The following is a 71,639-nucleotide window of genomic DNA, read 5'->3' on the forward strand; positions in this document are numbered from 1 at the left end:
ACCAAACGAGCACTAATAATGCAAAATTCGTAAACTATTTTATTATAACCACACAAACATTTGTTGTGGGCGTAAAAGCTCTGTAATTGAAATCTGCCAGCTAAAAATACTGTAGATTCAGCTTCGACAAATCTTAGGGAAGGCTGCCCATGATCCAGTTGTGGCTCAAATTCAAACACGTTTCTAAAATTTGAACGGTCTTGTTGGCACCAAACAAGATTGAGATGTCGCCTTCAAGTAGGTTTCTCGACAAGTATAGGACGGTGAGATGCCGGAACGGGGCCGCTAAACTGGTTGTCTGAGACCGTATGTTGGAAATATAATATCTTGCAGGAGTATTAAGGTGAAACCATAAATATAGGAGATTAAAATACAATAAAAATAAATTGAATTGAAAATTACAAGTAAAATAAATTCAAGATAGAATGCAGAATGTCGAGTCATGGAGTCCTCTATCAACAAGACAAAATACATTATGGTAGTGTTAACGACATGGCGTGTCGTCCCTAAAGATAAAACGATTTCGTCTCGTAGTTAGTGACACCACAGACAGATGAATTTCGAACGAAGTGGAATGAGGCGAGAATAAAGCCTCGGCTAGTGAATGTAATGGTATGTATGAAGAAAGATGATGCAGATTTTCGTGACGTTTCTAATGCATAAATGACTATCTTATATGTAGACATAGTCCACCATGAGGAGTGGTTGTAAAGTTAGAGCCCCATTAATGCAAGAGAGTTTGTCTGAGTTATAGTCGGACATAACCCATGGGACTCATTCCATTATAACAGGACGTTTCTAGTGGTTTGTGGGAGCCTCACCCGATGCAGTTACGAGAGATTAATGGGAGGATGAGATCTCACGTGCACAAACATGCCCAACAAATTAGACTCGAACTCGGTACCAAAACCAAGTACGAAGCACAAAGTCGGGGTCGTAGATTGCCATTGGACTCAAACTCGAGATTTTCTTTATCGGATATATTGGTGGATTGTAGAACTTGGTCCATTATTTTTTAGTGTATACCAAGACAACATTATTGACACAATAATATCTCAACCTCATTCCATTCTTCACATTTTTGTCATTTGCATGCCATGGACATTCTTTGGATTCTTAACACTAAGATATGCAGGAATGGAATAAGAATGGAATGGTGATTAGTGCGTTCATTCTCAATCCTATGGTTGGTACAATTTTTATAATGGGAATCGTCATTCCCGATGGAATCCATATTCCCATGTATATCGGATTAGCCATTCCTCCTTTCCCCCATGGTATTGTGTATTCCCACGGATATGAGATTACTCAAAAATAAATAATAATAATAAAAATAATAAAATATTTTAATAATAATATAATAATAATAATAGTAAAAATAATAAAATAATTTTAATAATAATAAATAAATAATGTTAATAGTAAATTAATGAATGATGATGATGCTGCTCTCTCCTCCTCTTTCTCCTCCTCCTCTCCTCTCTCTCTCCTCCTCCTCATACTCCTCCTCCTCCTCCTCCTCGTCCTCTTTCTCTCTCTCTCCCTCCTCCTCCTCCTCCTCCTCGTCCCCCTCCCCCTCCTTTCCTCCTCCTCCCCCCTTCCTGTTCCTCGTCCTTCCTCCCTGCTCCTCCTCGTGCCCCCTCCTCCTCTCCTCCTCCTCTTTTCTTCTTCTTCTGTTCGTTTTCTTTTCTTCCTCTCCCTCCTTCCTTGTCCCTCCCCCCCTCGGCCTCCTCTCTTTCCTTCCCTTCCCTTCCCTTGTCCTTCCCTTCCCCCTTCCTTTCCTTCTCTTCTCCTTCCCCTCCTGCATCCCCCCCTCCCCTCCGTGTTCCTTTGTGTCCTTCACATCTTAGTTTATAGATGATTCTTTTTCGAATATCCTGCTATACTCAATCTCATTGAGATATTTAGGAATCATTATAATTCAAATACATGTAGCAAGGTATTCCACGTGAGCAGGCTTCATTAACGGCTCTTCTAGGAAATGCATGTAGCAAGGTATTCCACGTGGACTTTCACAACTTATTTTTTTCGTTGAAACAAGTTCTTAAGATCTCAATGTTTTTTGTGGTGGTTAATGCAGACTAATAAGTTTTTGAGTTATTATTCAAAATTAAAATTAATTTAGCCAATAAAAAGAAACAAGCCACATAATTAGAGTGATGCTTTTGATCTTCAGAACAAGTTGTCACTTATCTTCAAACAGAACACACACACACACACTTGAGCATTGTTTATTGCAAGGAATTTCATATAACTAGAGAAGAAAAGACAAGATTATCAGATTGTAGAAATTCAGTTTGCAGGCAGGTGAAAATTCAGTTTGCACAAAAAGGCCAAAGAAAACTAGTTCATCGATCTCTTCAAAGACCGCCTTCATCTATGTGAGATTGATCTCGAAAAATACATCTTATAAGCTTTTAAAATATCTTATAAGCTCTTAAAATATCTTATAAGCTCTCTAAAATAAGTTTCGCCAAAATACCCTCTATATCTAACCCTTCAAAATTGTTTCTTGAAATATGCAGCTCAATGGAAAAGTCACTCAAGGATCTGGGATTTTCCTAGAGAAGTTCTTGTAGGAATGGGATGACCGCTGTCGGGTGCTTTATAGTCGAGAGAGTTAAGGGAACGGAAGACGGACTGATCACACGGGTCATGACCAATAACAGTAGACTATAAAACACCACTAAAATTACAAGTATATCTTTTGGATATATGCTTGAATCCAGATATTTAGCCCGTCTGAAGGTCTTACACAAGTGTATTTCATCTTCTATTCTAATCACATTAATGCACGTTAAAGGCAACGTCCCTAGATAACAAACCTCCTACCATCAAGATCCTCGACTCCCCGACACAAGACTATGTCTACAACAATCAATACTCCTGCAGTCTATCCTACGACTGAGAACCTAAACATGTCAAAGAAGACACCAAAGATACTATCAACAAAAATAGACGTCTTCTTGAAATATCCGAGGAATGAGTATATATACACTCTATACCAGAACTCATTCAAACACTAGCAACAAATGAAGGAGGTTTTCATATCAAAATGAACAAACTTATATGAACAATTTAACAATTTTATTGAGTTTTTGATATTTTCCTTTAACAAGACAAATCAGAAACTGAAAAGAAAAGGCAACCCTTCAGTTCAATTACTTTGTTGGGCTCCCAGCGTACAAATGTGAGTTAGAGGCAAAGAAGACTTATCATGGTATCATCTTCACGCGTAGCATGATATCATGAAGGTGATTCCTTCCACTGCAGTCTATTAAGTCCGTCCACAATGGCTCTACGGAACTCCCCGTTGTGTAGAATGAAAGATGAAACGTGGCCGCCCGAAACCCACCTTACTTCCGATCCCGGCCACGCCTTTTGAAGCTCCAATACAGAGTGTTTTGGGATATAGCCATCGTCCTGACAATAATAGGGCACAATTTAGCTCAACTATATATCAAGAAATTCAAAATTCATATATATGTTGCTTACAGTAGCAGCGACATATATAACAGCATTGGGGTTTTTGGGGATAGGGAACCGCGTGACATCAGTCAGAGACAGCACGTCCCGCATCCGTTCCCTCACTTCCTCGATCGTCAAGGCAATTTTCTGCATAGCAAGATCGTCTCTAAGAGCTTCCCAGGCAGTCGCATGCTTTAATACCCCTTCACAGAATGGCACAACAGCAGAATGTGGAGAAAGAAACGGGAGTGTGGCAATGGGCGTCGGATGCAAGGATCCAACCATAGCAGCATGTACTCCGCCTATGTTCATGCACAAACTATTCAAAGGCAAGAGAGAAAAACTGACAAAACAATCTTCTTTCAAGAGCTAAGCAAACAAGCTGTGTGTCTTACCCATGCTAAGTCCACAGACACCCATTTTCCCAAAACCAGCTTCATAGTCTAACCAATGCAGAAGGCTACGCGCCTCTTCGATGGTAGCTCTTCCTAATAGGAGCAAATCACTGACGCACAACAGTTTTGCACCGTGCTGCTGCAAAGGACGTCTTCTTCCATAGAAGGGGCTGCAAATTCATGGCTTCAGTACAACTCCTGATGAAAATCTGTGCATTGCAAGAGCTATTAGGTAAAAGACAGTTCCACTTCACCTCTCAAGCACCATAGTTGCTATGTTTTCCTTCAGCAGAGGCCCACCAAGACGTAACCTCCGCTCAAATGAATGGTCTCCTGTGCCTGAAACAAAGGACATATGCCACGCCATTATCGTCATTTCTCATGTCTATCTAATCCAAATAATCTTATTCTTTTATCACAATCACAAGAGAGCAATTGCATATGTCAAAATCTTACAAGTTTGTTTCACTGAACATAGATAGAAGAAAAAGAAGAACACTTTCTCTATAGTCATCTTTTGTGTTTCTATATTTCTGAGCATCTACATATGTGCCAATGTCTGCACAGCAACACATTCACTACCAATTCGAATCTACATCCAGGCAGTAGTAGAACACAGGCATCCCGTTATTAGTGATGAATGAAACAATATCACGAAAAACAAGGCTCGGAGCACCTAGGTAAGGTTTTAAATCTAATCAAAAACTTCATTGATACTACCATGAATCCTTCCCTAGCGCCATTCACTTAATCAACTACGACCTAATTCTAAATCCAACACCATCATTCAACTCATAGGTTTTTCACTAGTTTACTGGTAATGTCAATGCCACAGAGCAAAATCACAAAACAACAGTATGCAACTCCTCAACTCAATCACCAATACTCAAAACACACAGCAGGATTACCTAGAAAGTCATCAAAGAACACAACCAATTCCAAATCCAAGTCAAACAATTTCAAATCCCACAATTTTCCAACATCGAAGAAAACACAATAAACACCAGGCAAACAAATAGAATGAAATGAAATACCAGCCAGATGAACAACACATGCCATCTTCTGCGGCTGGCCGGATTTGGGAGAGAGAAAGGCCACTCTTGCAGTGTGGCTCTCAGGGGGCAATGCATTGAGAAGCACCTCATCACAAGGGGTCTTAAACACCCCTTCTCTCAGACAAGCAGTCTTGGATTCCCAAACAGTTTTCCAAACTGGCTGCACCAAAGCGGGAGGCCAATTCTGACCTATTTGGGGAAACAATTGATTTATCATCCTCTCCAAAAGCTCAAGCTGTGCCCCACCCCAACCCCTCGAGAAAAATGGAGGGCTAATCTTTGTTCTGTGCAGCAATGCACCATACACATGATCCAGCACATAGTAAAGGGTGCCCATATTTACAGCCACCATTTCTTTTTAGACGAATAATAGGGTACACCTCAAAATCAACAAAGACTATATTTTTCCATCAATTTTAGGCTTTGCGAGCTAATCCCACATCAAAATCGCAATTGATACACCAAAACCAGAGATGTCGAGGGCGGGAAAAGGTTCTTTACAGAGTAGAGTATATCAATAATTACAACAAAATGAAATTCAGATCTAGCTAGCTGAAATTTCCAATACAACAATGGCAATATTGCTGCAGTCTGCAACAAGATAGAGAGAGAGAGAGAGAGCCGAATCTGTAAAGGGCAAAAAGACTACGTTGGGATCGAAATAACAATAACTTATACTTTAAGACCGCCCGATTAGGCTTAGACCCATCCGGAGAAGGGGAAGATTGTGCGTGTGCGTGTGCGTGTGCGTGTGTGTGTGTGAGAGAGAGAGAGAGAGATGGAAACTGGAAACTAGGGGCGGAGAAGGTGGTGGTGTGACACCGCGGATTTAGATTAAGGGCCCGCCGCCACCTCACTATATCCATAAAATTTATCTGATTTTTGTCTATAATTTTGGCTCGATGATTGTGCATGATTGAAGGATTGAGATAAAGTTTGAGGTGTCAATTGCATACCTAATTCGACACAAATCATGGACTAATATTTAATTTTAGGTTTAAGTTGGCAAGATTATGGTTATCTTTCCATTTCTAAATGGAAATTGGCAAATTATCCCATGGGACGGTTGCATGCCATGCGACGGGTCGGATAGAAAACTATATAAACACTTGACAATTAAAAACAAATAGAAAGCTGTGTTGCAGCGGTCGCTCCTGTGCTCTAAAGCATTGTGTCCGTCCGAGGTCGCGGTTTCGAATCCTGTGTAGGGCCGATTTATGTAATTTTTTGTTCCTTTTTCTTGGCGTTTTTTGATGGTTTTTTTTTTCATTTTATTTTATTTCAGTTTTTTCTTTTCTTTTTCCTTTCTTTGCGTTTCTACTGTTTATTAAAAATTAAAAATTTGGATTTTTTTTATATTTGTTTTTCATTTTTTTGTTCTTTTTTCTTTGCATTTTTTGATGTATTTTTATTTTTATCTTACTTTGCGTTTTTACTATTTTTCTTAAAAAAAATTGGGTTTTTATGTTTGTTTTTCATTTTTTTTATTTCAGTTTTTTCTTTCTTTTCATTTTTTTACTGTTTCTTTTTACAATATTTTTTATTTTATTGATTATTGTTCGACTTATTTGATAAAGTAATCATTGATACGAACAAATTTAATATTTCTGAATTATTACATTTATTTAGTATAATGTTTATTTGTATTTATAAGAACATTTATTTTTAGTTATTTTCTCAAGTAATTATTTTTGTAAACAAAAGTAATTATTGATATGAAGAAAAGTAAATATTTTTGTTAACAAAAGTAATTATTATTACAATGGAATGTAATATTTCTAAATTATTACATTTGTTCACGATAATTTTTACTTTTATTTTTGAGAATTTATTCTTTTAGTTATTTAACCAAATAATAATTATTGTAATAAAAAGTAATTGTTGATAATGATATGTATAAAAGTAATGTTATTTTTACTCGTTAGTACTTGTAATTTTGTATATTTGGTCAAGTAATCATTGTCGTAATAAAAAGTAATTATTGATGTACGGGATGAAAAGTAAAGTTTTATAAACGTTAAATTTCTTCATGTCAATAATTAATTTTATTATAATAATAACTATTTTGAATAACCTAGAAATAAATACTAGAATAAAATTAAAAATAATCAAATAATTATTGAAGTAATCATTGTCGTAAGGAAAAGTAATTATTGATATGATGAAAAGTAATGTTTCTAAATCATTACATTTGTTCGCGATAATTGTTATTTTTATTCATAAAAGCAAATGCATATCTTATGTTTATTAAAAGTAAATACTCTAATAAGGATTCAAGATTTAGTGTTTAGGGTTTAGTTTTCAACGCTTAGGGTTTAGAAAAATATATAATACTTTGTATTGAATGAAGTTAAATATTTATATTACCATAAGTATACATTTTTTAGAACAAATGTATATCTTATGCTTATTAAAAGTAAATATTCCTACTAGAGTTCAGATTAAGTGTTTAGGGTTTATGGTTTAGTTTTCACGGTTTAGGGCTTAGAAAATATAATACTTTGTATTGACTGAAGGTAAATACTTATATTAACATAAGTATATATTTTTGTTAACAAATGAATATATTATACTTATTAAAAGTAAATATTCATACTAGGGTTAAGATTTAGTGTTCAGGATTTAATGTTTAATGTCAGGGTTTAAGAGTTAAAAAATTTACTACTTTATATCGAATGAATGTAAATACTTATATTAACATAAGTATACATTTGTGCTAACAAATGTATATTTTATACCTATTAAAAGTAACTATTATCTTAATAAAAAATAATTATACATATGAATAAATGTAACACTTTAAAATTATTACTTTTTTCACGAAAAATTATTATTTTTACTCACGAAAATCTATAATTTTAATTATTTTGTTAAGTCTTTATAGTCGTTAGAAAAAATAACCAAAAAAAACCTAAAATAAGAAACTGAAGAAAAAAAAAAAAACGAAACATGCAAACAGCTGAAAAAAAAAAGCAAAAGAACTAACAGACAAAAAACAAAAAAAAAAAACGAAAAAGGAATAAAAAAGAATCAAAAGAGAATAAACCACGAACATTGGGGCAAGGGGGATTTGAACACTTTAGGAGAAGAATGAGGCACAGCATTACCATTGCACCACAAGACATTTATGATTTTGTTCACTGAAAGTTTTTATATAAACGTTGATGTGGGTCAGGTTGGATAAAACCCGTCGCATCCCATGCGACTGCCGCACAGGAGACCAGCTGATTGAAATAATAGTTTTGGGTTCAAACTTCAAACGATAAATTATATAGTCTTTTTTTTAATAAATAAATTATATAGTCTTAAGAAGAAGGAAATTAAGTTCAAACTTAAGTGGGGTTTTTTTACTTTTTGGTTGCTATAGTTGTTATACAAAACAATAAATTTGGCATTTAAAAAATCACTAATTCTTTCCCTTGTTCAAGTCAAAAAAGAAAATCAAAAGAGAATCCCATTAAATGAATTTTATCACAAAAGTAAATTATCTCCAACTTTTAAATATAAAGAAAAGTTTCAACATTAATAATTGGTGTAAATTATTAAACATCTTTTTTTTTATAAATTAACAGTATTAAATAAAGAAATTTAAAGGTCGCACCACGAAAGATTGGAACCCAAGATCTTTGGCCTTAGTCATTAAGGCCTTACTTCTTGACCAACACACACAATTATTAAACATCTTAGAGCATCTCCAATGGGAGGTGCTTAAGTTGGTGCTATAAGAGCATCTCCAGTGCTCGGGTTGAAGAGGGGGATCGACACGGTTGGAGGCGAGACCCGCGCGGCGTCGAAGCGGGGTCGAGGCGGAGACCCGGTTCGAAGGCGAGGAAGGTGAGGCGCGTGTAATACACGCGCCGTATTAAAAAAAATCGTTTATTTTTAAAAAATTTGACCGTTTTCGGTCTTTTCTTTTTTTTTTTCCCCTTTGTTTACCGTTGCTGAACGGCTAGTTTGTAGGATTTTTATTTTTTATTTTTTTTATTTGCTTTTTTTCCTCTATAAATAATATGTATTTATCTCCCACAATTTTCATATTCTCACATCATTCTTCCATCTCTTCCCAAGTTTTATATTTTTCTTCAAATTTTGCTCAATGGATCGTGAATTTGACGATTATCTAGAGAAATGCGGCGGAAGCTCGGGTGTGCCTACTACTCAACCGATGATGGAGTTTGCTCCATTTTCTGAGGCTTCCAACGTCTTTGCTTCGGGTGTGGCTACTACTCAACCACGAGGATTGCCAACCGTTGAAGAAGAAGAGGCGGAGGCGAAGCCTAAGGTGATGCGCACCAACTACTTTGGCGACGAGACGGAGCTCATTTGCATCTTGTGGGCGGAGGCTACCCACAATCCAATTTTTGGGCTCAATTTTAAGGCAGATGTTATCAAATCCCACTTCAGTCGAGTCTCGAGGGAGACGCGGCTTTGGATGGACTACTACAAAACATGCCACGACAATTGGGGTAGCGGAATGAACGATAATCAAATCACCGAAGCCGCCCAAAAGATGTTCGAGGCTCACCACAAGAAGAGATTCGGCTATTTGAGCGCTTGGAAAGTCCTCCGTGAGTGTCAAAAGTTCATGACGGGAGCCACAGATGTCTACTCCACCAAGAAGTCGAAGGGATCCGACAGCGAAGGTAATAGTACTTCATCGGAGCCGAGCATCACCACGAGGCCCCAAGGGATGAAAGCGGCAAAGCGCGACAAAGGCAAGGGCAAGAAGGGAGAAGCATCTTCCACGACCACACAATCGTCTTACTTCGAGGCGCTTGAGAAAGTCGCCGTCGAAATAAAGGAACATTCGGCCAAAATCGGTGCATGGCATAGCCGAGGCCAAGAAGACACTCGCGGCGGTGAAAAGGGAAGAGCTCGATTTGAAGATCCTCAACATGGATACTTTGAATATGAACGAAGCTCAATTGACATGGCACAACCATTTGATTCAAGAGGTGCTCAAGCGTCGGGGAATTATGTAGTTTTTGTGGTGCATGGTGACTACACAAATCATCTGCATGAGGAACTGAGGGGCTTATGTGCAAATAGCTATACTTATAGTACTTACTTGTAATTTTTTGTAAGGTCTAATATTGAGTTAGTTGTGCACAGGATTAGCTGGGGGTTTTATTCATGAGATGAGAGAGAGAGTTCACGATTGTACAGAGAGAAAATTATCAGAGAGTGCGAGAGGGTGAATAGTTCAGCTCGATCATAGATCTTGATAGGCTGAGTTTACTCATTCTTGAGTCTGATTTGTTCTTCATTTTGAGAGATAATAAAAGTGATTCATTTTCTTGTCCGTGGACGTAGGATTGAAAAATCCGAACCACGTAAATCCTTTGGCTTTTGTTTCTCATTTTACTTTTGATTGAATTCTTGTTGCGATCTGGATTACAATCTTGGATTGATCGGCTGTGAATTTACATTTGGCGCCGTCTATGGGAAACGCAAGAAAGGGAATCGAATTCACGGCGATTTCAGATCGCGGCGGGTAGAAGATTATCAGAGTCTATCAGCTTCAATCTTGAAGAATGTCTACAACGAAGTTCGAGGCTGAGAAATTTAATGGCAAAAACGATTATACTCTTTGGAAGATTAAAATGCGTGCCATACTGATTCAGCAAGGGCTCGCGGGTGCCTTAAGGGATCCACCGGCAGCAGTCGATAAGGCGAAGGATGAAGAAGCATCCAAGATCAGCTGGAACGAAATTGACCAGAGAGCTCATAGCGCCATTATTCTGTGTTTGGGGGATAAAGTGCTTCGAGAAGTGGCAAAGGAAGCAACTGCTCTTGAGGTATGGAATAGACTCCATTCCTTGTACATGACAAAATCTGTTGCGAACAGATTGCACATGAAACAATTGCTTTATTCCTATAAATTCACTGAAGATAAGAGTCTTTCTGATCAATTGGATGAATTTAATAAATCACTGGATGATTTAGAAAGTATTGATGCTAAGTTGGCTGATGAGGATAAAGCAATATTATTGCTCAATGCATTGCCCAAAAGCTATGAGCATCTCAAAGATGCCATGCTATTTGGGAAGGAGAGCTCTATAACATTCAATGAGGTGATGAGTGTTTTGCGAGCTAAAGAACTGCATAAGGCAGTTGAAGGAAGGCAAGAAACACAACCAGAAAGCTTGAATGTTAGGAAAGGCAAGCCAGGAAAGTTTAAGAAGGGAGCAGGACAGTCCAAGAAAGCAAATCAGAAGAAATCAAAGGAAAATGAAGATGGTGATGAAAAGAAATGTTACCACTGCAAGAAGCCGGGCCATTTAAGAAAGGACTGCTATTCTTGGAAAAGAAAGCAGGCAAAGCAAGGGCAAAAGGAAGGAAATGACACTGCAGACCAAATCGAGGAGGCCGAAATGTTAAATGTTGCAACTCACAAGGTTGGAAATCAGTGGATCATGGACTCAGCTTGCTCCTTCCATATGTGTCCACATATGGAGTGGTTCAATGATTTACATCTCAAGGATGGGGGATCTGTCGTGTTGGGAAATGACCAAGTATGTCTTGTTAAGGGCATTGGATGCATTAAGCTGAGAATGCACGATGGAGTCGTAAGAATTTTACAGGATGTAAGATACATACCAGATTTAAGAAGAAATTTGGTCTCCCTTGGACAGTTGGAATCTAAGGGGTACTCATACTATTCTGACCAAGGATTACTTCAAGTTAAGAAAGATGATAAATGTGTCATGATGGGAAAAAGGCACAAGAGCCTTTACTATCTGGAAGCTGCTACTATCATTGGAGAGTTAGAAGCAAGTATAGAGGACAAATCACTACTCTGGCATGGCAGATTGGCTCACCTTGGAGAAAAAGGTCTCAATGAATTACTCAAGCAGGGGCTGTTACAACACCATCAGAAATTCACAGTAAAAGAATGTGATGAATGCATTCTTGGCAAAAGCAAGAAGCTACCATTTCTTAACAGCCAAATGACAGCAAATAAGCCATTGGAATATGTGCATTGTGACTTGTGGGGGCCTTCCAAAACTGAAACTATTGGAGGAGGAAAGTGGTATCTCTCCTTGATAGATCATTATTCCAGGAAGCTATGGTTGTACATACTAAAGGCAAAATCAGATACTTTTCAAAAGTTTAAAGACTGGTATAATGAAGTGCAGAATCAAACTGGTCTAAAGCTTAAATATCTGAGAACTGACAACGGGTTGGAGTTTCTATCTGAAGAATTTCAAAGATTCTGTGCAGATAAGGGTGTAAAAAGGCACAGAACGGTGCCTGCAAATCCACAACAAAACGGCATCATTGAAAGGATGAATAGAACTATCCTTGAGAGGATAAGATCTATGTTTGTTGCTAGTGGTGTTCCTAAGAAGTTTTGGGGTGATGCAGCTGTGACAGCATGTTACTTGATAAACAGAAGTCCTTCAGCTGCTATTGGTTTTAAAACTCCAGAAGAACTTTGGTCAGGAAGAGCACCTGAATACTCACACCTTAGGACTTTTGGATGCCTTGCATATGCACACACAAGACAGGACAAAGTTGGATCCTAGAGCCTTAAAATGTGTGTTCATTGGTTATCCAAAGGGTGTGAAAGGATATAAGCTTTGGTGTATAGAAGCTGGTAAACAAAAGGCTATTGTAAGCAGGGATGTAGTATTCAAAGAAGGAGTCATGCCGTTCCTACTTACTAATGAAACAAAGACTCCTGAAAAGGAGGATACTCAGGTGCAGGTGGAGCTGCAGGGAGGTTTTAAATCTCCAACTCCTGCTAATACACAAGATGAGCAGATGCCACAATCAGAATCTGAGGATGAGGAAGATGTCAGTGATCTCAATGATTATCTGCTGGCCAGAGACAGGCAGAGAAGAACCATCAGGCCACCTAGTAGATTTGGAGAAACCGACTTAGTATCATATGCACTCACAGTGGCAGAGGATATTGAATACAGTGAACCAAAGTCTTACAAGGAGGCAGTGAATGGAAGGGAAAAAGAGCACTAGATCAAAGCTATGCAAGAAGAGATAGACTCCCTACTGAAAAATGCAACATGGAAGCTTGTAGATAAGCCTGTCAAGCAGAAATGTATAGGTTGTAAATGGATATACAAGAAAAAGATTGAGGTAGATGGATCTATCAGGTTCAAGGCAAGGCTTGTGGCTAAGGGATTCACTCAAAAGGAGGGAATCGATTTTAATGAAGTGTTTTCACCTGTTGTTAAACACTCTTCCATAAGGATACTTTTAGCTATTGTAGTACAACAGAATCTGGAGCTTCAGCAACTTGATGTCAAAACAGCCTTTCTTCATGGTGATCTTGAAGAGAGAATATATATGGTGCAGCCACAGGGGTTCGTGCAACCTGGAAACAGCAACAAAGTATGCTTACTCAGAAAATCATTATATGGACTGAAGCAATCATCAAGACAATGGTATCTGAGATTTGACCATTACATGACTAAGATTGGTTTTCAGAGATCATTGTTTGACAGTTGCGTATACTTAAGAAAGAATGAGAAATCTGAGTTTACATATTTGTTATTATATGTTGATGATATGTTGGTTGCAAGCAAAAATTTGGATGAAATCAAGAAACTAAAGGCTGAGCTACAAGCTGAATTTGAGATGAAAGACCTCGGGGAAGCCAGAAGAATTCTGGGTATAGATCCGGTCAGAAACCGGGATGAAAATCAGCTATGGCTGATACAACAAGACTACATCACAAAGACACTCAAGAAATTCAGCATGACAGAAACTAAAGCAGTGAAGGTACCTCTTGCTCAACACTTTAAGCTTTCTATTTCTCAAAGACCAGCCAATTTTATGGCAAATATACCATATTCTAATATAGTAGGATCTGTTATGTATAATATGATTTGTACTAGGCCAGATTTGGCACATGCTATAAGTGTTGTGAGCAGGTTTATGGCTGATCCTGGTAAAGAGCACTGGGCTGGATTAAAGTGGATATTGAGATACTTAAAAGGAACAGCAGGTTGTGGGATTTTATTCCAGAAAGTTGAGGGAAAAATGCAGGAACCATTAATGGGGTATGTGGACTCTGACTATGCTGCGAATGTTGATTCAAGAAAGTCTCAGTCTGGATACATATTTACATTGTTTGGGACTGCAATTAGTTGGAAATCAATGCTACAATCTGTGGTAGCATTGTCCACAACAGAAGCTGAGTATTTGGCTATCACAGAGGCAGTTAAAGAAGCCATTTGGCTAAAGGGTATATTGGCTGAATTTGGTATTGAGCAAGAAACTGTGGAGGTGAAGTGTGATAACCAAAGCGCAATTCATTTGTCTAAGCATCAAGTATACCACGAAAGATCAAAGCACATTGATGTGCGACATCATTTTGTGAGGGATATAGTTAGCAAAGGTGTGATAAGAATAGCTAAAGTGTCAACGGAGGAGAATGCTGCAGACATGTTGACTAAAGCTTTACCAACTGCAAAATTCGAATATTGTTTGAAGCTTGTGAGGCTGCTGGAAAAGCAGTCTTATGGTGGAAACTAAAGTTCTGATTAAAGGTGACAGAAAGATGATGATTTGCTATGTCAAGGTGGAGATTTGTGGTGCATGGTGACTACACAAATCATCTGCATGAGGAACCGAGAGGCTTATGTGCAAATAGCTATACTTATAGTACTTACTTGTAATTTTTGTAAGGTCTAATATTGAGTTAGTTGTGCACAGGATTAGCTGGGGGTTTTATTCATGAGATGAGAGAGAGAGTTCACGATTGTACAGAGAGAAAATTATCAGAGAGTGCGAGAGGGTGAATAGTTCAGCTCGATCATAGATCTTGATAGGCTGAGTTTACTCATTCTTGAGTCTGATTTGTTCTTCATTTTGAGAGATAATAAAAGTGATTCATTTTCTTGTTCGTGGACGTAGGATTGAAAAATCCGAACCACGTAAATCCTTTGGCTTTTGTTTCTCATTTTACTTTTGATTGAATTCTTGTTGCGATCTGGATTACAATCTTGGATTGATCGGTTGTGAATTTACAGTTTTAAGATTTTAAAATTATATTTTTTTAAGTAATTTAAATTATGTAATTTTTATCTTTAATGTAATTTTTAATTTTATTTTCAATGAAAAATTAAACATTTTAGCAAAATTGTGTTGAAATTGGAATTTTGGTGGAAATGAGGATTTTAGACCCAAACTAAGACCTTTGCATTGGAGATTGGTGGGTCTTAGGTGGGGACCACCATCTAAGACCCAAACTACCCACCCATTGGAGATGCTCTAATGGTGGCCCCCACCTTAAGCACCCCCCCAATGCATAGTTCTTTCTTTGGTGCTAAAATCCTCATTTTCACCAAAATTTCAATTTCTACACTTTTATATTAAAATGTTTAATTTTCATTGAAATTAAAATTAAATATTACATTAAAAATAAAAATTATATAATTTAAATAACTGAAAAAATTACATAATTAAAATTAAAATTGCAATAAAAATTTAGAATTTTAAAACAAATCAAAAATTAAAATTAAAATAATATGTAAAAGGAATTATAAAAAATTAACACAATACCTTCCCACCTAGGGATGGCAGTGGATCCTGGACCCGGTCTAGATCTGTGGATCCAGATCCTATTTTACGGATCTGGATCTCAATTTTTTGGATCCGCGGATCTGGATCTTGACATTTGAGATCCGGATCCGGCCCGTGGATCCGATTTAATTTAAAATATATTATTTATTTTTTATATTTATTTTATTAATAGATATATTAAAAATTAAAAATAATAAAAAAATTAGAATAACTTTGTAAACCTAATTTCTAATTCATCTCTCTCTCCCCTCTCGGTTCTTCACTTCTTCTCACTCCCGTGCCGCCTGACCCTCTTCATCGCTCGACTCACTCCCATCTCCTTCTCGGCCTCAGTCACGCCGCCTCACCTCCATCGCCGGTCGCATTCTCCAATTCGCTCGCCCGCCCGCCGCCGGAGAAGTCGGGAATAGCAGCAGCACTGCAGCACACTCCAGTTCGTGCGACTCCAGCCGCTTCACTCCCAACGCCGATCTTCTTCTCCAATTCGTCCGTCCGCCGTCGGCGAAGGCGGGAACAACAACAGCACGCTCCGGTTCGTGTGACTCCAGTCCATTTTTTCTCTCGGTCACTCCAGTTCGACCGCCGCCTTTCTGTCACTCTATTTCGACTCGTCGCAGGACTCCACCTCCACCGTCGTTCAGCCATGAGCTTATCTACCACAGGATGCTTTGAATCAAAGGTTAGATTTTGATTTTGAGCATGTTTATGACTGAAATTTTGATTCTGATTTGAATTGATTTATATTCGAAATTTATGAATGTTTTGTCTTAGGTTATTAGGTTCTGATTTGGATTGTGAATTTCTGATTTTTCTTATTCGAATTTTTTTGCATAAGCTGCTGCCATGGTTGTTTTGGAGTTGAAGAGAATATGAGATGAGAATGAAAATGAGAGATTGTGATTAATTATGAATTCTCAAAGTGTGGCCACATGAGTATTAATTGTTTCCAATCATGGTATTTGAGGAATTAGGATACTTATGCATTACTACATGCAAGAGTCGCATTATTCTTATTTTTTTAGGATGTCGATGATGTTGAAAGTAGTTGTGCCATGGATGATGACTTTTATTCTTAGGAAATGTAATTTGGATTGGGGAAGACTTGTTCTCGTAGACTCATGCATTGAGATTTGTTTATTTTGATATTTTGATGACTTGATTTTCATGATGGATATTAAATGTTGTTGATTTTGTACAATATTTTTCATGATGGATATTAAATGTTGTTGATTTTGTGAATTTATTTTTGAATTTAATTTGAAAACAGTAAATTCATGGATCTGGACCCGCGGATCCGTGGATCTGACGGATCTGGATTTGGATCCAAAATTTTCAGATCCGCGGATCTGGATTTGGTGTCTGGATCTGGTATTGGCCAGACCCGGTCCAGATCCGGCCCGTTGCCATCCTTATCCCCACCCCCACCGCCCCAAACCAAAACCAAAAGAGAAACTTCTCCCAACCATTTTCGTCTTCTCCAAAAACATTTAAAATCTGAAATGTCATTAATTTTTTTTAATTATTCTGTGCGCGCGTCAAAAGCACGCATTTAACAAAATCAGCTCATCGACCCGAGGTGGACTATCAAACCGGGGTCGCACTGTTGCGGCTCTCTAGTGCGCCGTGTTTCCTGTGTCGATCCGAGGCTATCGACCCGACGTTGGATATGCTCTTAGTTACATCATTTTGTACAACTTAACAAGGTTGGTAATCAATTCAATATCAAACTTTTCAAAGACTATAAAAATGGTATAAAGTTTTAACCTTTTGTAATTCAAATCACTAAGGAGCCTATTAATGAACAAAAGGAATAAGATATGAACAAAATGAGTGAAAAGAATGAAAATGGAGTGACGTTTTTAATAATTGTGTGTCTGTGGAATGAATATGGGAATGAAAAATCATTAAGGAGGCTAACGGTATGAAAATAAATAAGATAGGAATGAAAGGATGGTGAGAATGAAATAATATTTTCAATGATCGGTGTGTTTATAAAATAAACATTGAAATGAATAAAGTGGTGATTATTGATGGAAAGTCGAAAGGCATACAAACAAATCATATGAATGGAATGAACATACAAATAGTCATTCCATTCCTATTCTATTACTCCCTTCGTCCCACGAATCTTAACACGTATTTATTTTTGGGTTGTCCCACAAATCTTGACACATTTTCAAATAAGGTAATACTCCCTCCGTCCCAATAATCTTGTCACACTTTTCTTTTTGTTTGTTCCAATAATCTTGTCCCATTTCCTTTTTAGGTAAATTTTATGGGCTAATTAACTTCTACTTAAACATGATTCTAATTAAACTCCCCCTCTAAATCACATCTACACATCTACGTCTCTCTCTCTCTACCACCTTCCCCCTTCTCCCTCTCTCCACCATTTCCCCTCTGTAAATCACCGGTGCAGCCGCTTCCTTCCCCTCTGCTCCGTCGGCGCCATCTTCCGCCTTTCCCATCTATAAATCCGCTGCCCTCTTCCCCCTCTGTAACTCAACAGCCACCGCCGTTCTCTTCCCCTCTGTTTCGCCGTCGCCGCATCCCTCTTCCCCCTCTATAAATTCGTTCCTCCTCTGTTCCGCCGCCGTTGCCGCCTCCCTCATTCCCCCTCTGTAAATCCGTCGAGCACAGATCTAAGCCCTAAACTCCCTCTTCTCTTGCCTCGCCATCAGCTTCCCTTCGGCGAAGCAACAGCGACGGGCTGCCGTCTCTACCTCTCTCTCCGCCTCCGAGCCTTAAATCCCCAAATCCAAACGCCACCCCTTCGATTCCGGCGACTGTACAGCCATAGGGTTAGCGAAGACGATGGAAAATTTGTTGAAGAAATTTGGCTTTTCTGTTCTTGGTTAATGAAGATGATGAAAAATTTGTTCTTGATTTTTCTGTTCTTGGTAAGCAAAAAATTGTTGAAGAAATTGTTCTTGGGTTAAAGATTTGATTTTTATTCTTGTTCTTTTGCTTGATTCTGTTCATTGTTCCGGATGGAGAGAGGCGGCGATGAGGCTGGTGGCTGTGCTGACGCCGGGGAAGGAGGTGGCGCAGGTGTGGCTCCGCCTACTGTTGCCGTCGGGGGGAGGTGAAGAAGAAACAAGATAATTTTAAGCCATACTTAATTTCTTCTTAAACATGTGGGACCTTCTAGTTTACAACACTAATATCACACTCCTTAATCTCCGTGCCCAAAAGAAATGGGACAACATTATTGGGACGGAGGGAGTAGTTATTACCTTCTCTCTCCTACTTTATCACTTTTATACTTTATTACCTACACACTTAAAACACTAAACACTAATCTACAACTCCTTAATTCCCGTATCGAACCCAAACGTGTCAAGAGTCGTGGGACGGGGGGAGTACATCATACTCCCTCCGTCCGCCAAAAGTATTCCACTTTGGCCGGGCACGGAGTTTAATAAAATGTGTGATGATGTTGATGTAGTGGAGAAAGGGTCCCACCACTTTATGAGATGTGTGGTTGAGATTGAATTTGGGGTGGGTTTTTTGTAAATAAAGAGTGTTTGTAAGGATAAAATATAAAGGTGGATGGTGGGACCATGGCTTAAAAAGGAAAGTGGAATACTTTTTGCGGACACCAAATATAGTAATTGTGGAATACTTTTGGCGGACAGAGGGAGTATCAATTAGTTGCATCTCTAATGATCAACATTATTATACAACAATTTTAAAATTAAAATAATCTAAGTCAAGTTCATCTCCAACAATTTGCTTAATAATAATAATAATACTTTCTCCATCCGACAATTTAGTATCCATATTTTCATTTTATAGTTTTGTCCCCCAATTTAATATATATTTTTATTTTAAGTAAAAAAAATTCACACAACCCTCTAATGTAGGTCTATCATTCAACTTTAATCACTTTAATACTCATATAAAGACGAGACACTTATTTCTCTCACAAGATACTCAATCATTTAACTAAAATTTGTGTTATTTTTAAATAAATGCTTAATTGTGAGACAGGGGAAGTAATAATAAAACAAATCCAAAAGTAAAGGATAATGAACAATGTCATTCTATTAATAGCACAACATTATTCATTGCACCAAAATGGCGTAAGATTGGAGCTTGTTTAAACTCTAAAATAGGTTTTGAAGCTAAAATAGAGTAAGGTTGGAGATGGTCTAAATTAAAAAAGAAATAACTAGACTAAAGTTGAAGATAACTCAAAATCCTAATTTGGATTTTGGGACGGATATACAGAATAAGCAAACATTTAACTAAAGTCAGAAAATTGATGTTTAAACATTCATGTTCTACGAAAAGTAGCTATGAAGCCTTTATTTACATCTTTATCGAGAATCAATTTCATATGCAATGAATATGAATCTGTTTCTGCCAAACTGACCCTAACGACACATTCAATAAATGAGTATGAAATGTGATTTGCAGCATGAGAAAAGCTACAAATATATCAACACAACTGGTATCTCGTCATCAAGAAATGACACCGACCCGAGTTGGATCATCATCAGTTGATGATCATCAGCCATGTCCCCCATATCAAAATCCTGCAATCTCAACCTTGGTTGAGTCCAAACGAGCTTGGTCGAGTCTAAACGAGCTTTCTCTCATCAGCGCATGGACATCAATGTGCGGACCCTTTTCTCCCTCTCAGCTTTCTTGGCAGAGGGAGTCCTCTTCATCTTCCGAAGCTCCTCCATCACCACCTTCTCGACTGCATCTATGCTGTTCAAGAGCGTCTTCTGTGGTGTCAAACAAGTTGCGCCTCCCTTGTGATGTGTGATATCGAGCAATATCTTTGGAACTTTGCCTATGCTTGGCGGGAAACACCTATTTGAAAACGCCAGTAGTGGCGAAATCATAGCTTTGTTGTGCTCAAGATGAGCTCTTGGTGTGCTTGCTTGATCATTAGATGTCCTATCTTGGATGGTTTGTAGGCCTTCACCATCTCCTCCTCGCTCTCTTCTTCTTTCAATTGCCTAGAGAGAGAGAGAGAGAGAGAGAGTTCAAATGCATAGCCAATTCTCTCACACTACAGACAAATGCAATCACATGTAATCTAGCATTTGAAACCACATTTACAAGATATAAAGCTCTCACCACAGTGATGAAATTGCAAAGTTAGAAGCAATTCAATTCAATCATCTTTAAAAAAGAGCACAAATGGAAATGGATTTTCCAAGAAAATTGAGCATTACCCTCACTACAGCAGTGATGTCATTGAGAGGCCTTCTGGGATACCAAGCAGGCAATGCACCTCCGCCTCCGCGGCCACTTCCCACCACCGGTGACAAGTTCTCCGATCCTGCCAGCCGCGCAATGCGCCTAATTCTCGGAGTCCCAAAGGCACCTCCACGGCTACGACCACTTCCCACCACCGGTGACAAGTTTCGAGGCCTAATTCTTGGGGTCCCAAAAGCACCTCCAGCAGCTACTCCAGCTGATCCGGGATTCCCGGCCATCGTGGTATCTCTCCACCGGAATGGTGTTCCTGCATTCTGCCCTTCTTCATTATCATCTTCAAGAACAAAAGCTATCGGATTTCCCCTTCCATTATTCCAATCACCAGCTCTTGAAACTCGCCTTCGGCTGTAAGATGCTATGATGCTGTCTTGCCTCGACAGCCGATCTCTCGATTCAGGCATTTTGTCGAATAACTTCAGAACCATGGTAATTAAGTGTGATCAGATGCAAGAATATCAAGATAGATTCACAACAATTTATGGGAAATTTCAGCCTTTTACTACAATTACTCCATCAACTTCCCAAATCTAACTATACCCACAGATTCAAATAAAAACCCGCATTAATCAAGGAAGATTAGAGCCAACTTCTTACGAAATATTAAAGCCTTTTCCAATTAGGGTTAAAAATTTATCACTACGAATCTAATCGTCTGTGCTACTAGATAGTACATAACAAAAAAAGGGTTAAAACCCACTGAACATAGAAAGATTTCATCAAATCTTGACCAATCTACACTGAGAAAAATGATTTCTTAGTGACCCGGTTCATTTCCCACGGAAAACCGTCACTTTCCCAGCATGGAACTGAACTCGGAAAACCCCAGAACAAAAAATAGCAAAAAATTTAGCACCTTAGTACCTTCGAAAACTCTCTGGGATCTATCCGATTACTTCGTTTGGTGAAAGCAAGGAAATTTCAGACGAGTAATAAGCAGAATCAACGGACAAGTTTTCCCCCCTTTTTAGTGTGAGTATTTGTGAATCTAGGGGTTCAGATGAAGAAGGAGTTGCCGAGAAGGAAGGTGAAATGGCGAGTTTCGGAAATGGAAGTGGGCGGCAATTTATACAATGAAATTGAGCAGAAATGGAACTGAAAAACTCTGGCGAAAATGAAGTGAAATTTGAAATTCAGCAAAAATGGAAAGCGGGATGATGGCGATATTTTTCCGTTGAAATTCAAATTTGTTTCAAAGCGGTAGGTCAAGTTTGATCTGTAATTACCATTTTGCCCATCCAGCTTACTTTTGAACTTCATGTAACTAGTAAACTCATGAATGCAGAAACAATTTAATTGAAAAATATTAAGATTTGTTACTACATTGATCTACACTAATTATGGTATGCGTGATACATTTATAATTCGTACTACTGATACTATAATTTAAGACCCCTCAAAAAAGATACTACTTCCTCCGTTCCACCAAGCTTGAGTCGTATTCATTTTCGGACTATCCCACCGAATTTAAGTCATTTCTTTTTTTTTTTGGCAAAAATTAGGCAATTTAGGGTGTCTTTGATATATAAATTGAGATAAAGGGTGATAAATAAAACTTAGACAAATAAAACTTAGATAAATAATACCAGGGGAATGAGATATTAAATTTCTCAGTGGAACAGTGATATAAGAGCGAGCCTTCTTGTTAATCAATATTGCTATCAAACGCTTAGATAAGATATGATTATTTATCTATATTGCTTTATCTAGGGCTATCAAACATGCCCAAAGCACTAATTTACAAAACTAATTGCACCCCTTATTACCTTCTATCTCTTACTTTATCACTTTTATACTACACATTTAAAACATTAATCTACAACTTCTTAATTTCCGTGCCCAAAAGAAACGCCTCAAGCTCGGCGGGAGGGAGGGAGTATAATTTAAGAGGTGCTTATGGGTACAATCGGGTGTATCGTACAATCGGATTGACCCGCATCCAAATTCTGACCCGCATCCTGATCTAAATCCACATCTTAACTCAAATCGTGTAAATGACATTATTATGTTATACAAATGACACTACTGATAAACATGCATTTTTACCTCTTGGTGTGTCATATTTGATGTTTAGTTATGAGGATTTTGTGTGTTTGATGATTTATTTGAGCTTATATTGTTTTATGGTCAAGAACTTGTTACTTGCTTGTGTTTGAACGAATTTTCAGAAATAATGAAGCAGAATTTGGAAGAATTGGCTGAAATACAAGTTGTAGTTCGTCTCTAGAGGAGTTCGTGATCATAAATCGGAGTTTGGACGAGAGAGAACGAGCCAAAACAAAATTACTGCGCAAAGCTGTCAGGAGTTCTGTTTCGTCACGCGGGCCAACCATGCGGCCGCGCGAGTCGCCGTATTTCCGTCCAAAATTCGTTTTTTTTAGAGATTTTGGGTATTTTTGAGAGCTACAAGACCTAGGGCATATAAATACTCCTCAATAACTTATTCTCTGCAGCTTTTTATCATCTTATATCATATTTTACTTTTCCTGAGAGCTGAGGGAGACGGAGAACGGAGCAGAGCAAGATTGAAGATTCTCAACTATACTACGGTTTTATTGTTGAATGATTATTTGTATTTTCGAGATTTTGATTTCTAGTCATATGTCTATGTGTGGCTAGAATCCTTTTTCCCAGGGTTTAGGGAGTAGACATGATTTGAATTTCTGACTGTTTGATTCGATTAATTGAGATTGTTATTCCTTTTTATGTTCTTGTTATAATTGTTTGCTTTATTGATTGGCCACCAATTTAGCATAATCATAGGTTTTAATTTGAGATCGGGAGATGATAATTATTACCTGAACTAAGAACATAGAACATATTTATTCTAATTCTAAAGGGAATTGATAACTGTGAGGGCGTTAATCCTAGGACTTTTAGGAGTTACATGTTAGAAGTGCGATCCGGGGACGGTAGCCTTGCATGTAATCAACGGTTTTTATGCCACGGGAGTGGGTATAGACTAGTTTTGAGATTGCCTTAGGAATCATCTGATTAATTGAATTGAACATGTTAGTTAGGAGAATCTGTTGAAACCTTTACCTTGGGAAATCTTCTCATATATGTTTCTCTGTTTCACAGCTTGATTTATTTTGTTTTCTGTTATTTATTTATTTATTTAGTTTTAAAAACAAAACTCCTAATTTCTTTTGTCCAGATAGAGTAAAATAATTTAGGATAGGAATTGGTTAATTTAGTCTCTGTGGAATACGACCTTGCTTGCTACTGTACACAATTGCACCCGTACACTTGTGGCGTGTCAAATAAAATAGCGAACAACTACGTATAAATTACACTATAACATTGTAAATAACACTATGTATAATTGACTTTATTCATAAATATAAATAACACTTCATGTAATTGACATTATAAAATTGTAAGTGACACTATAATATTTTAAATGACACCATAACATTTTAAAATATTACAATATCATTTATATAACCGAAGAGTGTCAATTATAAGCAGTGTCATTTGTATAACCGAATAGTGTCATTTACACTATTTGGGTCAGGATGCGGGTCAGGGTTTGGGTGCGGGACAACCCGATTATACGGTACACTCAGTTGTACCACGTTTTAGTGATAATTTAAGAAATGGTGAGAAATTATGTTAAATTTGGAGGTTATGATATAGTAACAAATTTGGAGTGGAAATTTAAAATGCTCCATCCCTTATGTTTTTTTTTTAAATGCCCTCTCTTATTATAAAAAGCAATCTATGCCCTAATTGTGTGAACCACCGAAAATGCCCTTTGAATGTGATGGTTGTGCATTGTTTTCCACAAAAGGTCTTACACATCTATGACAAAGTCTTACAAAAGTTGTTAAAGTGTAAGAAAAACATCAATGTCATCAATTTAAAGATTGAAATCGGTCAAATAAGTGTTGGAAAAAGTGAAAGACTCAAACAAAATATAATATTTATTTATTTTTGAATTAAAATCCAAGGTTTTAGAAGTAAATCGTAGGCTAATTAATCAATGGAAAATAAATACTAAAAATTAACACAATCGATATTGGCACTCAAAACACACAATGGAATAAAAAAATGTGTCCGACCAGAAAAAACCAGTGTCCAACCGGACACAAGGTTTCACCGGCCGGACACTTGTTTTTTCCGCCGGTCGGACACATTTTTTTTTAATCCATTGTGTGTTTTGAGTGCCAATATCGATTGTGTTAATTTTTAGTATTTATATTCCATTGATTAATTAGCCTACGATTTACTTCTAAAACCTTTAATTAATGGACATAATTTTTTAAAAAATTTTTTTGATGATAAACGACAAATATGATGTGAAATAGCCTTGTCAGTAAAGTATTCATGTCAAACACTCTAATTTCATTGAAATTCACGTGAAATGAAGAAATCTTTGTTTATATATGAGATCTAGACGGACACACTCCATTGCAAAGTGAAAAAACACTCAAACTCAATAGAAATTATAATATTTTCCAAGTGGTGAAGCTATTATTTGTGAATTCTCTCATCCGAACGTTTAAAGGTATGTCATTTTACGTTTGAAATGTAATTTAAGTTGGTTATTGTTTATTTTCAATGTTTTGTTTGATCCTATATGCTTATGTGAATTATTAGCATATTATAGCATACTTTATGATTTAAAGCTATGTTTGAAGGAAATATATGTGAATTAGAGCACATTCTATCATGTTTTAAAGTATTAATTAGTAATTATTACTTACATTTTAGTTATATACATATATATTGCTACATAACTCATGTTAATATGCTCGAAAATCATGTGTCCGCCCGGACAAGTGTCCTTGAAAATGTGTCCGGCCGTGTGTTATTACATATTATGTAATACACGACCGGACACTTTTCCTCGGAAACTTCCCCGGACGGACATATATTTTTCGAGTGTATTAACATGTTATATGTTGTATTTTTACATTTTATTCCCTTTACATCATATATTTATTTATTTATTATTTTTTCTATAGATGAATGAATATGGGAGATACTTTGTGGTTAATTATGGAAGTGTCTTCAATGGTTATGAGTACATCGGCGGCTCTTCTAAGAGTTTACATATTTTCGGAGACACCATGGCTACTACGTTGTACATGATAAATCACCTGATGTTGGATAATTCATTGAGCACTAATTACAGCTTGTATTATTTGACGAATAGATTAAATGGCAGGGTATACAGTAAAAATCTTCTTGCCGATGACAATGATTTGCTTCAGTTGTTGGTGTCCCAGCCACATTTTCCTGAGATTTATGTTGTCGAAGACGAATATAGTGGAGGAGTGTATGTTCCTTCGTTCGATCTCCCTCAATCTTCCGCATATTGAGGTGAATCTAGTGCAATATTCGAAAGTGGGGACGAATTGGAAGCAATCCAAAGATATGCTTATTTAGACCTATCAGCCGGAGATTCACCAGCGCAAGAAATTGTTGAACCGTCGGTCACTTGGGGTAATCATCAGTCAACGGGTTGGCCTTCATGGGATGAGCCAAATCCGAACGTTTACGATCACCAAACAACTGAGCATTATTGGGGTCCAGCTGATAATCAATATACAAACGAGCCTCAGTTTGTGGAGAATGCTGATAATGTAGATGAATAATATGTTCCATCGTCTGAAGCCGAGACTGATACAAGCGCCTCTGAAGACTTGTCGGAGCTAGAGAACTTGAGAAGGGCGGGGATTGAATATGCAGGTTGGCAGAATTTGCAGATCGATGCCGATGATGATGAACAGGTTCCTGGAGCAGATGAACTAACTAATTGGTTAGTTCCGATTATCCCGTTGGACGCTGTAGCGGCACTTGTGGATATTGAAGATTATCAGCTACTACCTCGGGAGTTGTCAAAGAACTCTTATTTTAATAGCAAATATGATCTGATCGTTGCAATCGGTCTGTGGAACATGAAGCAGGGCAAGGAATATTCTGTCACCAAATCAGACAGCAGACGAATTTACTTCAAATGCAAGCATTTAGATAAGTGCCCCTTCAAGCTCAGTGCATCGTCTCAAGATGGATCCATTTGGGGTGTGTATAAGTTTACCAATGAGCACTCATGCGACGGTGATCTAGGGCGCGTAAAGCGAATAAAGGCCCCCGCAAAAGTCGTTGCAACATATTTAGCACAGAAAATACATAACGATTGTGAGATCTTGAAGCCGAAGGCCATCCAGCTGGAGCTGCAACGTGAGTTTGGTGTACAGATCAAGTATGATGTTTCATTGCGAGCCCGTAATCGAGCGACTGAGATGGTTTATGGTCGACATGATCAATCCTTCGAGATGCTGCCTAAGTATTTATACAAGTTGAGACAATCCAATCCCGGTTCGTTGGTGGAGTGGGAAGTTGACCCTGATGGTCGATTCAAACACTTATTTGTTGCTCTTGCAGCTTTGGCTAGTTGTTTCATATTCAACTTACGGCTAGTGATTGTAGTTGACGGCACACACTTGAAGGGCAAGAATAGGGGTATTCTATTTGTTGCAGTGACCAAGGACGGCAATGAAAGTTTATTCCCACTCGCGTATGGTGATAAACACTCATTTTGCATGGTTTTTATGGTTTATATTATGTAGTTTAAGTCGATTTTACACCCGTTTCATTATCGTTTAGAGTTTATTGACTATTATTTCGTGATTTCACGTTTGGGTGTAGTTTTGACTGTTTGGATGCAGAATTGAATGATATTGGAGCATGGAGTGTAAGGAATATGTTAAAGAGAAGAGTTTTGAGAGAATCGAGCCCAAAAATTGAGAAAAGACGAAGATTCTGGAGTCGGGACGGAAAAGGAGCAGTTCGGCGGTCAAAGGGAGTTGACCGCCGAATTTTAGCGTTTTAAGGAGTGAAAACGGCGACCAGAACGGCGATCGCTTGCCAGGTCGCCGAAAATCCTGACTGAATTTTGGCCTGGAGCTGGAAAAACGGCGGTCGCCGTTTTCGTGTGTTAAATGGCCTGATTTCAGCGATCAGTTCGGTGACCGCCGAACGGGTCGCCGAATTGACCGCGTGTTTTATTTTCTTCCGCGTTTTTACGATTTTTCAAGTTATTTTCGGTTTAGAACTTGGTTTTTCACCCTAAGACTATAAATAGGTCCTCTTTTGACCTATCTAGGGTCCCCAGCTTTAGTTTTTCAGTTCCCAACATTCATATTTTCAGTTTTATAGCTTTAGAACTTTTTAGCTTTCCAGTTTTCAAGGCTTGGATCAAGATTGAAGATTCAAGCCGCTACAATCGTTTTAATTCGGTTTTTATACAATTTGTTTTTACAATTGCGTTCAATTTAATTATGTTTATGTTTGATTTTATTATGTCTGGCTAGTCTTTTAATCTGAACCTAGGGTTTGTACATAGCTGATTGATTGTGTGTTTTTGATTTATTGATTTCAATTTGCCTTCCAACTTGTGATTCATGATTCCTGGTGCCTGTTCTCTTGTGAATTATCTGATCAATGATTTACATGTCTAGCTGTTCAGTTTGAGTCTTGAATGCGATAATTGTTCAGCCGATTCAGGAATGCATGATATAGTGTTAGCCTTGAGTCTTGAATGCGATAGGTGAAGCTATAGGAAGCTATTCTTTATGTGCTATTTGGAGTTAATTTATTCTTTGGAGTCTTGAATGTGAAAAGGGATTAATTAATCTACGATCATAGGTGGTCGTTAGAGACGCTTGTGAATAATATAGTGATCTTTCATCAGGGTTGGATTAAAATTGGTAATTGAATCAATAGGTTAAATGCATGTAGTTGATTAGTGAAAGTACATCCCTAGGGTCAGAGTTTTCCATATATTTGAGTTAAGTAATCGTTATTTATATGCTCTTTAGTTTTAATTTAGTTAATCTTAGTTCATAATTCACCTTCATTATTGTTTTACTTGTCTACTGTTAGACTCTGTTTAGGAAATAGATAGTGCAATTTCGTTTTACAGTCTCTGTGGATACGATACTCTGCTTGCTGTTTTCGTACTACAATTACACTGTTTAGTTGCAGTTATTGTTGTTATAAAAATAGTGATCAACTTTTTGGCGCCGTTGCCGGGGACTGTTTAGATTTTGCTTTAATATTTCCAATAGGACTTTATAGTACTGCAAGTTTTTTTTGTTTTTATTTTTCTTTTCTAACTTTTATAAGTTGTGTTTCTGTAGGTTGCATATGAACACAAGATCTCACGGGAATCCTCTCTTTGAGTTTGACCCTGAAATCAACAAGACCTTGCGCAATCTAAAGAAGCAGAACGATCAAGTTGAGACAGAAACGATGGCTACTCCAGAGCAAATCCAAATTCGAGCTCTGCAAGAGCAGCTGAAGAAGCTGCTTGATGCACAGGAGACGAGAGAGGCTCAGAAACAACCAGCCATCAATGAAGCGTTCATACCACAGTATGTGTACCAGGAGCCCCCAAGAGTGAACGTTAACAACTTTGAGCTGAAAACGGGTTTGATCACGATGGTCCAATAGAGCCAATATGGTGGACAAGCGATTGAAGACCCTAATGCGCACCTGGCGCATTTCCTGGAGCTGTGTAGCACGGTGAAGATGAATGGTGTCCCTGATGACATTATCCGTCTTCGTCTTTTTCCCTTTTCACTGCGGGATAAGGCGAAGTCGTGGTATCATACGCTGCAGCTGGGAGATAATATCGTGTGGGAGGATTTGGCTCATGCATTCCTACGCAAGTTCCATCCACCTGGCCTTACATTGAAGTTGAAGATGGACATCGTGCAGTTTCAACAGTACGATGGAGAAAAGCTAGCGGAGACTTGGGAGCGGTATCAGGAGAAGCTCAGAAAGTGCCCAAGCCATGGATTTGATGAAGGCACGCTAGTGATAATGTTCTACAATGCCTGCGGGGAGCGTACAAGGATGCACATGGATACAGCTGCAGGTGGCTCTCTACTTCAGAAGAGCAGTTCTGATGCATGGAACATTATTGATAGTATGGCTTCTACAAGCTACCAATGGCCATCTGAGCGAATACAATTGAAGAAGGTTGCAGCTGCTTCCAGTTCTGATCCTATTGCAACAATGGTTACTCAACAAGCAGCGATGGCTACACAGCAGACAGCAATGGCTATACAGTTGGCAGAGTTGACTACAAAACTTGGTGAGTTGAATGTTGGACGTCCTGAGCAAGCTGTGATAGATCCGTCAGTCATGGAAGATGTCAATTATGTGAATGGCAGAAATTATGGGAATTTCCAGCGAGGACAGCCAGGAATGTATGGCAGAAATCAACAATTTCAGCAGGGTCAGCAGCAGTTTCAGCCAGGAGCGCGCCCGCATCCTAACCTTTCTTACGGCAATCCGAATAATGCTTTGCAACCTCCACCTGGATTTTCTGTGTCTAGCGGAGGAGTTATAAATGAGCCGAAGAAGGTATCATTGGAGGATATGATGCAGCAAGTTTTAACAGAGGTGTCTAGCATGAAGACAACTGTTAATTCAAGGATGACTAATTTGGAGTCTCAAGTGGGAAATATGGGGAATAATTTTTCATCACTGTCCAAGCAAGTGCAGATTTTGGAGACTCAAGTTGGTCAAATTGCCAACCAAGCAGCTGCGCAGCACACACCAGGAAAGTTTCCTAGCAACACTGAGATCAATCCTAAAAATCAGTGTAATGCGATTCATCTAAGGAGCGGGACTCAGTATCAGAATCATCCAGAGCTGCAGGATGGAAAGAAAAAAGGTGTAGAGATCATTGAGGAGGATGATTTGGAGACGATTGTTTGCGATTCGCCGCCTACTTCTAAGGCATCGAGTTCTGCTGCTGTGAAGGAGCCCAATCCTACTCCTACGTTTCCCAGGCCAGAGTACAAGCCTGTTGCGCCTTTCCCGCGTCGCCTGGGAAAGCCAAAGATGGATGAGAAGTTAGCCAAGTTTATGGAGGTATTTTAAAAGTTGCACATCAATATTCCTTTACTTGATGCTTTGAGAGATATGCCAGGCTATGCCAAGTTCCTCAAGGATGCAGTCTCCAACAAGAAGAAGTTGGGGAAATATGAGACGATTAATCTTTCCGAGGAATGCAGTGCTGTGCTACAAAGAAAGCTACCATTGAAGCAGAAGGATCCTGGCAGCTTTATTATAGCTTGTGTGATTGGAGGGCAGAATTTCTCACGTGTTCTGTGTGATTTAGGGACAAGCATCAATTTGATGCCTCTCTCTATTTTCAACCGGTTGGAGATTGGAGAAATCAAGCCTACATCTATTGCTTTGCAGATGGCAGATCGTTCCCTTACTTATCCCAAGGGAGTTGTGGAGGATGTTCTAGTGCAGGTGGAGCAGTTTATCTTTCCTGCAGATTTTGTAGTGTTGGACATGCCGGAGGACAAGAATACTCCATTGATCTTGGGGCGTCCGTTTCTAGCTACGGGCCGTGCGTTGATAGATGTGCAAGAGGGAGATCTGACCTTCCGTGTCAATGATGAGAAGATGACGTTGTCTATCTACGATGCGATGAAGAAGCCAGCTGAGCCACAAGTTGAGGATTGCAATTTAATTGATACTCTGGTGGACTTTCCTGCAGCTGTAGAGGATCCTTTGGATGAGTGCATCACACAGTCCTTATATCCTTATTCCGATCTTGATGAGGCGTGTGATGAGATTTTAGATTATATTGCAGAGCTGGAGGCCGTAGAGAGCCATCCCATCGATCTTGTGCCTTACATGGATATTCACAAACCTGTTGATGGGGGAAGCAAGTCCACGGAAAAGGGAGCTGATTTTCCTGCGCCAGCTGCAGCTGCAGCTGCACCCAAACTTGAGCTGAAGCCACTTCCTGAGCACTTGAGGTACCAATTTTTGGGTGAGAATGAAACGTTTCCTGTTATTGTGTCTGCTTATTTATCTCCGTTGGAGTTGGAGAAGTTGATGCGAGTTTTGAGGAAATACAAGTCTGCTATAGGATGGTCTATTTCTGACATCAAAGGAATTAGTCCTTCTATTTGCATGCATCGTATTTTATTGAAGCAGGAATACAAACCTAAGGTACAGCCGCAGCGTCGTTTGAATCCGGCGATGCAAGAAGTTGTGAGAAAGGAGGTGCTCAAGTGGTTGGATGTAGGAATCATATATGCCATCTCTGATAGTGAGTGGGTGAGCCCAACTCAAGTTGTCTCTAAGAATGGAGGCATGACTGTGGTCAAGGATGAGAGAGATGAGCTTATAGCTACGAGGCTGGTCACAGGATGGCGCGTGTGCATTGATTATCGAGCTTTGAATGCAGCCACACGTAAGGATCACTTTCCTTTGCCATTTATTGATCAGATGCTTGACCGTTTGGCAGGATATGAGTACTACTATTTCTTGGATGGGTACTCGGGCTACAATCAAATTATGATAGCCCCGGAGGATCAGCATAAGACCGCTTTTACTTGTCCCTATGGCATCTTTGCTTTTAGGAGGATATCTTTTGGTCTTTGCAATGCTCCTGCCACTTTTCAACGCTACATGATGGCGATTTTCCATGGGTTGATTGAGAACATTATGGAGGTATTCATGGATGACTTTTCTGTTTTTGGTTCCTCCTTTGATAATTGTTTGGACAATCTTGCTCAAGTGTTGCAGCGTTGTGAGGAAACGGCACTAGTGCTAAATTGGGAAAAATGCCACTTCATGGTTCGTGAAGGCATTGTTTTGGGGCATAAGGTTTCTGCCCAAGGTTTGGAGGTGGATCGTGCTAAGATCGTGGCTATAGAGAAGTTGTCGCCTCCTACTTCTGTGAAATCGGTGCGGAGCTTTCTTGGGCATGCAGGATTTTATAGGCGCTTCATCAAAGACTTTCCAAGCTGTCCAAGCCACTTTGTGCTTTGCTAGAGAAGGATGTGAAGTTTGTCTTCACCGATGAGTGCCTCGTCTCCTTTGAGAAGTTGAAAGCTGCACTGACCACTACACCAGTTTTGATCACGCCGGATTGGAGTGCTCCGTTTGAGTTGATGTGCGATGCTAGCGATTGGGCCGTGGGAGCTGTGTTGGGGCAAAAGAGAGATAAGTTATTCAAGGTAATTTACTACACTAGTAAAACCTTGGATTCTGCGCAAATGAACTACACTACCACGGAGAAGGAGCTGCTAGCTGTAGTGTATGCCTTTGATAAGTTCCATTCTTATTTGATTGGAACTCATTCAATTGTCTACACTGATCATGCCGCCATCCGCTACTTGTTCACAAAGAAGGACTCCAAGCCCCGCTTGATTCGTTGGATCTTATTACTGCAAGAGTTTGATATGGAGATCCGAGATCGCAAGGGATGTGAGGATGTGGTAGCTGACCACTTGTCTCGATTGGAGAATCCGATCGAGGGGGATGATCCGAAGATGGCCATCAATGAGTCTTTTCCCGATGAGCAGATTTGGGCGGTGCTATTTAAGGATCCTTGGTATGCCGATTATAGCAACTACTTGGTTATTGGAGCTCTTCCCGAGGGGTTATCGCACTATCAAAAGAAGAAGTTCCTCCATGATGTCAAGTTTTATTATTGGGAGGATCCTTACCTATACCGGAGGTGCGCCGATGGCTTTATTCGGCGATGTGTTAGGGAGCATGAATGGCCGAAGATCATTGAGGAGTGCCATAGCTCACCTAGTGGAGGTCACTTTGCTGCCAACCGCACTGCCATGAAGGTAAATCATAGTGGATTCTATTGGCCTTCAATTTTTGCAGATTGCCATGTTTTCGTGAAGTCTTGTGATCGATGCCAACGCATGGGCAACATTACCAAGCGGGATGAGATGCCACAGAACATCATTGTTGAGGTAGAGCTATTTGATGTTTGGGGAATTGACTTCATGGGTCCTTTCCCTCCTTCATGTGGTTTTTCCTATATATTGCTTGCGGTGGAATATGTGTCTAGATGGGTGGAGGCGATCCCGACTATCACCAATGATTCAAAGGTAGTCATTAAATTCTTGCAAAAGAATATTTTGACTCGATTCGGAGCACCGAGAGCGTTGCTTAGTGATGGGGGTTCGCACTTCAATAACAAGCTACTAGCAAGTGTGTTGGCAAAGTATGGAGTAAAGCACAAGGTGACGACTCCATATCATCCTCAAGCTAATGGGCAGGCAGAGTTGGCAAATCGAGAAATCAAGCAGATTTTAGAGAAGAGTGTCGCCAACAAGAAAGATTGGGCCAAGCACTTGGATGATGCTCTTTGGGCATATCGCACCGCCTACAAGACTCCAATTGGTATGTCTCCCTATCAACTTATTTTTGGCAAATCCTGTCATTTACCTGTTGAAATAGAGCACAAGGCATATTGGGCGACGAGGAGAATCAATTTGGAGTTCAAGGAGGCCGGTCATACAAGAAGAGATTTGTTGACAGAATTGGATGAGTGGAGGAATGAAGCATATGAGAGTTCCCGTATCTACAAGGAAAGGGCGAAGAAGTTCCATGATTTGAGCATTCGCACAAAGGAATTCAAGCCGGGACATGAGGTACTCTTGTATGATTATAAGCTTCGACTTTTTCCTGGCAAGCTGCAGTCTAGATGGAGAGGTCCATATGTGGTTCACAAGAGCAATTGGAATGGGACTTATGAGTTGCTTGCATCGAATGGGTCCACTTTCCCTGTTAATGGACATCGCCTCAAACCGTACTTCAAAGCTGAGATGGACCACGACGTGGAAGTGGTCAATTTCATTGACCCATGATTGGAGGTATCGTCAAGCTATAGACGTTAATTTTAGCACTTGTTGGGAGGTAACCCAATTTTACTTGCTTTGTTAGTTCTTGCTTGTTTTTAGTGCTTTTCTTTTGGCGTTGTTTTTCCTCTCGTTTTTGTTAGTTTCTATTTTATGAGTTTATCTTCGTTTTTATTGTTTTTCCTAGTGTGTTTCGTTTTTGCAGTTAAAAAAAAGGGCGAAAATCGAAAATCGGCGACCTAGCTCTGATTTCGGCGACCAAGACGGCGATCGCCGGCCAGGTCGCCGAAATCCCTGGATGGATTTTACACTCGATGCTGAAAAACGGCGGTCGCCGAACTCACGCCTTATTTTGCCGAAAAAATGCGACCAACTCGGCGATCGCCGAGTTGCCCAGGTTCTTTTAAGTTGCGTTTTTTTTCACCTTTCTTTCACTTTACACCTAAAACACACACTCAGCACACATAGTAGTATAATTTTCGAAAATTCTTCATCCAATTACTCCCAAACGACTTTGAATCTTCACAATTCCTTCCATACATTCACTACCCACATCATTAGCTTTCATTCCATCCGATTACTTCGGGTTTTCATCCACCACATCGGGAGATTCACGAATTTGGGATTTTTGCTCAAGAATACTAGAATTTTCGAAAAAACACTCCTAAATCTTCAAGGTATGTGCTTCTAACTCTTAATCTAGTGTTATTCCTATGCTACTACTACGATTCTTTGGTTTGATTGTGGAATTTGTGATGAGTTAGTAGAGCTAGGGTTTATGCTAAAAAATTTTGTGAACTTCATTGTTTAAGGAGTTTGAATCCTATGCTTTGTGTTGGTGTTTGAGCTTATTGATAGATACTTGTTGGTGTTGATGAAGTGGTTGAATTCACAATAGCATGCTAGTTCTAGAATTGTTAAGTCTCAAGGGGATATTGTCTTTGCTTTGCTTTTGTTTGGTCTTTATTTGATGATGATTTGTGATAATGATTGTGGCATTGATAAAATCCATGAGGCTTTGTATATTTGGGGAGATTAAGCATGTTATGGGGGATTATGATAGACAAAGAAGGTTGGATTTGTCAAGAGAGATGGAAAGGGGTGCTAGTTAGCTTGTTTTGAAATCTTGTGGATGATTACATGGTTTCTAACTAGCAATTAATCCAGGTACAATGGCTCCAAAGAAGCGTAGAACCGCCGGCGCCTCAAGCTCACGCCAACCGGGCGAATATACACGGGAGGACCCCGAGTTTCATGGGGTAGTCCTGATATCCGACGATGATAGGGTCCGGTTTAAGAAGCTTGCAAAGAAGGGGGTCGAAATCACACGATATGCCGATCACGACCTTCTTCGGGAGATGGGAATTTATGAAGACGTGAGAGACATGTTCTACCATGTGGGGTGGATCTACATCTTCAACGGTGGATGGCCCACCTATGAACGAGCAACGTTGGAGATTCTGAGCTCGTTGGATCAGTCGGTCTTCAAGGAAAACAAACCGAGAACCATCTCTTTCCAGCTCAACAATGTTTGGGAGGCAGATATCGCGGTGACCGAGATCACCACGGCACTCAACTGCAGAGTAGGGGGCTACACCGTGCACACAATTGGTACAGAGTTCAATGATGGAGCATTCTGGAGAGAAATAGCCCTACCGAGCGCTGGTTCATTTGTATCGGGGACGTCGAAGGCGGCGGACATCAGAAATCCTGTCCTCAGAATGGTACACCGCATCTTGGCTTATACGGTGCTTGCACGGAAGGACAACACTCATGTGACGAGGCAGGAGCTGTTCATCATGTGGGGGATGCTCACACGCACCCCAATGGATTTGACTTACATCCTCCTCAAGCAGTTGTTTAAGGCATCCAGCGCGACCAGAGGAGTGATTACAATTGGAGGGATGCTTACACCCCTTGCCCGACGTATTTGTCCCGCCGTTGCTCAATGGGATGCGTTGGCAGGTGATACGCTACTCAACGGTCGCCGAATGGTCCACATGCGATTCTTGACGAGCGCCCAACCCCCATTCAAGCGGTGCAAAGTGACGGAGACCACTTCCCCCTGCCGAACCCGCCTCTCACCCGAGTGGGCGGACGCTTTGAGACGCAAAATTGGCTAATGAACACTGACTCCCACTTGAGGGTTATTGCAGGGGAGCAAGTTGATGAGCAGAGCCCTCAGCAGGTGCATGAGGAGGAAGAACAAGAGGAGCCCGCAGCAGAAGCCGAAGGAGAACAATGGGGACCGGGAGCCCATTTTGATGTGACTGACCTCACCGACAGGATGCAGTGGTTGCAGGCCTTCGCCGAGCAACAGGAGGCGCAGCTCACGGTGATGCGCACTGACGTCACAGCGGTTCGCCTGCAGCAGCAAGCGATGGATGCATATCAGCGCGAGCAGTTTGCTCATTATGGCGCTTTTGAGACATACGCCCGGGAGGAGTTCAACCGGCAGGCGACCTTCGAGGCGTGGCAGCGGGCTCAGATAGAGAGGCAGCAACAGGAATACGCTAGGCAGATGGCAATGCAAGAGGAACTCCTACGACAATTTCAGGAGTTCCAGAGGAGACAGGGAGGACCGCCATCTTGAGTGATTTGTAAGTATGCTAACCATAACTTTTATCTATTTTTCCCTCCAAACTTATTTTCGAGCATTCGCTCCTTAATAAGTTTGGGGGAGGGGGATGGAGATTAGTTATGGTTTGCATTTTTAGCCTAGCATTTTTATTATGTTTTTGCTGCTTTTGAGGAGATTTTTCTTAGTCTTTTATTCGTGGGCCTGTAACTAAATTGATATATTCTCTCAGATACACTCCGTAGTTTCTTTGCTATTTGAATGTTTGTTGCTCCATTTAGTTGATTGGTAAGGTGCCTATGACGATTTCTACGAAAAAGAAGGTAATTCCCAATTTTTCTTGATATGGTGACATGATTTGAACTGATGTGTGTGATTGATGAGTTTATTTTGCCTTGACTTTTGACGTTGAACAAGCTAGTGAGGAATTGAGCCTTAACTGCCCATTTTTGCAGTTTGTTCTTTGTTTTTGAGTGTTGTCATGCATGTAGTGCGCTTCTAGAACTTGCCATGAGTCTTGGTCGAGGTTGCTTGTTGTGTTCGAGAGTTTGAGATGATCTTAGGCCATTTTTCGTAAGCCACGTTATATCCCAAACACTGTCCTGAAAATATTATTCCCTTGTTAGCCGTGTTTGAGCCTTTTTAAGCTTTGATTCATTAACCGAATGATAGGGGGTGATGGAGTATATGGGGATCGTCGTGTGATATTGACTGTGGGTTGATTGAAATAAGGGTGAAACATGATTCTAGTCATTCTTATAAGCTCTAGAAAAAGAAAAAGAAAAAAAAAATTGATGAAAGTTGATTGAGAAAGTCAAGTGATAATTGAAAAAATTCATGGATAGTCGAATTTGTTGTTATGAGAAAAATGAGAGCATAAAAGAATGTCTAGTTTGATTTATGATGATTATATCCCTTGGTTTGTAATGATTATGGAGAGGTTGTTAGGTGGAAGATGGAATTTATTCCATGCTTGAATGGTGAAGTCATAAGGTTGGTGAGAACAATTTAATTTGAGTCACTTAGCCAAATTTCCCTACCTAATCCAATGTCCCTACATTAGAACCCAAATTTAAGACCTATTTGATCTTACCCTTGGCACACTTTTAGCGATGGAGATTTTGAGACAATTGGCAAGCATATGGTAAGTAATCTGCATTTCATGAGTTTCGATGAGTGATACACGTCCTTTTTCCATCAATTGAGAGTTGAGCAAAATACTTTTATCTTGAGAGTCAATTGTTGGAATGTCGAGGTTGAATTTGCCATTGATTATGCTTGTTGGTGATTATTGTGTTCATGTGTTGAGAATTTGAGGGAATTCGAAAGGTTTTATTTTTCTGAGGCATCGATGATCCAATCATCTTACCCATTCGTGTTTATTGTTTTGTTCTTCTCGTTGTTCGAGGACGAGCAACATCTTAAGTTTGGGGGAGTTGATAAACACTCATTTTGCATGGTTTTTATGGTTTATATTCTGTAGTTTAAGTCGATTTTACACCCGTTTCATTATCATTTAGAGTTTATTGACTATTATTTCGTGATTTCACGTTTGGGTGTAGTTTTGACTGTTTGGATGCAGAATTGAATGATATTGGAGCATGGAGTGTAAGGAATATGTTAAAGAGAAGAGTTTTGAGAGAATCGAGCCCAAAAATCGAGAAAAGACGAAGATTCTGGAGTCAAGACGGAAAATGAGCAGTTCGGCGGTCAAAGGGAGTTGACCGCCGAATTTCAGCGTTTTAAGGAGTGAAAACGGCGACCAGAACGGCGGTCGCCGGCCAGGTCGCCGAAAATCCTGATTGAATTTTGGCCTGGAGCTGGAAAAACGGCGGTCGCCGTTTTCGTGTGTTAAATGGCCTGATTTCGGCGATCAGTTCGGCGACCGCCGAACGGGTCGCCGAATTGACCGCGTGTTTTATTTTCTTCCGCGTTTTTACGATTTTTCAAGTTATTTTCGGTTTAGAACTTGGTTTTTCACCCTAAGACTATAAATAGGTCCTCTTTTGACCTATCTAGGGTCCCCAGCTTTAGTTTTTCAGTTCCCAACATTCATATTTTCAGTTTTATAGCTTTAGAACTTTTTAGCTTTCCAGTTTTCAAGGCTTGGATCAAGATTGAAGATTCAAGCCGCTACAATCGTTTTAATTCGGTTTTTATACAATTTGTTTTTACAATTGCGTTCAATTTAATTATGTTTATGTTTGATTTTATTATGTCTGACTAGTCTTTTAATCTGAACCTAGGGTTTGTACATAGCTGATTGATTATGTGTTTTTGATTTATTGATTTCAATTTGCCTTCCAACTTGTGATTCATGATTCCTGGTGCCTGTTCTCTTGTGAATTATCTGATCAGTGATTTACATGTCTAGGTGTTCAGTTTGAGTCTTGAATGCGATAATTGTTCAGCCGATTCAGGAATGCATGATATAGTGTTAGCCTTGAGTCTTGAATGCGATAGGTGAAGCTATAGGAAGCTATTCTTTAGGTGCTATTTGGAGTTAATTTATTCCTTGGAGTCTTGAATGTGAAAAGGGATTAATTAATATACGTTCATAGGTGGTCGTTAGAGACGCTTGTGAATAATATAGTGATCTTTCATCAGGGTTGGATTAAAATTGGTAATTGAATCAATAGGTTAAATGCATGTAGTTGATTAGTGAAAGTACATCCCTAGGGTCAGAGTTTTCCATATATTTGAGTTAAGTAATCGTTATTTATATGCTCTTTAGTTTTAATTTAGTTAATCTTAGTTCATAATTCACCTTCATTATTGTTTTACTTGTCTACTGTTAGACTCTGTTTAGGAAATAGATAGTGCAATTTCGTTTTACAGTCTCTGTGGATACGATACTCTGCTTGTTGTTTTCGTACTACAATTACACTATTTAGTTGCAGTTATTGTTGTTATAAAAATAGTGATCAGTTGGCCCGAAAGAGAACGATGAATCGTGGATGTATTTCATGTCGCGCATTCGACGTGTTTATGGGCAAGCCAATCCACTTTTGATTGTCTCTGATCAATATATCTCTATTGGCAATGCTATCAGGAATGAGTTACCAAATGCAACCCACGGCCTATGCTACTACCATTTGCAAAATAACCTGAAGCATTACGGTAAGGCAGTGGTAGAGTTGTATCGACAAGCTGCATTTGCGTACGAGAAATCTAACTTCACTAGGGCTATGAACGCCCTAAAGGTTATGAAGAGAGCCGCGTACGATAAACTAATGGGGATTGGGCCGAAAAAGTGGGCTCGTTCGATGTGTCATATGCCTGTGCGACGGTATAGTTTTATGACATCAAATGCTGCTGAAGCTTTTAATGCCAGATTGTTGTGGGCAAGAAGACTTCCTATCTGCTCAATGTTAGAGGCAATCAGACTTGTTATTGAGAAATGGTTTAGCGAGCGACTAAGAGCTGCACAACAAAGCGAGGAACCCTTGTCTGCTGAGGCCGGTAAAATGGTAGCTATTGAAGTCCAAAAAAGTCATCAATACACTGCACAAAGGTTGAGTGGCCGGAAGTATAAGGTGCAAACTGGTGACAGAAGCTTTAAGGTGGATCTGGAGAAGAAAAAATGCGAATGTCGAGCATTTCAGCTAGACCAACTGCCATGTTCTCATTCAATCGCTGCAATAAGGTACGAGCATTATTTCTAAGGTGGGTTCATGTAAATGTAAATATGTTCTAATGTTCATTATATTGATTATTGTCGGAGGTTATTTTTATAGTGAGGCAGGTGATACGATCGCGGAGTATGTACACGCTTACTACACGAATGAATTTCTTATCGATAGTTACTCTGGCGAAGTTAATAATCTCCCGCCAAGACACCAGTGGTTGATTCCTGAATACCTCGCTGAGAGTGTTGTATTACCTCTGATTGTCACTGGACAATCGGGGCGACCAAAAGAAGGTAGACATCGAGGTGGTGGTGAAGGCAGCAACACACAAGCAGATGCGTCTTCTAGTATCAGGCGTCGTAAACCAAAGAAGTGCAGCATCTGCCATGAAGAAGGACACAGCAAGAGAACGTGCGCTGGCAGGGCGACTGAGCCCAGGGAGTAGTGGTTTGTATTTGTGTGTTGTAACAGTTAATGATATTGATTAAATTATCTTATTATTCGATAATATGAAATGATTAACTGGAAATAAAGTTCGTTGAATAACCAAAAAAACCACACATGAATATAACAATATACAACACTATCTAAAACTAAGTCTAGTGAATCTAGCCTTCGCAGTTTCACACAATCCAAATATAGCTCTAGCAATCTTGCTCCTATATGCCCTCACGTTTCTGTTACCCCACTCAATGGATGGAGAGCCAGATATCAGTCGTTCAGCATACATGCAGATAAAAGGCCCGTAGCTGACAGCGTCTTGCTGCTGAAACTGATCCTCTAGTGGAGCAAACACCGCCATCATAAGTGGCCACTTCTCTTTTGCCACTGTCGAATCAACGGATGTGTGGTCTAGCCACATCGACAACTGAAGGACACGCGGCAACAATCTTAGAATAGGTAGTAGTTGATCAACTCGAAAATGTTGCAACTTTACACTAAGACTGTGCGCTACTGGGTCATACACCTCGCAAACGGCTTCGCCCAACCGAATCTGACAGAGGATAAAATGGTTGTTAATTATGACTGGCATGAGAACCTATGACAAACCACAATGAATTGATTTGAAACAACGATAAATCACAAATAATTAATGACAAATAATTATTTAATATATCTTTAATCATTACCTGTGAGGCATTCATCCATCCAGTTTGAGCATGAGCAAGTTCATGGTTCGAAAGTGCTTTTCCACATACAGCGGAGATCCAGTCTATGTGAGGCTCCCAACCGTCAGCTATTTCGGTATGCGTCAATACATGCCACTCCCTGGGACTAAATTCACTTCCTTCATGCTTGGCCAATAAAACTTCTCACTCTTTCTTGAGGTATATCTACAACTCAAATAAGTAATTAATAATTTATATCCGCACCAATGAAAATATATACATAATGAAAGTTTACTTATAAACCAATCCGTGTCTACTATGACTGTGTTATTCATATTTACTTCATCAAGTAAATCCCCACAACTGGCAAGTCTATGTCTTAATGTCAAAAAATACAAGTCAATATCCTGCAACAAAGTTAAAATCAGTACGTTAGTAGAAAATAATTTAACAAAGTTAAAATCAATAGATTATTTACCCAAGTTGTGAATTGCTGACTGACATTCTCCACCCGCGCGAAGTTGTCGTACACCCGCAAACCACCACTGGCCCTGACATACACCTCACGACCCTTACCACCTCGACAATTAGCCACCCACTTCTCATAAGTGTCATTGCAGTGTTGTGACACTGGACGTGGCTCTGGGCTATTAACCCAAGGCGATCTCCGAAATGTAGACGGACGTCTCACCCTTCGCTGCGACGCGGTGGCTGCTCTGCCTGTGGCGCTTCTTGTGCCTCAGGCTCCTCCGTCTGAGTCGGCCCTAATGAACTAGATTGCCTCCACTCATATGGTGTAACAGCAGTGAGTGGCTCAGCAAAGTATATCGGCTGCTCTGTCCTATACTCCGGTCGCAAGAATGGGGAAGAAGCATGAGGGTAGACATAGGCCGACCAGTCAAAATTCTACATAGCCGGTGTGTAGTCGCTCTGACCCTTATAATGGCCTGCCACTGCTCGTTATAATCCCGGGTCTCTGCAGGGTGAGAATCATAATCTGAAGGGCATGGATCATAATGCTGGGTCTCTGGATGACGTGGTTCCTCATCGCGGGGATCGTCGTCGCAGGGACGTGAAGCGCTGGGCCCTGAAGCACTGGGATCGGCTCTGTTCTTTGGAGGAGACCGTCGCTGGTAATCATCAGGGGAGTCAGACCCTCGAAAATGTTTGCTCTTGCCCCTATCCTTTTTGCCCTTGCCCTTCAGTTTATCGTATAATTTGTCGAAGAACTTCTTCACCTCCTTACGGATCGTCTTCTTGACCCATTTACGGTCCACCTCACCCTCGCTGGGACTAGATACAGGCCGAGATCCACTCGACGATGAAAAAGTATGCGGCGCTGGCCGCTTTCCCGGATCAACTGAATGACGAGGCGGCTCGTGGGGTCGAGCATCCCTCACAGGGCCCCGAACACTCTGACTGCGAGTCATACGAGGTTGTCTAGCTACCTCCTCCTCGTCCCTGCGCTCCTCCACAACACGGGCTCTGGTGTGCTGTGGAAATTAGACACCCCGAGCTAATGGGTTCTCGGGGGATTTAAATCTCACCGAGAGTTGGCCCGGTGTCAGCGCTGATATGAAGTAGTTACTATCCATCTCGTGCTCGTCAGGGTTCAAATCCAAGACACCACCCTAGAAAGCAACATAGATAATATCTTAGAACATAAGTAAAACCAATAACGGTGAAACACTAAATCTGAAATAACCGATTACCTGTCCCTCAAATAGATCTCGCAAACCGTGAAGTCGGGGCTTACCCCTAAAAGTCCATCTCAAACATCTTGGGTGCGCTGTCGGATCACCACTAGATGCTACCACCATCTGTCCGAAGCCCAGGACGCGCTCTAATGCCCAAACAAATAAAGCCCACGAAGGACCGTAGAAGTGATACTTCTCGCCGGTTCCTATCTCTATCGTATAATGGCATAACATCTTATATGAATACGTGCCCCAGGGGAATCTATCAAATGCATCCAAATCATCCACCAACACCCAAAGCCACGGCTGTACACGCGTATCCAACCCAAGAACAATGGTGTGAGCCACACACACGAGGACAACACGAAGGTACAGGCTCCCATCCTCATCATCTACTCGACGATCCAAATTGCACACGCATTTAATGAGCGCGTGTACGGTCATAGTTCGCCCACCGCAAAATCGTCGGTATGCCTCCACGCGACTGCAGTCGTGCTGTAATGTCGCATCGAACATCGTTGGACCGAAATTGAGCCAGTCACTAATGCGTAGTTTGCGGGGGAAAATTTGACTCGTGCTCCGCACAGAAAGAAGCACATCTCATCGTCTTCTGACATAATCTGCCTCGATACAACCTGGTGCAATGCTCTATTGCTTTTCATGCCGGGTCTCCAATCAGTGAAATTAGGGCTGGTAAAACGGTTTCGGTTATCCGGTTATAACCGAAACCGAACTGAAAAACCGGTTAATCGGTTAACCGATAACCGGATTTTACCGGTTCGATTCGGTTATCGGTTATTTGATTTTTTGTAAACCGGTTAATCGGTTTAACCGGTCGGTTATCGGTTAAACCGAATTAACCGGTTCAATAATTAAATAGTATATATTTTATTAAGTTGTATTTTTTAATTAAATTAGGGCTCCCAGCCTCCCAGCAATTTCCCCCAGTTTCAGTCTTTCGGAAACCAGAAACGAGAATCAGTTTCCCCTTCGGCCTTCCCCAGTTCCCCCGAGCGACATCGCCGCCCTCCCTCACGTCGCCGGCGCATCTTACCCACGCCGCCGGCGCATCTTACCCCGAGCGACGTCGCCGCCCTTTCCCCAGTTCCTCGGCTAACCCACCGGTGATTCCCATCAGCCTTTGCTCGCCTCCGAGTCTGAGCTCCGGCGGCGGCGGTCCAGTTCCTCGGTTAGTTCCACTCTGTGCGTATATGCTGCGTACCTTTGAAAGGATAGTTTTCTTGCCAAGATTGTTATGATTGCTAATAAGATGAGAGGTTGGCAATTAATAGTATTAATTTTTTTGTTAAGTGTGTAATCTTGAAAATGACTATTTGTAGCCGTGGACCAAAGTTTTCTTGTGGATTCTAATTCAAGATGGTGACATTTTTGTGGACTCTAATTCAAGAAAGATATACTCCTCGTAGAGCAAGAAATTCTCTGCTTGTTTGCCTGCACGTTTTGATTTTTGAAGAAATTGAACCCTGTTGTTGTAATAAGCAATACTTTTTCCTATATTCAATTGTTTTAAGAATACAGAGATACAAGTCATTGACGGACAGAAATGGTGTTGTTAAACTGTGCTTCAAACAGAAATGCAAGTAATTAACCGGTTAATCCGGTTAACCGATTAACCGGTTCGGTTAACCGGATCGGTTAATCGGTTAACCGAACTAAAAACCGGTTCGGTTTTCGGTTATCATTTTCAGCCTTAATCAGTTCCGGTTAACCGGAAAATCGGTTCGGTTATAACCGAACCGGACCGATTACCAGCCCTAAGTGAAATGGCCAAAACATGACTCTCTAAACCTTCCCAATAACCCTTCATTGCACTCATTGCCGACCAAAATTAAAGTGCGCATCAGCTCCGGAAAAGCATAATCCTATAGTATGTGCTGATAGTTACCTCCGTCTGGTCAATAGTGTCGGGACGAAGATATGGGACATCCGCCTATTCATTTACAAAATGAAAACCATATTAAATTCAGTAAAATATTTTAAAATAATACAAATAGAAAAATACATAAAAAACAGTAAAATATGCAGCAAAAATGTGTCCGGCCGGGTACAGAATGTGTCCGGCCGGTGAAGTTCTCGGAAAAATGTGTCCGGTCGGGTACATTTTCGCTAAACAATGTTCCGGTCGGACACATTTTTCCGGCCAATTCACCAGCCGGACACATCTTTTTTATTCATATTTTCATGTTTTATACACGATTTAATAGTTAAAAGTTAGAAAAAAAAAAACAAATTCTATATCAAAAATGCCTAATTCAAAACTCATCTAGATCAAAATGCACAAACTAACATCTCATGAAATTCTCGACAAAATGAACATTGTTAACTTCATATATAATTTCATACCAAGCAATATAATTCATACCAAGCAATTATTCGTTAAAACTAATTAATTAATTAACTACACTTTTGTGAGAAACTTCATATATAATTATTCGTACAAAAATAATGAATTAATTAACAAACACTGTTAAACAATATAATTAACACTTAAACAATTTAATTCATAAGCAATACTAATTCAATAATTAACACTTAAACAATATAATTAAATTAAATTCAATAAAATAGTTATAATTACTATAAAGATAATAGTAGATAAAATAGAAGATTTTATGCCGATATAGAATGTGTCCGGCCGGTGAAGTTCCCGGAAAAATGTGTCCGGTCGGGTACATTTTCGCTTAACAATGTTCCGGCCGGACACTTTTTTCCGGAGACTTTCTCGGGCGGACACATGATATTTCTGCATAGAATAGATTTTTACACAATTTCATAGTTAATGCTTAACTCAAAAAAATAAAAACCTGTGAAGAAGATGCCATGGATTTTTCTCGATTTATTTTGTCTCTCGCGTGAATGATGCGTGTGAAGTTCTTTCTTCCTCTCTCTCTCTCGCCGTTAAATTCAAATTTTGCCCTACCTCAATGAATTGAATATGTGAATATAATGATATATGAATTGATATTCCTTTCCAACCGATGGGATATGGGTCGGCTTTATCATGCATGAGGTACCTTATTATTAAGCTTTATGTCTATCACCAAATATTTTTTTTTAAAAATAGATTCTCCCTTCAATTAGATGAGGACGATTCTTGGGCAAAGAAGAATATATTGGAAATCTCCAAAATATTTGCTTATGATTGGTGGTATAAGAGGTGGGTTGTATTGGAAAAGATATGGATATATATATATATATATATATATATACATACAAATAATTTCAAGGAATATATGTATTGAAATTAAGAGATTAAAGGAAAAAAAATAAAAAACTTAAGATAGATACACACGCATTTTAAAAAAATTAAGAGAAAGAATTTCATTCAAGAATATATATATACATACATACACACGCTCGGACAGGAATTTTAAGGAATATATGTATTGAACGGAAGAGAAAGAATTTGGTCAAAAAAAATTCAAATTAATAGATTAAAGGGAAAAAAAATAAAAATTTTAAGATAGATACACACACATATATATATTATTAGCTTCTTGATAGGTTTTTTTTTATGAAATTGAATAAAATAGAATGTTTTATGCCTAAATAAAATATGTCCGGCCGGTAATTTTCTCGGAAAAATGTGTCCGGACGGGTCATTGTTTACCTGAAATGTACTCGGCCGGACACATTTGTCCGGGCACTTCACCGGCCGGACAGATCCTATAACGACATAAAATTATCTATTTTATCTATTTGTATCTTTATATTAATTTTTACTCCCTCCGTCCCACGAATCTTGACACGTTTTCCTTTTTGGGCCGTCCCACGAATCTTGACACGTTTCCTTTTTTGGTAATAATTATTACCTTCTCTCTCCTACTTTATCACATTTATTATATTCTCTCTCCTACTTTATCACTTTTATTACCTTCTCTCTCCTACTTTATCAATTTTATACTTTATTAATTACACACCTAAAACACTAATCTACAACTCCTTAATTCCCGTGCCGAACCCAAACGTGTCAAGACTCGCGGGACGGAGGGAGTACTATTTTGCTTAATTTAATTTAATTATATTGTTTAAGTGTTAATTATTGAATTAGTGTTGCTTGGAGAATAGTTTTGCTTGGTATGAATTATTATATTGCATGTTTATTTTTGAGAGAGCATGCACAATGTATCCGGTCGTTTTTTCAATTTAAAGATATGAATATATAAAGTGTTATATATAGGTTAATAGTAACGTTCAAAAATATATATACATACATACACACGCTCGGACACATTAATTTCCACTCCACATTAATAATGAATGATGTCCCAGAAAAAAGGCAAAAAAAAAGGAAAATAAAAAATTCGCATGCATGCATGCACTCAAAACCATGAATTCGGTCAACATCAGTAATTATTGTAAAAAAAAAAATGCATTGAAAGTGATGAGTGTGTAAGAAGTGTCATATGATTACATTTGATGTTGACCCAATTGAGGGTAATTAGTCTTTTAGGGCATAGATTGCTTTCTATGATAAGAGAGGGCATTTTTCAAAAAACACATAAGAGATGGGGCATTTTTGCCCATTAACACAACAAATTTGTCTCGAGTAGAGGTGAATAAAATCGGACCAAAATTGTTGAATCGGACTAAATCAGTATTTTCGGGGTGATTCCAAAATTAAGGACTGAAATGTTGTTAGTTCGGTTTCGGTTCCAAAACACCCAAACCTGTCGAAAATTTAACCGACCCGCTATATTTAATAAATGTATATTTTATTAATATTATTTTATAATTTAAGTTTTTTTTTTTTGCAAACCCTAAAAAAACTAAAGTTTCCATTTGAAATTCGAAAACACAGCGCCACTCTCTCTCTCTCTTCTCCGGCTGTTGCACCAGCCTGACCTTGTTGCTCTTCTCCTGCCATTAACACAAGGTTAGGACTAGGAGATTAAGAGGAGAATTGTGAATTTGTGAATATATGTTTTCAGTTTCTACGTGTATATTTATTTTCAATTGTGAATATATGTTTTTAATTTATGAGTATATAGTTGATGGCTTGCAGCAAATTGCGCAAATATGAGGGAAAAATAGGTTTAAAAATGACAAAAAGGGCATTTTTTTATTCTGCCGCCTCTGGTCGGTTTGGACCAGAACCGGACCGAAACCGAGGGTCGGTTTCAATTTGATTTAGATACTAAAATTGGTCCGGGTCAATATAACGGTTTTAAGTTCATCGACTTTCGATTTTATCGATTCGATTCAGACCGAATGCACAACCCTAGTCTTAGGTGAAGTGAGTTTAAATTTGATTATATAAATACTCCCTCCGTCCCAGCCCAATAGGCTCAGTTCTTTTCGACACAGAGATTACGAAACTCACTTTTTGACGGATAAATGGTGTGGTCCCCACAACTTTAAAATTTTAAGTACATCTTACTTAATCACATTCCTTCCCTTATCTCATTTAACTGTGCAATATGAAATTTAAAGCCAATAAATTGAAAAGGGCGGTTGAAATTTAAAGCAAATCAAAAATTTAAAGCCAAGAAAATTGGCAGCCATAGAACACCATAGCACCGCCGCCTTCTCCAGACGCTGAGCAGCACCGTCGACACCTCCATCCGCCATCCGTTCGCAGAGCCACCCTTGCCTCCAGAACGCGTCGCTCTATCGCCGGTCGCCACTCCTCACAACCTCTCCGCTTGACAGATCGCACCAATACAACGTCGTCGCCTTCTTCAGGCACCGTTGCGTTCCACACCATCGGCCCTTGCTGGATTCAGCCGGCCGCGTAAGGCGCGGCTTTGATTTTCAGACGTCAAACACTTCTCCAGACCTATCTTCATTCGCCGCTTTGCGGTCCCCATTTCAACAGTCAGATCTCTACGCCGACCGCCAGAACCATCGCATCGTCTCCCCGCTCAAGGCAGTAGCAGCGCCGTCCGCCCTCTTGGATGGCGAAGATGGTGCTCTCCGGGGTGGAGATGAAGAGCTTCGGGCTTAGGTTTAAAGGAGACGAATGTGCAATGTAAAATTGTGACTTAGTTTAGGATTTATTTTGAGGGTATATCCCTCTTATTAAGTGTGAAAGTTTAATTAATAAACCCTTAAACATTTCTAAACTAAGACTGGGCCTATTGGAGTGGGACGTCCCAAAAAGGAAGACGAGCCTATTGGAGGGGGACGAAGGGAGTATTAATTTTCATAAGTTGACCGGATGAGATTTCTATTAAAAATGCTAAAATCTTGAGAAGAATGAAATTTCTTGTATGTAAACGCCCACATTAACATGGCCTGCATGCATGAATGTTCATGAGCCTTCTAGAAAATAATTTTAGTTAGATAACATTAAAATTTATTCTAACGTGTAATTGTGGTTACAACTTAGTTATTAAATTAAATACAACTGCTCATGGAGTTTCTTTTTAATTTAATACAATCTTATGAGGTCGGATTATTTATTCTTGAATGACACAAGGATAGGTTGACAAGATGACAAGATTAAAAGATATAAGTCTGGTCGAATAAGGCTCATATAAACGTTGAAATACCTGATGAAATACTCTGAAGTTGAAACATTCGAATTGCAAAGATTATATAATTGGATGGTTGTAATAGACGATGATATTCTACGAGGTATTGATGATGGATATGCTAATTAACAATGAAATACCTGATAACATTTACCTTAAATTTTTGAAATTATCCCATTACATCAATCGTTAATTCCACATATCCTTATTTGGTGGATGCTCAAGGTGATTTTTCTTTTCAAGATATTCCCACGCTCAAAATAGTTGAGACGGTTAATGAGTATATGATATACATAAATAAATATGAAAGCATGACTTATTTAAGTTATCACAAAACATGCACTTCAGATAAAATTCTCGTGTTCTAAACGAAGTCTACACACCATAATTTTTGAAAAGTTTGAAATATTCAGAATGTCTAATCACAACATAAATCTGAAGGTCGAAACTTCAATTATGCAATTAAGGAACATTGATCATTCTCTTGGTAACCACGTTATAGAGGCTAAGATATTGACTGATAGTAATTCTAGCCAAAATGTGTTGATCTCTAGAATGTCAGTTACTCCATTAGATCCACGAACGAAGACAATTTTCTTTATTAATTCGTATGCCAATGCAATCAGCAATAGTTAACGACAATCTCTGTCACAAGTGGGCCTTTTTATAAATAAATCAGTTTCTCTTATGATCAACTTTACGTCGTAGTTCTAAGAGTAAGAAGTCGGAGTGGATTGAAGATTTTAATATGCAGTAAAGATAATAAGAGCATATCAAGAACAATCAATGAATGTTGTTTATTAAGAAGTTTTTTAAACAATAGATTTACTAATTTGTATTGTCATGCTTTATTTAATATTACAATTGTAAGTTCTATATCGCCTAAAAAAAATAATTGTAAATTCTATATATATTTCTTAGGGGTTTTGACAAATAAAATCATGAACTATTTCGAATTTGTAATTTTAACGTGACTTTTGAACTGTGGTGAATTTTCAATTTCTGCAATTATGTCCCCATATTTTTTTCGATCGCCGGAGTGTTGAATTGGAGTTTATATGGATATTAGTAAAGACAATGTCGTTTTTGTGAGGCTTAAACGATGTCGTTTCGTACAATTTCAATTAAAAAATTCTCCAAATTATAAAGGGTCCTGTATTAGCACCATAATTTTCAATATACAACAATTTCATAGAAAACAACGTCATAACATGAATATTACATAAAGAACTAATTCAAGTAAACTCCAACTCAACAATCCGACGACCAGAAAAAATTGGGGGGACAAAATTGCAAAAAATATAAAGGTGATGAATTAATTTGATACACTTCAAAAATCACGTTAAAATTGCAAACTCGAAATTGTTCGTGATTTTAATTGCCAACACCCCTATTTCTTATTATTATTTCATCATAGCACCCATATTTGTAATAGTACAGTTATGAACAAATTTAAATTATTTGATTCATTAAAGATTACATATTTTTTACAATATAACACAATATTTTCTATTTATTATTTTAGCACAACAACTATATTAAATAACTATATCAAATTACTTCGTGTATATGCACGGGTGGAATACTAGTTTATTGTAATGTATGATCCACTGCTCAAATTTTGTAATGAGGGTTACTATGGTCTCTCTTTCATCAGTTGCAAAAAAAAAAAAAAAAAAAAAAAACAGATGCTCTGAGACAAAGAGATGAAGACAGTAAGCTTCTTAGCTGGGAAATGCCAAAATTCTACATGTACATTAAAAATGCAAAAGCAAAGCAGACACTATCACTTTGCTGCTTACAATCTTGAAAACTACATCAAATTTTGCTCAGTTATGCAACACCAGTTCTGTGACACTGAACCACAAAAAAAAAAGTAGACTAATCTAAAAAAAAAAGGTGTGTACATCAATGGATATTAAGAGAAATGGTAAGGATCAAAGAAGCCCTTGAGCAAAAAAAGATCAAGAAAAAAAAACTTAGTCATGTGCAACAACCAGACTTAGAATTGGCATCTCCTTGACCAGTAACAATGATAGCAGTGCCCTTCAAAGACGAAGACTTCGAATATTCACCATTTGCAGCCAGAGTCTTCTTGCTCACAATCCGGTATATCTCCGTGAGGATGGTCATGAACGCACCCTCCACATTCGTTGCTTGGAGTGCTGACGTCTCCATGAAGTATAGATTCTCCCTCTCAGCAAACTCCTGAGCGTCCTCTGTGGGAACTGCTCGAAGAGTCCCTAAATCAGACTTGTTCCCGATCAGCATTATCACGATGTTCTTGTCAGCGTGCCCTCTTAGCTCCTCCAGCCATCTGGCCATGTGGTCAAAGGACTGACGTTTTGTTATGTCGTAAACCAGCATCGCACCAACCGCACCTCTGTAATACGCACTTGTCACTGCTCGATACCTAGGATCACCATTACAAATACTTTTAAGGTCCAACAGTATCATATCAAGTACCAAGAAACTGTAAATATAATTGTACATGAACTAGTGATATTGATGTTCTTATTTCAATAGATCCAAATAGTATCAAGGTCTAGGTTTAAATGCTCATTTCAATAGATCCAAATTATATGCAGACAAGAATTTAACATAAATTCATCCAATAAATTTGATTCCAAGTAAAGATGAGAACTCTAAATCCTTCGATATACAGCTCAATATTACATAACAGATACAACCTTCACATATTGCAAACAAATTAAACTTAGAAATCCAATCTCTCACAAAATCACTCACAGGAAGTCTCGCTCACCATTAACAGTTAGCATATCCGTTTTCACGAAAAAAATCTTCATTCAACATTCAGCTAAAACAGTAAATCATTGCACAAAACAAATCCAACTAATAACAGTGGGAAAGCAAAATAGAGTCAAGATCCACTCAATCGAATTATTTATTGTTTTTTATTAATTGGAGAAATGAAGGGAAGAAATCTAACCTTTCTTGACCTGCAGTATCCCAAATCTGTGCCTTGACAGTTTTTTGATCAATGAGAAGTGTCTTGGTCTGGAATTCAACCCCAATTGTGGCCTTCGACTCCAAGCTGAATTCATTCCTCGCAAACCTAGACAGCAACTGCGATTTCCCGACTGCGGAATCCCCAATTAACACAACCTTGAACACATAATCAATCTTCTGATTAAAATCCCCTCCATATAAATTTGACATTGCCACACACCACTAGGCCTCTGGATCCTCTCTTTCGATCAGATCATCCAGACATCATGATTTTTTTCACCGTAGAAACATCGAAATTCGGCCAACATCAACGAAAATCAACAATAACCCCCCTTCAAATGGATCATTATCAGACGGGAAATTCAATCGTTTTCATCCGAAACCGCGAAAATTATATAATTCTCTGGCTAGCTGGAGTGAGTTTCGAGCGGAAATGAGTGGATCGAAGATTTGGGATTAGGGTTCGTGGGAAAATGGGATTTTTTTTTTCTTGGGAGCTTTTGGGTAGCAAAGGATCAAAGCTGAGCAGGAAATGCCAGGAAATGAACCAACGGCAACTGCGGGGCCCATCAAACGGTTTTTTTAGCGGAGATTACTCTTTTTCCCTTTGTATTAAATGAAGATTTATGAAATTAGATAATATGAATAGGACGATTATATAAACTACCCACTTTTTTCGATCTATATTCCTACTTTTTCCACTTTTAAAATTTGCTACACCACATATCCATTTTAATTTTTTATTATTTACTTGTTACGAAAAGCTGTTGTCCTATGCGCATATACTAAATGTAGTATTATTTGTTAGATAATGCGCAATTTTTTGTTTGATAAAGTATACTATTACACTATTTAATTATTTGTTTGATAATGCGCAATTTTTTGTTTTGCTTTATATGCAATTTTTCGTGTGTATTATGCGCATTATGTACCTTATCTTTTTTTTTTTGAAACTGTACCTTATTTTTTTATTTACACACAATTATTGTACCTTAAGTCTGCACGTGTATATGTATAATTTCACGTTAATTTATTCCCTTAATACTTCAATTCTTGTGAATGAATTGTCCACATCAAAAAGTACACCAAATTCACGTGTAACAAATTATTTTCACCATATATTGAATTGTTGGGTGAAAGGAAACACAACAAAAATTGAAACCTACGAAACATAAGACATATCAAATTTATTGTCTGAACCAACGAAACACAAAGAAATTTGAAGTTGGCCGACATTTCTTAGTTTTTGTTTGTTATACGAAGCAAAGAGATCAAATAACAGGTTAGTTTATAATTTAGGGTTAATTGCGTGTAATATCACGAACTTTGCTCAAAATTCATTTTCCCCACGAACTTCAAAAAAATCCACAAATTATCAATTACTTTCAAAACTGTTCAAACTCCCCATGTCAACTTTTATAATAATTATAAACCTATCCTACATTCATATAAAATTATAAAAAGACCCTCACATCTATTCAATATTTGTACAAAATAATAAAAGAACCATGAGTTTTATATAATTATAAAAGCTATAATAAAATCATAAAATAAGGCCCAACATGCTTCCGTATTACTTCAATATTAACATCAGTCGTGTGGTGGATGGATGCTGGCTTGAATTCGTTTTACTGCCGACTGGAATTCGACAATCTTCAGGATGTGTTTTTGATAAAACTCAATACTCGTGATAATGTCATGAATATTCTCCTCGACAAACATGTCCTTCAAGGCATCGTTTGCACCATCTGAGGTTGTTTCGTAGACTGTCTCTCTTTTCCTCCAAATTTTGGAGGATAACCCTGTATGCAGGGGCGCAGCCAGACTTTCACCATAGGGGGACCAACTTTTATTTTTTATTTTTTCGATAAAATTAATAGTTAAATAAAAATAAAAAATAAAATAATAACCATTAACACAATTAGAGTGTCATTTAAATTACATAACAAGTAAAAAAAATTACATTTTGAAATTCAAGTTTTTATTGATTAATTGATATAAATTATTTTATTTTATTATATTTTTTAAACATGTTTCGTATTTATTTATATTTTAATTTTATTTAATATTTATATAAATATATTATTTAATTTTAGTGTTCGTCGTGCATCAAACGAATGAGAATATACTAGTTCATCAATAAAAATCCACTCTGATATGCTTTTAGGTGAGAGCGTGAGAGAGTGTGATGTGTATGTTTTATAATTATAAAAGAACAAATTCGTTAGGGTATTTTGATATATAAGTTCAAAAAGTGGAGTTGTTGTGTAATTTATTTTGTGAAGGGGTCAAGTCTGAATATTTCAAATTTAATGGGAACAGTTTTGAATAATCAAGAATTAAATCATGGGCAATTTGAACAAATATCAAAGTATTTGATATAATTTGGATTTTTTGAAGTTCATGGAGAAAATGGATTTTGAGCAAAGTTCGTGATATTACACGCAATTAACCCTATAAATTACTTTGTCAAAATTATCTAATTATGCGCGAATTATATGATTTATGCCCTTACTAATTGTGAAGTGTCTTATATCCTTTTCTGTAGATATACAAATTGAAATTTTATTTTATATTAGTACATTGTTATATTTTTTTGTGTAATATTAATATTGAAATTAGTTTAGCCAATCTTTATATATATAAAAAGCAAAGTAAATGTAATTTCTTTCAATTTGAAGGACATAATTGGAATTGGAGTGAAAATTACCCACTAACAAATTAAAACTGTCAAAATTGATTACCCATTAATCTCCTTAATTAAAACTGCCGAGAATTAGCATATTTATTATCTATTTAGTTTTCTTTTAATCTATTACATAATAAAGTAGTTATTCTTCTTCAAACTATATATTGAATTTCAAACTTCAATAAATTTATATTTTTGTATAATTCTAATATTTTAATTTTTTAAATTATGTATTTCTATTTATTTTATAGTATTAAAATTTATTAATAGGACATTATGTAATTATTAACGTTACCATTTATTATGAACCGATAACTCAATAATCTCATCCAACTAATTAGATATATTAATTATTTTTTAAATTATAAATTATAATTGCATGTACATGTATTTTCCCAAACACTTATTCAGTTTTGTGTTGGGAAGCCCCAATTGTAAATATTAAAAACTTAGTATTTATTTGAAAATATTTAAAACTGAGGGTGAAAGTGAAAAATAAGTATACAACTTCATGAGTTCGAAATAAGCGGACTCAATTCATAATTTATTTTGCAATTACCCTTTCTAATTGTAACCATTGAATTTCTGTTGAATTATTGTTGGTTTTTAAATAAAACATTTTTACTTTTAATGCATGCTATATTAAAAAAATTATAACAATTATTTTGGCGAATATGTAAATAAATTTATATATCTTTTGATTATTAATATTTCAAAATTATCTAGGTTTATTTCATTAATTGTTTTGAACACACACACACACACACACACACACACACACACATATATATATATATATATATATATGGTTAACGTTCTTTAAATAATGAGTGTATCTATTTTTATTGAAGTCATTAATCATTTATATAAATTAAATAATATTAAAATAATTATAGATTAAAATCTAGCAACAAATAAATAACGTGGAGTAAACTAACCAAAACAGGAAATTAGTGATTACTTATTATGTAGTTAAGTTTTCTAAATATGTTGAAAGTTTTCCCTCAAAAAAAATATGTTGAAAGTTAATGAAATTAAAAGTTAAATAGAAAAAATTATGCATAAGTTACAACATAAAATTTTAAAAATTCAAATTAGAATTAATTGTTCATTTTTAAGAAGGGATTATATCAATTGTTCTAAAAAAATTACAAAATAAATCATGAATTTATATTCATTTTGTAATTTCGATCTCACTTTTAAACATTTTTAAATAAAAAATCAAATCTTTCTAAATTTTGCAGTTGAGGCTTCTCCAATTTCTTTATTTTTTTTATTAATGTATGTATTTTTTTGTATCTATACAATTATCTTTGATAGGTATTAAATTAAGTTCAAATATCTTTATGTGTTTATTAATATCTCAAAAATATGTGTTGAGATATAGTCTGTCAAGGACCAATATGCTTAATAGCAACAATTTTCATCCCTTAAATTATACATGAAGTTTTTTAGTGAAATTATAGTTTTGCTTAATGAATTTTTGGTCTAGAGTTTGATTTTCATAGGTTGATTTTTTTTAATTCATCATTTTCACACCAAATCCATATTGTTACATAACAAATTCATATAAAACTTATTTTATACGATAAATCTGGTTTAATTTGTATAATTATAAAATCTCCCTATATAAGTGATACAATATCTATTATATAGACGCATGTTATATTTTTGTATAAATTACATTGATTATATTAAAATATTAGATCACTATGCAGAAAATAATTTTGGTATCATTTTATTAGTTTATATTAATATCACAAAATATATATAGGCACATTTTACGCGAGTGTAAATTCACATTCACCGCGCATAGCGCGGGGGGTACACTAGTTATATAAAATTAACGCAAAAATACCCAATTTCAAGCAAAATACTCAATTATGTTTAATGTGTGAAATCCAATTATATAAAATTGAATTTGAATGTGTGAAATCCTATTAAATCTTATTTATGCGTGAATGCAATTGGATTTATGCGTGAAATCTTACTTATGTTGGGACAATTATTATGATTTATTTTTTTGATGAAGCAATTATTATGATTTATGTATGGGCAATTTCTTGGGTGACCCTGGGAAGTCCTCGTGTTGCACCCCTTTTTGCCACCCTGCAGTCCCTATATGTTTTTTATTTTATAACGATGAAGCGCAGTTGTTGGTAAGACGCTTCTCCTCTAACCAATAGGTCGGGGGGTTCGAGTCACCCTAGGAGCTAGAGTGTGAGTGGGTTTTTTCCTTTCTTTGATTGTAACAATTTTTAAAAAAAATGTATGGGCAATTTCTTATTTTACGCATTTAGTCTTTTTTACACAATTTTTTTTATTTTTGATAGTACGAGGAATTGTTGGCAAATTATATAGTTTAATCTGACTAATGCGCAAATTGCGCATTATCCTCATTTATGTGTGTTGTTTTAAAATTGTCAGGTTAATTGTGCTCAGACCTTAAATTGTATTGGTTAAGTATGCATAAATTAAGCTAATGGTGCAAAGATATAAATTATATAATTTAAGATTGCTTAAATTATGCTCACTTATTTTATATTATTTAGACGCATTTTTTATGATTTATGCTCAAATTATTTGTTGTATGCGAACATTATATGGTTTATGATTTATACGCATTTTTTTATTTCAAATTATTCAATGCTTTAGAATGAATTTATTTGATTGGAAAATTTAATTCACATTATTTAGTATATTGTAATTTATTGTTTCTGATTGTCTGTTTTTTTTTTTTTCGTAGATGACGGAGTGGAAGAATATTATTGTTAACTATGGAGGATATTGGATTGATATTCTTTACAACGGTGGGAGTGTGCCATGGGAATCAAGTTTGAGTCTTTGGAATTTGTTGGAGAAGAAGCTTTAGGGCTAGAGAAAAAGAGAGTTCTTGGAATGGAAGAGGAATTTGCTCCTGTCCGAAAAAGTGGCTAAGTTGAAGGCTGGAGTTGTTGCTTTAGGCGTGTTTTGCCTCAGAGCGTTTTTATCTTTCAATTCCTGATTTTGTTATTTTATTTCCCAAGTTAATCTCGTACTTTTTGCCTTGGGTATATGTAGGGTATCTTGCTTATGGAAAAAGCTAAGCAATGAAGTATCTTTCTCTCTCTATTACTTATCTCTCTCTTCCTACCTTACTCACTCTCTCTACACTGTTCATATTAATTTAATTTCCTGTTCAGCAAGTTATCACCGAAAATCATAAAAATAGTTGCAAATATATCTGGGTCCATTACATTTGGTATTTCAGAGCACGGGTTTTGCTTTGTTCTAGCAAATCTTGGGCGATTATGGCCGACGACACTCGATTGAAGGAGTTACAAGAGGTGCAGAAAAGACTGGATCAGGTTCTGCAAACGGAGACCATGAAGAGAACAGCAGCCGAGGAAAGGATGCATGAGCAGATCTCCAACATTGATCAAAAGGTGGAGCAGAAAATGTTAGGCATTGATAAGAAATGCGAACATCTTACGAACACTTTGGCAGAGATCAAACTACAACTGTTGAATTTGAATCAAAGCAGCGGGCAACATGGTGGCCATTCAATTTTGGGTGAATCTCCATTTTCTGCAAAAACAGGAGGGAGCAACTCTAAAACATCAGCTTTTTCATCTAAATTTAAATCTGATTATTCTCAATCTGGCACTGGGAATTCACTCCACAAGGTTGATTTTCCAAAATTTAATGGCATTAATCCTAGGGCATGGATTATTAAGTGCAATAGTTATTTTAAGCTTACTTCTGCGATGAGTGATGAACACATGGTTCAAATGGCTATACACAACTTTGAAGGGAAAGCTCTACAATGGTTCCAGAATTTTGGGAATGAGAATATTATGGATATTACTTGGGATCAGTTTTTGCAAGTGGTGACAGCCAGGTTTGAAGACTTAAATGAGGGAAAGATTGTGATGGAATTTAAGAGCCTAAAACAGATTGGTTCCTATGAGGATTATGTTGATAAGTTTGAGGAGTTAAGGGCTTGCTTATTACTGAGTAGTAACATGAATTATTCTGAGGAATATTTTGTGGCTAACTTCATAAGTGGTCTTTCAGATGAAATGCAGGGCTTTATGCTCCTATTCAAACCCAAATCACTTCAGGAGGCTATTGAGATCGGGCAGAGGCAACTATTTACTCTGGATGCTCTGGCCAAGAGGGTCAAACCTACTCCTAAGGTGTTCCAGAATCAGGGTACTGGTTATAAGAGACCCGAGGGAGCAGTGGTGCACAAGCCTAACACTCCCAATAGCACTAGAACTCAAGTTAAGCTATTAACTAGTGCTGAGATGGCTGCAAGGAGGGAAAAGGGTTTGTGCTACAATTGTGATGAACATTTTGTAGTGGGGCATAAGTGCAAACATAGGGTTTTCTATACCACTATGGATGAAGGGCAGGAGCTAACCCATATTCAACATGAGGAAGAATATGTGGAGTTAATTCTTGATGTCGAAGAACCTGTGGAGGAAATACATATGACAACAAACGCCATCATGGGTAACACTAGTTCAAAAACAATGAGGGTTATTGGGGAAGCTAGTGGAAAAAAATTGAGGATTCTCCTCGATACAGGGAGCACCCTCAGTTTCCTTCAAGAAGAGGTAGCAAAGGAGTTGGGTGTTCCAGTGGAAGACGATAGACCTATTTTAGTGAAAGTGGCTAACGGACAGAAGCTAACAAGTAATAAAACAGCACCAGATTTTTCTTGGGAGGTACAAGGGCATCAATTTACTTTTTCACCAAGACTATTGGGAAATGATGGTTATGATCTTATCTTGGGAAGTGATTGGCTAGAATATTGCACACCTATTGGGCTGGACTATAAGAGGATGACCTTCACAGTGAGTTCAGGTGGAAAGAAAGTAAGGCTTAAGGCTATCACAGACAATACACAGTTCCACATGATCAGTTCCCATAACCTATTTCAACTAGTAAATCACCACTTAGATGAAATAGATGAAATGTACATGATTGAGCCTAAGTCTATGAAAGAGGGTTCTGTTATACCTACCAAACTCACATGTCTTCTGGATGAGTTCAGGGATATCTTTGAAGAACCACAGAGCCTCCCACCTGCAAGGGGAGTAGAGCATGAAATTCTATTGAAACCTGGCAGTGTACCTAAACATCAATACCCATACAAGACTAGTCACAACCATAAAGATGAGATTGAAAGAATTGTCAAAGAATTACTAGATTCTGGCACTATTCAGCATAGCAGAAGCCCTTTTGCTTCTCCAGTTATTCTAGTCAAGAAGAAGGATGGCACGTGGAGGATGTGTGTAGACTATAGATATCTCAACTCACTCACGATCAAACATGACTATCCTATTCCGTTGATTGATGAGTTATTGGATGAGCTCTATGGTGCTAAGTTTTTCTCCAAATTGGATTTAAGGTCAGGGTATTTTAAGATTTTAATGAAGACTGAAGACAGGTATTTGACTGCCTTTAATACCCATCATGGGCACTTTGAATTTTTAGTTATGCCGTTTGGCCTTTGTAATGCCCCGACAACTTTTCAATCCCTCATGAATCAAGTATTTCAACCCTACTAGAGAAAGTTTGTACTAGTATTCTTTGATGATATACTAGTCTATAGTAAATCTTGGAATGAGCACCTCCAACAGTTGATGATAGTCTTATCTACACTACGAGAGAATACCTTATATGCTAAGAGGAGCAAGTGCCAATTTGGCCAAATAAAGGTGGAATACTTGGGCCATATTATCAGTGAGAATGGTGTTGCCACTGAGCCGGAGAAGGTGGCAAGTATGAAAGAGTGGCCACTACCCACTATACTTAAACAATTGAGGGGCTTCTTGGGATTAACCGGTTACTATAGGAAATTCATCAAGAATTATGGGCTGATCAGCAGGCCACTCACTGACATGCTCAAAAAGGATAACTTCAAGTGGACTACTGTGGCAACTCAGGCTTTTGAGGAGTTGAAAGCAGCCATGACTACTGCACCTGTTCTAGCTCTACCAGATTTTGGGTATCCTTTTATTCTAGAAACAGACGCTAGTGGAAGGGGGTTGGAGCTGTATTGATGCAAGGTAACAGGCCCATTGCATTTATGAGTAGATCTCTTGGCCCTAAAAATCAAGCTCTATCAGTTTATGAAAGGGAGTTTCTGGCTGTGATTATGGCGGTGCAAAAATGGAAAACTTATCTACAGGGGAATAAATTCATAATCAAGACTGATCAACAGGCTCTAAGGTACCTATTGGATCAGAAAGTGATGAATCACATGCAGCAGAAATGGCTTACTAAGTTGTTGGGTTTAGATTATGAGATTTAATATAAGAAAGGGGTGGAAAATAAGGCAGCTGATGCCTTATCTAGGTATCCTTTGGCTATTGAGGATTGTTTGGCACTAACAACAGTCACACCTTTATGGATGCAGAAAATCAAACAGAGCTATGAAGGGGATACCTACTTTTCTCAGGTCCTCACTACCAAACTGGTTGACTCTACTGCTTATCCTGAATTCACCTTAGTTGCTGGAGTCATTCAATATAAAGGAAGAGTGGTGGTTGGCTCTACTACTGAATTAAGAAGTACTATTTTAAATGAGGTGCATGCGACATCTTTTAGTGGTCACTCTGGTGTCCAAGGCACTTACTCTAGACTTCGAGGGTTTTTCTACTGGCCCCAAATGAAGAAGGATGTGGAGATGTTGGTGAAAGAGTGTGATGTGTGTCAAAGAAATAAATCAGACCACTCTCCTTATCCCGGGTTATTACAACCTCTACCCATTCCTGACAAGGTATGGACTCACATTTCACTGGATTTTGTTGAGGGCTTACCCAAATCAGCGGGTAAAAATGTGATTTTGGTGGTCGTGGATAGATTAAGCAAGTATGGCCATTTCCTTGCTTTATCCCACCCTTTTACTGCCCCAACAGTGGCAAGGTTATTTTTGGATAATGTCTATAAATTACATGGTCCTCCTGTCAGTATTGTATCTGATCGAGACAAGGTTTTTACAAGTTTATTCTGGAAGGAATTATTCAAGTTGATGGGAACCAAGCTGGAAATGTCTACAGCCTATCATCCTCAATCCGATGGACAGACAGAGCGGCTAAACCAATGTTTGGAGTCCTACCTTCGTTGTATGGTGGGTGCCTATCCTAAACAATGGGTTAAGTGGCTATCCTTGGCTGAGTACTGGTACAATACTAACTACCATAGTAGTTTAAAGTGTACTCCTTATCAGGCTTTATATGGAATTCCTCCTCCACACACAAGTCTAGGGGCATTTCTTAACTCGGCTAATCAGGAAGTTAAATAATGGTTGGTTCAAAGGCAGGCTATGGTTCATATTCTCAAGGAGAATCTTAAGCAGGCTCAGGCTAGGATGAAATTCTTCGCAGATCTTAAGCGTAGCGAACGCACTTTTGAGGTTGGAGAATTTGTTTACCTCAAGTTACAACCTTTTCGTCAAAATTCGGTCTCATTGCGTAAAAATCTGAAATTGGCTGCCAAATACTACGGCCCGTACGAGATCCTGGAAAAAATTGGGCAAGTTGCTTATAAGTTGGGGCTACCTGATTCCTCCAAAATTCACCTTGTTTTCCATGTTTCACTACTCAAGAAATGTTTGGGACGAAGTATCATACCTTCTACTGAGTTGCCAGACGTCGATGCCGACGGACACTTCAAGGTTACGCCTTATTCAGTTTGGGAACACCGGTCAATCACCAGAGATGGAAAGGAGGTTTTGCAAGCGCTAGTGCAGTGGTCTCAATCGGGTGCCGAGTTTGCCAGCTGGGAAGATCTGAAAACTCTTCGTCGCCAATTTCCTGGGTTTGATCCTTGCGGACAAGGATCTACTTCTGGAGGGGGTATTGTCATGGGAATCAAGTTTGAGTCTTTGGAATTTGTTGGAGAAGAAGCTTTAGGGCTAGAGAAAAAGAGAGTTCTTGGAATGGAAGAGGAATTTGCTCCTGTCCGAAAAAGTGGCTAAGTTGAAGGCTGGAGTTGTTGCTTTAGGCGTGTTTTGCCTTAGAGCGTTTTTATCTTTCAATTCCTGATTTTGTTATTTTATTTCCCAAGTTAATCTCGTACTTTTTGCCTTGGGTATATGTAGGGTATCTTGCTTATGGAAAAAGCTAAGCAATGAAGTATCTTTCTCTCTCTATTACTTTTCTCTCTCTCTCTTCCTACCTTACTCACGCTCTCTACACTGTTCATATTAATTTAATTTCCTGTTCAGCAAGTTATCACCGAAAATCATAAAAATAGTTGCAAACATATCTGGGTCCATTACAGAGTGCAACATTTTGTTATGTTCGAGCCAATAATATAAGTATTTCGGAGTTACGGAAAGCATTAATTATTATTTGGTTGCAAATCCTTTGAATCCATACTATGATCTATATTATCCATCAAGAACTCGAAGTGGTAGACTGATACGATCTCTGTTAAGTACTGATGATTAACTTGTTCGATTATGCATTATTGAGGTGGAGCCATAGGTTTATGTGACTCACAATGGCAGCACTTGTCCACCGGAGCAACAAGTATATCGACCTTCGCTTGATATACCATCTTCATCCACTTATGAGCAGACTCCATTGCCATCGTCGTTTGATGAGTCCATAACACATCAGATGAGAGGATTTGATTGGTTTGCAAATTCAACTCATAATTCGACCATGAATGACCATACTCCTGGATCGATTGGTGACAATGACATTGATGATGAGGAGTACATCCCCTCAACATAGTCTGATGGTGATGAGGAGGAGGAGAAAGAAGAAGAGGATGAGCGTGAGTTTGTTCGTGTTGATTATGGCACGTTTGCACAGCATATCGCGTGGATCCGCCGGCAGGGGGAAATTGGCGAGCTTATGTCTATGATAATGCAGACAAACCTACGAGGTCTAGCAGAGGATTTAGGCCCGGAAGCTGCTGAGGAGATGAGCAATTGGTTAGTTCCTATTATTCCAAGAGATTTTCCAGTGAATCTTTTTGCAAGTAAACTTGATGACATACCAGATCCAGATGAGCTAAGCGAAGGTTCAATCTTTGAAAGTAAAGAACTGCTTAAGATAGCTGTGGGGTTGTGGTATCTGGATCGTCGAGCAGAATTCATCATTCCTCGATCTGATTTGGATAGGATGACATTCAAATGCAAATATCACAATCGGTGTCCATTTCAATTTCGAGCTACTCAGCACAGATCTTTTTGGATGATTCGAAAGTTTGGTCCTGCCCATACTTGCATTGGGAACCTTGTGAATACTGGTGTGCGAAAGGTCCATGCTCGAGTCATTGCAGCACATATAGCCAAGAAAATGCGCGAGGATGGTGAAATTGTGAAGTCGATGTCCATTATAGCCGACCTACAGAGAGAGCATGGTGTGAAGATCAGTTATAGTGTTGCGATGCGAGCCCGTAATACGGCTATAGAGATGATATATGGCGGACACAAAGAATCTTATGCATTACTTCCTGGCTATCTTCACATGTTGCGGATGTGCAATCCAGGATCGTCGACCGACTTGGATATTGATGCAGATGGTAAGTTCAAGCATATTTCCGTCGCTCTTGGTTCATGTAGAGTGGCGTACACTATGTGCCTCAGACCAATAATTGTGGTAGATGGCACACACTTGAAGGGTCGCAACAAAGGTATTTTGTTTGTTGCGGTGACGAAGGATGGCAACGAACAAATATTCCCAATGGCTTTTGGGGTTGGTCCAATAGAGAATGATGAATCACGGAAGTAGTTTTTGTCTCGATTAAAGTTGGCTTATGGTGGGAATTCAGAGACGTTGATTGTTTCTGATGCTCATGTCAGTATAGAGAATATTGTCAAGGCAGTGTATCCTGATGCCACACACGGTTTGTGCTACTACCATCTGCTCAACAAAATCACTCGGTATGGCAAGGCAGCCATTGCATTATACCAAAAGGCCGCTTATGCATATAGAGAAAGTGAATTTGAAGCTGCGATGGCAAGCTTAAAGGCTCTTAGGGAAGATGGTGGAGCATATAGCAAATTGTTGCAGGTTGGTCCTGAAAAATGGGCAAGGTCAAAGTACCCTGTTCGACGCTATAGTTTTCTAACATCAAATGTTGCCGAATCTTTCAACTCTCGTTTGTTGTGGGCAAGACGTCTGCCTATATGCTCTATGGTTGAGGCAATCCGGCATATTATAGAGAAATGGTTTGATGAAAGACACGAAGCTGCTAAGACATTTTCTGCTGATGTTACACCAGAGGTGTTGCGCAAGCTCACTATTGAATTGGAGAGATCACGGAGATATAAGGTGGTTCCCATGTTAGCATCTACATTCAAGGTCAAGAGTTCGAACAAAACATTCAAAGTGAATGTAGGAACGCAATCGTGCACTTGTGTCGAGTGGGACATGAACATGCTACCATGTTCTCATGCAGTTGCAGCTATAAGGTATTAAATGATTTGTATTTCTAACATTGAAATATTGCTAAATATTAATATTTTTTTATTTGGCCCAATATTATTCAGGCATTTAGGCGATGACTTATCTAAGCATGTTGGAGAGTATTATCAAGCTACAAAATTATGTGAGGCGTATTCGTATCGAGTCTATTCAGTACCGCCACTAGGTGCTTGGAGATTCTTGCAAATATAGAAGGTCTTTGCATTCTACCTCCCGTTATAGGCCGACAATCTGGACGTCCAAAGAATACGCGTCATCGAGGACCAACTGAGAGGACCACCAAAAAAAGCAGAGCTGCAACCGAAAATGTTGCGTCAAGCAGTGCTGCTCGTGCCCCAAAAACATGTGGTGTGTGTGGATCCCGATCGCGCACACGAGAAAGTTGTCCTTACTTAGCACATGAGTAGTGATATATAAGACGTGCTTGTTGTATTATGTAGGACGTGGTTCATGTATTATTAGTACTTATGTTATTGGTATTTTAAGTATTATTAAAAAAATTGGTACTAAATTGTTAAAATTGCTAACAATTGCGCATAGTATCAAAAAATGCTTAAAATTGAGGAACTTGCGCAATTTGCTCTAAAAAACTGGTTTGCCCAATATACTAAGGCATATTTCAATTTGAATAAACTTGCAAGTTGTACCGTGGTTAATTATTGCATCAATATAATGTTCGAATGTGATAGTAGTAATATTTTTAAATAAAATTTATTATAATATATGTTATGATTATATTTTATTTTTATTTCAAAAGGTTAAAATTAATAAGATATTTATATACTCTAATTTTGAATTCATCGATCTTAATAAATTATTAATTCATAAAAATGGAAGAAAATGATACAAATGAAATAAAAATATAAAATAAAATTGGAACATATATAAAGTAAAGTGTGACTATTAAATCTGAAATTGGAACATAAATAAAATTATAAAAATACTGAATCTGAATCTGAAATTATTAAATCTGAATCTGAAATTGGAACATAAAAAAAATTATGTCGGAATAGTCCGCATAAACATTATAAAAGTATTAATAATTAAAAATTTATTAAATCTGAATCTGAAATTAGAACATAAATAAAATTTAAGAAGTAATTGTTGTAAACGTGACTATTATCTCTCGCTGACATGAAAAATATAAAAATATAAAAATACTAATATATAGTAAAAACATAAAAAAATAAAATAAAAACATATGGAAAAAGAAAATATGCGCATAAATGCGCATTTTTAAATCATATTTTTTTTTTCTTAATGCGTAATACTCCGCATTACTTCTTAAAAATTAAATCTGAATTGGTTACTTCTTAAAAAATTAAAGCTTCAAATACATATAGTGCATTACTTCTTAAAAATTAAATCTTCAAATACGTATAATGCGCATTAGCTTTGGAAGATATAGTGCACATTAAACCGGCGTCATTATGCGCATTAATGCAAAAAATTCAAATACATATCAAGGTACCTAGTCAACCAATTAGTTCTCGAAAGCCTAGACAATCTAATCAACCACACACATACTCAAAGCACTGACAGCGATAATCTCCCTATATTTTTTCACGCATGTGTTGCCCCAAGTAATACTAGGAGCACCAGAAATTATACGCTCGATGACCATACATGCGAAAGGACCACATGAACTGTAATCCTTCTAACTAAACTGATCATCTGGTCCAGGGATATAGAGTACCAATGGATGCGTCTTCCTTTCCCATCCAAAAACGTTGGATGTCCAATGGTCGGCTGCTACCAAAACTCTACCAAACAAGCTCAACAATGGTTGGATTTGCGCTCCGCGCAGTGCTTTTGTTTCTTCATCCAAACCATAAAATAACGGGTCGTGTAGCTCGGCTTCCCAACGTCCAGGGCATATTCTAACAACCATGTAATGTCCAGTTATCCAACATGGAACAACAATCTACATAGATTATTTTTAACCAAAAAAAATTAGGAGACCCTTTTGAAAAACAAAATTTGAATTGAGAAAATAATACTATATAACTAAAATACCTGAGTTGCACTCATCCAATTTTGTGACGTGGACGATCCATTCTCTCCTTTAATCATGTCTAATACAGATTGTGGCACTTTCCAATCATGAAATGACTCGTATGCCCCGGATATAGCATGGTTTAACCTTGTACTACCGAAGCAGGCACCCCAATATTGCTCACAAACTCGCTGTTCAAAAACCAAATTTGAATTGAAAAAACAAATTTCATTAAATATGCAAATGGAATTTCCATTCACACAACTTAGAATACAAGCGCATATAGAAAAATAATATAAAAGTACTTACATATAAATCAAAAGAGGATATCACCGTGTTTTCGGATGTAACAAATGCAAGAATTTTGACACGGTGTATCAACTTGGATTGGCAGCTCAATATGAACAAATCCATAACCTACAAAATACGGTATAGTTTATAAATTTAAATAATTAATTAACAATTGAAACAAATATTTAAATCAACTTACATCCTGAGGCAGGCAGTAATCAAGCTGCATTATCTTCTTCAAATAATTCTTGCTTAGCTTATGGTTACTATCCATCACCGTGACCCCCGAATCGTCTCCATTAAGGAAAGACTTCCAATTTTGTAGCCCCGATTCTGAAACAAGAACAGGTTCTCCTGATGTAGCATATGGGGACTTCAATTGTTGAGATGGAAATCTTTGTCGTGTACTTCTTCAAGGCACTACCGGCGTCTGAACTTGTTGGGAGGTTTCTCCAAAACTAGACAGCTCCTATTGAAAGACCAAAACAATGGAAAAAAAGCACTAAAAGAATTAATTGAATTGTAAATTAATATTAAAATCACACCACTCCTATAAAATCCAAATAAGCTCTCATTTGATCGATCGGATTAGAGAAACGAGGCAATTGGGCACCAGTGCCCAAAAAAGAGGTGCTCCCAAATTCAAACTGAGAGAACTGTGGAACAAATGGAGATTGTGTCACAATATCATCACGAGGAAGATCGCCTCCCTCGGCACCCTCATCGCGTATATCATCACATTGTCTAGCCTCGGGTGCCGGTGTAGGGAGAGGGCCAGGGGAACGTACATCCCTAGCTTCAACGCTCCTACAACTAAATATACCCTTCAAATATCCTCCAAAAATCTCGTCATTGTCCTCTTGATCCGTGCATCTATAGCATCACTATGCCTTTTCATCCTCTCATCATTTGCCGCATCCATCCTCCTCACAACGGCCTCTATATAGGCAGGGTCTACAAGCCGGTTAGCTTGATCACCGCTACTAGATGATGAAGAGTTAGTAGGCGGTCTATCACGCTTTTCCCTAGCTCGTCGACGAGAACCCTCTTCATGGGACGATGAACTCCGCGTCCGTCTATCTATCCCCCTCATGGGCAATTCATGCTCGAGAATAGGTATATCATGTAGAGCCAATTCGGGCTCTTCTTCTTGCTCTTCACAATGAATGTCATGTACAGACCTTGATGGTAAATCCTGATTCTGAGCCTGGTCGTACTGTGGGCCCATATACATACCAATGGTAGATAAGTAGTACATGGTGGTCAGTTCAAACTTGTCGGGGACCAAATGCAATATTTCTTGCTTCTAAAAATAATTAAAATATAAAGATCAATTCCAAATAAATCATCACAATTGACATGGAATATGCGCAGAACTACACAATTGCTTAAAAATTGCAATTATAGTTTCAACTAAATTTCGCAATTTCATAAGAAACAGACGGAAATTTGGGGGGAATCAAATAATGGCCAAATTATATTGGAGGAACTTGAATTATCAACAAAAAATTATGAGGCATTCAAACCAATACATATATGCGCTCAAGTATTTCACAAATTGACTTTCAACAAAACCAATACTTTCCAACCTTATAGCAACAAAATGCGTAAATTCCACCAAATAATGAAATGCGCACTTTGCATTTCAAAAAGTATAAATGCGGATTTTATGTCATTTCCAATTTGAATTATGCAAATTCCAACATTTCCACTAGCATTTCACATAAATTCTAATATTATTCGAAAATAGGAAAAAAGGAATTTTGGGCTTCTTTTTTAAAAAACCAATTAATAAATCAATTTAATATATACAATATTTGAACAAATAAATTAGAGACAAAAAAAATTACCTCTTTCTCGAAAAAAGAATGTAAATCACTCGTACGCGGCCTACTGCGAAACTTCCACTTCAAACATCTTGGGTGCGCATACTCGGCAACTAAATTACCGGCCACATTACCTAAGTCGGGCATGATCTCAAGGGACCACACATGCAACGCCCAAACATGTCCATAGAATTTATACTAGCTTCTACTCATGCAGTTTGTAGCATATTGACACAACACATTATAACTATATGCCCCCCACGGGAATCGGTTAAATGCATCAAGATCATCCACTAATGCCCAAACCCAATTCTCAACGGTTTTATCAGTCTCATAACCTACAAGCATTCCATATAGGACTATGATGTACGCAACCCTCAAGTATAAACTCTCATCCGGATCATCAATTTTAAAATTGTCGAAAAGATCAATGAGAAATGACACTTTCACATGAGATTGACCACAAGTGAATTTCCTAAACACTTCCACTCTACCCACATCATGATTACGTGACATATCAAAATTAAAATAACCAAATTGAAGCCCGGTCACTAGAGCATAATTCATAAAAAATGTAGACCATTACCGTTTGACTTTATTTGGCGAGACAATACATGATGCACGGCCATCGCGCATTTAGAACCGGGATTCCAATCCAACAAATGTCCAAAACATCCACCTATAAATCTATTTAACAATGGTTCATCACCTTTTTCCTTTAGTATTTTCTTCACCTTTCTTAGATACTTTAGTTTATAATAAGTGCCCACGTCCGATAATACATTAATAGTGCTCGGTCTCAACAGTGTAGAAGCACCCTGTTACAAGATTCAAACAATTCAATGACAAAATTAAAAAATTGTAATTAAATTATATGCGATTTAGAATTAAACAATCCTACTTTCAAAATTACTCTTCTATGCGCGATTTCAAAAATGCCCAAATAAAATGCGCAAGAAATATAACCTACTTTCAAACAAACAATTAAACCAAACAATGCGCAAACAAGCTCAATGCGCAAATAAATTCAATTCACATATTTTCAAAATTATTCTTTAATGCGCAAATTAAAAAAATGAAAAATATACAACAATTGGTGGGGAGATTTTATCCAAAAGCTTCACGAGAATAAATGGGGTTTGTAAATTAATTTTCCTGAAAAAAATGTTTCGGCCATATATAAAATTTCCCAAATTTTTAAATGCAGAAATTAAACCAAATATAGAACAACACTCCTACCTCTCCCGGTGCGTCCATCATCTCCGGCCCGGATTCGATTGGGAAACGGCTTGACGAAGTAAGGGAGAAAATTTCAGTGAAATTTCAAAAACAATGAAATGGGTGGATTTTGCTCTAATTAACGCATAATTGTGTAAAATGCATATAGATACAAATTTCCAAATTCAAAATAAAGTACTAACTTTCAGACATAATAAAGACAACTACACCAACCTTCACCGAAAACAATAAATTCGGTCAACAATTATTTTTTTGATCACTTTTTTTATATGGTTTAGAGGCCAAAGAGCCGATTACGAATTGGCATCGAGCTAACGAAAGAACTT

At 38.1% G+C, this 71,639-nt stretch overlaps 6 protein-coding genes across 9 annotated transcripts; 2 read left to right on the top strand and 4 right to left on the bottom strand.

The window, feature by feature from the left end:
- Positions 1-3,070: 3,070 nt before the first annotated feature.
- On the bottom strand, positions 3,071-5,886 carry LOC130988901 (uncharacterized). The gene is made up of 5 exons (XM_057912880.1): positions 4,898-5,886; positions 4,118-4,202; positions 3,864-4,033; positions 3,496-3,770; positions 3,071-3,423 (listed from the first exon to the last, which is right to left on the bottom strand). Exons 1-5 carry the CDS (start codon positions 5,268-5,270, stop codon positions 3,247-3,249), a joined length of 1,080 nt encoding a protein of 359 aa, XP_057768863.1. The 5' UTR covers positions 5,271-5,886; the 3' UTR covers positions 3,071-3,246.
- Positions 5,887-19,697: 13,811 nt separating this feature from the next.
- On the bottom strand, positions 19,698-21,898 carry LOC130988902 (protein POLYCHOME-like). Of its 2 annotated transcripts, none has more exons than XM_057912882.1 (3): positions 21,569-21,898; positions 20,662-21,120; positions 19,698-20,442 (listed from the first exon to the last, which is right to left on the bottom strand). In XM_057912882.1, the coding sequence occupies exons 2-3, from the start codon at positions 21,106-21,108 to the stop codon at positions 20,074-20,076; spliced, it is 816 nt and encodes a 271-aa protein (XP_057768865.1). In that variant the 5' UTR covers positions 21,109-21,120; positions 21,569-21,898; the 3' UTR covers positions 19,698-20,073. The 2 variants fall into 2 exon arrangements, with proteins under 2 accessions (XP_057768865.1, XP_057768864.1); XM_057912881.1 differs by having other exon boundaries at positions 21,561-21,853.
- Positions 21,899-26,610: 4,712 nt separating this feature from the next.
- On the top strand, positions 26,611-27,367 carry LOC130990542 (uncharacterized). The gene is made up of 2 exons (XM_057914769.1): positions 26,611-27,258; positions 27,362-27,367. The coding sequence occupies exons 1-2, from the start codon at positions 26,611-26,613 to the stop codon at positions 27,365-27,367; spliced, it is 654 nt and encodes a 217-aa protein (XP_057770752.1).
- A 12,524-nt stretch (positions 27,368-39,891) lies between these two features.
- LOC130990543 (uncharacterized) lies at positions 39,892-41,008 on the top strand. The gene is made up of 2 exons (XM_057914770.1): positions 39,892-40,580; positions 40,672-41,008. Exons 1-2 carry the CDS (start codon positions 39,892-39,894, stop codon positions 41,006-41,008), a joined length of 1,026 nt encoding a protein of 341 aa, XP_057770753.1.
- A 10,565-nt stretch (positions 41,009-51,573) lies between these two features.
- Positions 51,574-53,442, bottom strand: LOC130988904 (ras-related protein RABA4d-like). The gene is made up of 2 exons (XM_057912884.1): positions 52,817-53,442; positions 51,574-52,279 (listed from the first exon to the last, which is right to left on the bottom strand). The coding sequence occupies exons 1-2, from the start codon at positions 53,044-53,046 to the stop codon at positions 51,850-51,852; spliced, it is 660 nt and encodes a 219-aa protein (XP_057768867.1). The 5' UTR covers positions 53,047-53,442; the 3' UTR covers positions 51,574-51,849.
- A 13,927-nt stretch (positions 53,443-67,369) lies between these two features.
- Positions 67,370-71,472, bottom strand: LOC130988905 (uncharacterized). 3 transcript variants are annotated; one of them, XM_057912885.1, is made up of 6 exons: positions 71,314-71,472; positions 70,099-70,892; positions 68,448-69,554; positions 68,267-68,374; positions 67,978-68,148; positions 67,370-67,885 (listed from the first exon to the last, which is right to left on the bottom strand). In XM_057912885.1, exons 3-6 carry the CDS (start codon positions 68,520-68,522, stop codon positions 67,619-67,621), a joined length of 621 nt encoding a protein of 206 aa, XP_057768868.1. In that variant the 5' UTR covers positions 68,523-69,554; positions 70,099-70,892; positions 71,314-71,472; the 3' UTR covers positions 67,370-67,618. The 3 variants fall into 3 exon arrangements, with proteins under 3 accessions (XP_057768868.1, XP_057768869.1, XP_057768870.1); XM_057912886.1 differs by having other exon boundaries at positions 68,448-68,717; positions 68,794-70,892; XM_057912887.1 differs by having other exon boundaries at positions 67,370-67,841; positions 68,448-70,892.
- Between the last annotated feature and the right edge of the window lie 167 nt (positions 71,473-71,639).

This window comes from Salvia miltiorrhiza, chromosome 6 (assembly GCF_028751815.1).
Source record: "Salvia miltiorrhiza cultivar Shanhuang (shh) chromosome 6, IMPLAD_Smil_shh, whole genome shotgun sequence".
NCBI lineage: Eukaryota > Viridiplantae > Streptophyta > Magnoliopsida > Lamiales > Lamiaceae > Salvia > Salvia miltiorrhiza.

Coding starts and splice junctions, on each gene's coding strand:
- LOC130988901 (XM_057912880.1), bottom strand. CDS start 5,270: ATGGTGGCTGTAAATATGGGCACCCTTTACTATGTGCTGGATCATGTG. Junction 4,034..4,117: donor GCAACTATGGTGCTTGAGAG/GTGAAGTGGAAC, acceptor ATGAATTTGCAG/CCCCTTCTATGGAAGAAGAC. Junction 3,771..3,863: donor TGTCTGTGGACTTAGCATGG/GTAAGACACACA, acceptor GCATGAACATAG/GCGGAGTACATGCTGCTATG.
- LOC130990542 (XM_057914769.1), top strand. CDS start 26,611: ATGAAGCAGGGCAAGGAATATTCTGTCACCAAATCAGACAGCAGACGA.
- LOC130988902 (XM_057912882.1), bottom strand. CDS start 21,108: ATGCCTGAATCGAGAGATCGGCTGTCGAGGCAAGACAGCATCATAGCA. Junction 20,443..20,661: donor ACATCACTGCTGTAGTGAGG/GTAATGCTCAAT, acceptor CTCTCTCTCTAG/GCAATTGAAAGAAGAAGAGA.
- LOC130990543 (XM_057914770.1), top strand. CDS start 39,892: ATGTATTTCATGTCGCGCATTCGACGTGTTTATGGGCAAGCCAATCCA. Junction 40,581..40,671: donor CATTCAATCGCTGCAATAAG/GTACGAGCATTA, acceptor TTATTTTTATAG/TGAGGCAGGTGATACGATCG.
- LOC130988904 (XM_057912884.1), bottom strand. CDS start 53,046: ATGTCAAATTTATATGGAGGGGATTTTAATCAGAAGATTGATTATGTG. Junction 52,280..52,816: donor GATACTGCAGGTCAAGAAAG/GTTAGATTTCTT, acceptor TGGTGATCCTAG/GTATCGAGCAGTGACAAGTG.
- LOC130988905 (XM_057912885.1), bottom strand. CDS start 68,522: ATGGATAGTAACCATAAGCTAAGCAAGAATTATTTGAAGAAGATAATG. Junction 68,149..68,266: donor TATCCTCTTTTGATTTATAT/GTAAGTACTTTT, acceptor GTTTTTGAACAG/CGAGTTTGTGAGCAATATTG. Junction 67,886..67,977: donor ATTGGATGAGTGCAACTCAG/GTATTTTAGTTA, acceptor TAATCTATGTAG/ATTGTTGTTCCATGTTGGAT.